We start from the raw sequence: 60,948 nt of genomic DNA on the forward strand, positions 1-60,948 counted from the left end.
ATTTGCCGCCCCATATGGCATTTTCTTTTTTTAAACAACTCGTGTGACTTAGATCTGCTGGTATACTAGGCTACAAAGTGTTCAGTTCCTTTAATATGAAACACTGATGGATATATTCAGTTAGTGAATTTTCAGTGCTACTGGCTGATGGCACAGTTTCCAGAAGATTGCAATACTATGAGGAAGCCGTTTCTAGAGGATTGCAGACAACGAGGAATTTGGACATGCGAGTTACCTAGCTAGGTTAAAAGCAAAATTTGGGTTTGATCTAACTTGTCATAGTCAATCTTAACACTTATGAGCACACATTTTAATGATTCACTTGTCGTCTTGCTTGTTTCCTTCAGATTAACCTAGACACACTTATAGAATGCTAGAATGCAGTGAGGCAATGCAGTCTTGGTTAACTAATATTTCTATAGGTGCTACCAGTTGAAATGGTAGAAGTACGCGTTTGTATTTTCACCCTCTGTTTTTGCGCCCACTAGCTTTGGCCTGAAAATGTATCCATACTAGGCTACCTGCTATATGAACATAACCATGTTGCCTGACAATCTGATATCTCAAACGGGATTAGGCTATACGTTCACATTACCAACCTAAAGTGATTCAAGTCCAATTTATGTTTTTTTTGACTTTGTCAGGACTACCTGGACACTATCTGGAGTCGCTTTTGTATCTGGTCCATGCGACTTAGTGGCTTTTGTCTGTACGCATGCGGTTAACTCTGTATTCGTCAAAACAATGTAGAAGTGACAATAGTGACGACTGTAAAACAGCCAAAGCCAACCGTATTACCTTTTTCGCCTTGTTTCGGCCTGCATGTCGTGTCAGTTCAATTTTCAACCATAGCAAAATGCGACGCGTACATTTTGCGGTTTTAATAGCCGAGTCATCTTACATGACGGTTTTATTGTTGATGGAGAAGCAGGTTACATCTAAAAATGTGTCAAAGAGCGCATTCGTGTGGTGTCGGAGGGCGCGTTCACATGACAGGTGTCATTTGCAATTATGAATGTGAACCGTTAAGAAAGACAGACAAATCCAAGATGAGGAAAAAATCGGAATTGAATAATATGGATTCTATTGTGAACGAACCCTCGACTACTTAGGCTTATGGCAATTAAAGGTGTTTAATAAGTCATACAATTCATTAATATCAATTTAATGATCATGGCAAAACTCTGCAGGTTCGTATATTGCAGCAGTCTGATACGTTTGGTAGTTTTTTATATAGCGTGCAGGATTTAAAACCCGAATCATTACTAAGCAGCGAATGACGCTGCAGTATGTGTAGCTCTAACCATCCTCTCGGTGTTCCAAGTAACCTTTTAAATAACCAAACAAATATGAATTAGCCGCGCACTCCATTTTCACGAGCGGATAGCTTGACCATAGTCTGCCGAAAGTTCACGTTTGGTCGCAGTATAACGAAAAAAGACCGCAAGATGAAAAATAGTAAAACAGAGGGGCCTATAAGATTAAAAAAACCCGTGTTTACAGTGCATATGTGCAAGTCGGTTTCCGTGAGGTTACACACACTACCTACGTAGGTACACGATGAACCAATCAAAATATGGAGCTCAAACAGGAAGCAGTGTAGTTGCGTCGTTATTTTCACTGTACACCCGCTACCTAGCTAACTAAACGCATATTTCTTTTTAAGACGTTTCGTTTTCGTTTAGGCAAAATGAAACACAACTCTAATGTGCCCGCATTCCTTACAAAGCTTTGGACTCTGGTGGAAGATTCTGATTCTAATGAATTCATTTGCTGGAGTCAGGTAGATTAAGATAGTTAGCTGGTTTGCTATCATCCAATGGCTGTATGACTTTAGGAAACTAGCTATCTTAGATATGCTAGCTGTGCTAGATAGCTGTTTAACCGTTAGCTAGCCAGCCAATAAAAGTGACTTGGTGGTTACGTTTAGCTAGCCAGGTAGCTAAATAACATATTTAGCTAGCCAGGTAGCTAAATAACATATTTAGCTATCGTTATGTAGCTTTTAACACGCTTAGCTAGCTATGGCGTGCAGTCCTCGATTAGTGAGCTAACTAGCTGAGTAAATACTAGACACGCAGTTTTAGCCGATTGCTAAGTGAAATGAGCTAGCTAACGTTACACGAACCTAGCTAATTGGCATGGTCTTTATTCAGCATGTAGATATGATAACGTAGATTTGTTAATCTGGATAGCTTGTTAACGCGATTGCTAGCTAGATAACTTGGTTATCACGTCAGTTTAGGTCAGCTGTGGAATGTGGTCATCTTACTAGTCAGCTAACGCTAGCTAGTTAATCTAAGTAGCTAGGGTTAGCTATTTGTCTTTTCATAACGTTAACTTTGTAGCTAGTGAACAAGTTTCTCATTGTTGATTGTGTTGTTGGATTTAGACTTTCTTGTGACAGAAAACACTAGCTACCTGTCAAGTACCCGTACAGCAACGTTAATGTAATGCGCCATGTATTTAGTAAATAAATGTTGCGGCCTTCTCTGTTGGTAGATAGCGTTCGGAGTAAAATCGCATTGGTCCTAATTAAGTTATTCTACCGGTTTGCATGAAATTGATGTGCTACCTAGTCAGTGATGTTTGTTTTTACAGGAGGGAAACAGTTTTCTTGTGTTGAATGAGCAGCGATTTGCAAAAGAGATCCTCCCAAAGTTTTTTAAGCACAATAACATGGCTAGCTTTGTCCGGCAGCTGAACATGTGTAAGTGCTTTTTTTTTTTTCTCAGCCTGCACATAAACCCTTCCATCTTAACTGTTGATCTATGAGTGAAGTTAAATGTTTGCATGTTTTATCACTCCTTTTCACAGATGGCTTTCGCAAGGTGATGCACATCGACACTGGCATAGTGAAGCAAGAACGAGATGGGCCGGTTGAATTTCAGCATCCCTACTTCAAGCATGGCCAAGATGATTTGCTGGAGCACATAAAGAGAAAAGTCAGTTGTGTAGGAGCATGCAGCACCATGATTTGCTGTAAAGCTGAACGATGAGGTTTAAGAATATAACAGAAGAACCTGAGAACATATTAATGAATTCAGGTCCTGGATTAAGAGCTACACTTGGGGCTATACACTAAAAGCATTTTGTAGAAGTAGAGCTTCAATTGATTGTCACAAAGACTGATGATTGGCAGAGAGACTAAAATGTTAAATCAGCAGATATATACTTCCATATTTACACTTAAATGCAGGTAGTCAAGCACACCAACATTGGCATTGTCACTGACACAGAAATATCAATTGTTGTGATCATTGGCCAACAGACGTCATATTGTACATTCCTAACCAGTCATGAGAAAAGTGATTTTCGAGATGGGATTCTGGGATAAGTTCTACCTCACAGTAGAAAATGCTTCAGTTTTGTGCTAAATATGGACTTGCCTATAGAAATAGACTTTTTATACACCAATTCTTTTACAGTAAATATATTAAGGAAAACTATTAGTGCAGTGTTAGTCATTATTTGGAGTCACTTGAGAATTTACAAATTTCAGGTATCCAATGCCAGACCAGAGGATAACAAACTGAGGCAGGAGGACCTGTCCAGAATTTTGTCTAGTGTACAAACTGTTCATGACAAACAAGAAAATATGGATGCCCGGCTTGCCACATTGAAACGGTAATTTTAGACACTTTGCAATATTATTGAATCAGTATTTTGTTAGATATTTTTGCTCTATTTCCAAAGTTTTATGTCTTTGGACTCCATACGGTTACGTTTATGTGGCTCCAACTCTTATTTCAATTCCTGTCATTATTCAGTGAAAATGAGGCTCTGTGGAGAGAGATGTCAGACTTGAGGCAGAAACATGCCCAGCAACAACAAGCTATAAAAGAGGTACAGTAAATACATTTTGATCATATACATTCTCACGATATTTAGACGTAGAGAATGTGTAGGCCAAATAATATTTTCAGTATGTGATATCTTGATATTTGGTCTAATACCAATGTTTCCTTCTTCCCTTTTAGCTTGTACAGTTCATTTTCACACTTGTTCAGAACAACCGCATGCTAAACTTGAAGCGTAAAAGGTAAGATTTGGGCAACCAGTTACCACCTTTGGCGGGAGGAGAGTCTATAAAAAGTTAAATGCTTTGCTTATACTACTGGCTAAGCTGTCTCCCACCACTCTGTTGAAACCAGGCCACTGCTATTGAGCAGCAATGGGAAAAAGTCAAAATTCATCTCCCAGATCTATGAGGACGCAGTGGACCACAGCAAAGTATGTATGAAGAGATGTGCAGTGAGGATTACTGCTGTCTTCATTAGCACTGCAGCCACAATCAGGAAAAGCCGAACATTGAACTGGTAGCCTATGCACCCTGTTGTTTTAAAGTGTGATTCTTTTGACTCCTGTCCTAGGGACCTTATGTCCAGTGCCAGGTTTCCAAAGTACCTGATTTCAAAAGTTGGAGATTAGTTAAAACTGCAGCACACTGAGTCTCGGTGTTTAAGTGCTCTGGTCCAAAATTTGGGGAATATGCATTTACTGGCATAACTACAAATGCAAAAAAAAAACAAAAAAAAAACTTAAATAGTAAGTCATACTGTAAGTCACTTAACAGAACTTTACATCAAGTCTCATTGTAGGTAAACAGTGGAGCCAAAAATCCATTTGGGCATTGTACTTAGTAAATGAGGATCTCCATGGTTGTGGCTTTAATGCTGCATAGTGCTTTCGACTTTGTGAACTCTCATTACTGCTGTTGATTATCCTGCCTTCTCTGTCTCTGAGATGTCAAGCTTGTTTCTGTATATGGCTTAAGTTTGGGAGTCAGTGTCTTATTTTTGCCTTGGTGTGGAACTAATTTATTTATCTACCAATATGGCTACCTAATTAATATAGACTTGATTGCTGTTGAAACATGTTGAGCTTCCTTCCTGTGTTAGTCTGCAGTCAGTGGGCACAATGGACTGAAGAACAGCTCTGACATTTCTGATGATGTCATCATCTGTGACATTACTCATGAGGACGCAGAAGTAACAGTGGACACATCAAGAACAGCAGATGACGGGTAAGTGTTTGTGGGATGTTTTGAATGTTTGAAACTGGGGTAGTCTCAGGTCTTCCCCAAACAAAAAGCAGGGTTTTTTTTTTGCTGGTTGGTTTTGTTCTTTGTTTCTGGTTTTTGTGTAATCTAATGGTCTTGCATGTATGGGAAGTTCATACACATGTTATTATCAAAAGAGAATTTTTATTGCAAGGTTTTTTGTTTTTTTTTAATGAAAGAAAGTACTCGTGTATAGACACCATTTTTCAGTATATGAGCACTATTCCAAACTGTTGTGTGTGGCATTAAGTACTGGTGTACATGCTGCATGCTCTTCACAGTATTATATGGCATCCAGTAAGAGAGACGCACAATTTAGTGTAGTAAGCAATCACATGACAATTTATTGACTACCTACCATTAGTGAAAACCAATAGTGAGTCAACAATGTGATAACAAATGGAAAAGGTAGTAAAAATTTACTTTATCCTTTAATTTTAGAAAAGAAATCAAATTAAATAGGCCCCTCTTACCAGCCAGTTAGTATAAATAGCTAAATTTGAACTGTTACAACCAGTGAAATTGCTATTTTAAAAAGGAAACGAAGGAAAATTACTACAATCAGCTGCACTGCATGCTCTCTAACACTTAGTGAACAGAAGTTAAAAAAAAAAATGTCTGTCTGTGTATACATCTGCAAACCATTGCTGAGATTTCCTCATTACTTTCTACTTTAGGGGTTTAGGTTAACTTGTCAAGGAGGGACCCAGTAGACCTTAGTGGTCGTATTACAGATCTATTGTTAAAAGTTGACAAAGTTATTCAGATGTGTTGAAAAGCTTTAGATACAGTTATAGAATATACAAGCTCTGAGCTTCCTATTAGTATATGCATCACTGACTGAAGTCTGGGATTGCTGGTGGCTCAAAGCTCCTTTAAGCCTTGAAAGTGCACAGTATGCCATTTTGAACATCCAAAACCATATGCCTCTCGTGTCATGAGCTAAAGGTGCATGGGAGCATTACCAATTCAAGTGCATGAGGAAAGCAAATAAATGATTAAACTGTAAAATTACAAGCCAATCTGGTGCAAATATATCATGCTACAAATGCAAAAATGATTGATTTATTTATATATATATATATATATATATATATATATATATATATATATATATATATATATATTTTTTTTTTTTTTTTATTATTTTTTTTTATAGAATTATGGGCATCATAAAATGTAAATTTACTAACATACCTGTAAATGTACATGATACAAGCTTACAGTGAGTGAAAATATTTCGTAGGCATTGTTTGGCAGCTTGAATGTAGAGAACAATCTGGAGATGACAGAAAATTCAGCATATGATGCAGTATGTCCGCTCTTGTCCACAATTTTGGTTTAAGGTCGTGTGATGATGATTGATGTTGCTGTTAACAGCAGATGTTAAACTCTAACCACACAAGGCAGGAATACTGCACTGTTCACTTTCTCCAATACACCAGATTCATCTCACTGAGAGCATGATGAGCTATGCCAGGTATCTTATAGTAGGATTAACAAGAAGTTATGCGGTGGCATGGTCCTTCTGCACAGTTTGGTTACTCTGTCCTAAACGTTTCTCGGTTCTGCTCTTCTACAGTCACATAAAGAATATTCTAGAACTAATCTGTTTCTAAATCTATTTATCTATAGGGATGTTGAAATTGTTGAAGTAAACTATCAAGACAGTTCATCAGCAGAAAAGACAAGTCCCAAGGGAACGATGTCAACAGACATTACTATTGAAGATGAAGAAGAAGAAGAAGAAGACGACGAAGATGAAATGCCCAAAAGCACTATAAACACTCTAGCAGATACCAGCATGCTACAGTTAAATAATTCCTCATGCCTGAGTCAGGAGGATCCTGTGAAGATGATGGATTCCATCCTCAGTGAGAGTGGTGCCATTTCACAGAATATTAACCTTTTGGGCAAGTAAGTAAGAATTACACTTTACCTACCTAAGACTGCATTTATACTCTCTTTAGCACTTGTCAACAGAAATGGGGAGTCCCTGGTGAATTGTGTGGGATAGATGTGTTAGTTCTCCACCCAAGTTTTGAAAAGGTAGATTTGTCTGATTTTTTTTTTTTAAAGGCTTAACTAATTGGTTGCATTGAAGCCCAGTGAAAAGTGTTAAGAGGAGTGGTGAGTCATTCAGTCCTAAAGCTGGTGGAGTTGTCCTACAGTTATAAATATGATTACATATAACTGAACACAGTTATGATGGGTTGAAAAATAGTTAACCAATCTCTGAAGTATCCGTATTAAATGTAGCTTTAGGTGATGGGTGAAAACAATTTGTCTCTGTTTGAAGTGCTTTTAAGAAAATGTGATCTTTCAAATAGAGTTGAGCTGATGGACTATTTGGACAGTATTGACTGCAGTTTGGAAGACTTCCAGGCCATGCTGTATGGAAAACAGTTTAGCATTGACCCCAACGTTCTGGAGGTGCGTGTCATTTCTAAGATCAAAGGGGATGATCCCATTCGTCCATCTTTTGTGCCACTTCTTTCAGGAGAATCGTTCCCTGTTCATTTTCATTTTCTTAAATTTTAGTTTCATATTTCATACACATCTAATGATTTCATTGCTTCCCATCAGGAGGTGAGTCCTGTCCAACAGGTATTTCAGTATGGAGAACTGTTTATTTTGAATGATGGCACCCTTGTATGTTTTTTGTTTTGTTTTTCTTTTTCTTTGTCTGCTTACAATGGTCAAAACAGGAAACAGGTTCAATCCCAAAAGACGAACTTTCCATAAAAAACAGGATTGAGACTGGCGATGCAGGTAAACATGTATTCTTCTGTATTAGCTTAAGTTATAAGTCTAATTGGTTAATTGTATATTCCAGAGTTTCAGACAGTAGTGCTAAAAGAGCCACAGCACTGTTTGTGGGTTGTCCCTGATATATCACTCTTATCCTATTCAGCGCTTCAGTTAATTCATGAGCCTGTTGAGTTCAGCTAGAAACATTAGAAGAGGGTAAAAAGAAAGGTTCAATGGCCCTCTAACATCCAAGATTGTCACTCATGTACTCACACTGAAGTATTTACCCCTCTTCTCAGATAAACAGCTGATTCAGTACACTAGCTGCCCCCTGCTGGCCTTCCTGGATGGCTGCAGCCCCCTCCCCTCAGAGCCGGATCTCCAGCCTGGAGAACCAAGTCAGTCTGCCCTGAAGCAGGATGCCGAAGAGGCTGTGGACCTGCTGGACTCAGCACTGGGGACAGACGACGCCCCGCGCAGCACAATGATCCGCCTGGAGCCGCTCACAGAAGAGGAGGCCAGCGAGGCAACGCTCTTCTATCTCTGTGAACTGAACTCAGACCTGCCTCCCTCTGATCCTCCTCAGCTGGGGGTCTGAAGGGTAATCATGCATTGGGGAGAGGTGGAGACTGGACCTTTTTTGTACATATTCATCAAAATGATCTATTTATTGGATGGGTTTTTTGTGTTTTTGAATAATCTTTTAACCCATCCCCTTTTTGGCCATGTGGAGGTATGAGATTCCATATATGCTTCCTCTGTTGCTTATTCACTATCCCATTTCAAGATGTATACAAGGGAACATGGCTACAGTTAGGACACTGGTTTACACTTAACCACTTTGCTACAAGTAGTTATTTTTTGTTTCTCCTTTTGTTTTGTTTTCTGTGATGAGATAAGTGTGGGTTAGTCTTGTACAAAGATATAGAAGTGCCTGCATTCAGATCTCTGCATACCAGTAGTTTCTTTAGTTCCAGTGTTCTGAAAGTAGTGGTTTGCATCCTCTTAAGCTTTGTCAGTATCCAAAGCTTGTTACATTATTATAATTACATTAAAGAATTTAAGAATCACCCTATTGATCTGCCTATTATGCCTACCATTCATATAGCCTTTTAAAGGCCAGCTGGAATCACATGTTGGAATTATGATTACATTTTCATTACAAGCCACAGGGTTTTAAACCTTTAATGATTAAGACAAGTTACAAAGCTTTTGTTTTAAGCACAAAATAAAATTAACAGCCATAACTAGACTAATGTCAGCCGACAGATCACACGTCTACATGGTTTTCACAGAAGGATCAGTGCAAAAATTCACACACAAACAAAACGCACCTGTGCAAGTTGCAAAAGAGTAGTTAGGACTAAAACATCAGTAAAGGCCTGACTTTGTAAAGCATACACAAAACTGGCAACATAAGCAGCAATACTAAACACTAAGGAAAGGAAACTCCATGATGTTACTGAAACAGCATATCTAATGAGCAATAGGGTTTTATAGCTCATACCCTAAATGTCATATTTCAGTGAAAATAAATAAAACAGCACAGCAAAATCCAATGTTTTTGTTAGCAGTGAAACTTCATACTGAAGCAGCAATACTGAATTCTGACATGCTACAGGAAATTAGTCTCATGACTTAGGCGCTTCAATAATGTGCACTGTTGCTATATCTCCACAAACCACATCGCAAACAACAAAATGGACAAGTTCACGCATAACTTTTCATACACTTTTTTTTAAGGAAAAACAGTACTCCCCCCCCCCCCCCCTCTCCTCTTTCTGTGGGATGTATATGCAAATAATCCCATCAGGTGGAATTAATGACCCAAGCCAGGCCCATTTCTTTTACCTTAACATTTCACCACACAAATATTGCTAGACCACATGCAATAGTTCAAACAAAATGAAGGGCTAACCATAGGGAATGCTCAGGTATTTACAATTCTGACAGAACTTGCCCATCCTATACAAATGCATATTCACAATACAGACGAGCAAGATACGCTCGGTGCCCTCCTCCAGCTGGCTCAGTCGAAGTCACGGTTGGTGAGGACCAGAGGAGCCACCAGGGTCCACACATACAGAGACACACAAATCCAGCTGGATGAGATCTTCACCCAGACAGACGGCCATTTGCTGGTCATCACTTCATAGTTAGAGTCGGGGCTGAAAGGACAGAAAAAGCACAGATGAAACGAACCAGAGCTGATGTGAACCTCTGTGAAGATCAATGTCGCAAATGAATGCCGCTGGCTAATTAAACTCTGTGGCAGCAGGAAATTTAAAAGCTGAGTACAAGTCAGAGTTAAGGAAACAAATTGCAGCTCATCTATATTCTCCCAATGCTCCTCCAATTTTTTTGTACAGATCCAAAAACGGATCCGAGCACTTTCATTACTATATGGCACTGAGTAATTCGAGACATACCTGTACCAGTTGGTCAATGTCATCATGATGTAAAGAGAGGCCAAGAAGAGCATAAAGTGGAAGAAGGAGTAGCTGTATGTCACACCGTCCTTCTCATTGTCGATGGCACGGTTTGTACCGTCTCCTTCATCAAAGTTTTCAGGGGCAGGGCCGTCCTCGATCAGAGCAGACTCATCACTGGTCAAGGTGAGCTTGTTGACTTGGGTGTTGCTGGAGTTGCGAATGATTAAAAAAAAAAAAAAAAAAAAAAAGGCCAATAAACAAAACAGCCCTTCACATTATGACAAAGCAGATCCTGCCTTCCATAGGGGGAAAAAATTTAAAAACAAACTCACCTAGAGTACAAAACACACATCAGGAACAGGATCAATCCCACAATGCCCTGGGCATCCCACCACTGGACCACATGCTCTTTGCCAGCTGGGCTGGTGCTGTTCAGGCCAATAATCCCCAGCAGGCTCGGGTTGCATTTGCGGTCTGTAAATTTAAAAAAGTCACATCTATTCAGCATATTCTTTTTAAACATAAGCTGGCAGGGGTTTTCCTACAGAGAAATAATGCAGAAGGCCCACCAGGCTCGTTGGTCATGGCAGACCAGGTCAGATACATGGTGTAGAGGGTAACAACTGAGGACTGTAGAAGGCCAGATCTGGGCTGAGACTCCTGGATGAAGAGAAAAAAAAAATCTATTAAAAATGTGACAAATAACGTACCACAGTTTGTGTGTTGTATCAGAAAATATTCTGTTTCCAAGGCTAAACAGCAGCACTAGCTGCTAGCACAATGCACAGAAGTACCTAGATCATACAACTAAGTATTGTGCTTTCCATCTGCACTCATTACCTGAATTTTTGGCAAGATGGACATGACTGAGGCCCCCACACACAGCAGCATGTTGATGCTGATGAAGGCCTTGTTCTCTGTACAGCCATCAGAGTGGGTGTAGTAAACGTAGAACATCACCAGCGACACCAAGGACAGGATGTAGTTAACAGTCGTGGCAGAAAGAAGAGCTATGGAGAACAGGAAGTAGAAATGGGTCATTGTGAGCATAAACATGCAATGCCTTTGTTTTTTTAAGTGCCATCGACAGCTACTAGAGTCTTTTTCTTCTGCTACTTGACCTTCCCACAGCTCGACGTGAAACCCGTGCTCTTAAAAACACTGAGCTTTTAAACAATGGGCACACCAGCCAAAATGGCGATCTTTGCTGAGGAGCATGCCGCTGCGGTGTCCACTATGATGGACACCAATAGCAATATGAACCCCTCCTGCCAGTGCACAAATAGAGCCTAGTCTCATGCCTACCTGCATACCAGCAGCGAAAGTTCCCCTCCTCCATCTTCTCCACCCAGGACTCATTCCAGGAGTGAGCAAAGTCAATGAGAAGCACCAGCTGAATCAGGATGAAGCAGAAAGCGCCGGCCATCCCAACGTAGAACCACACTGGAGGAGAAAATCCAAGAGGAGACCTGCTTACTTTCCTGGGACATCAGGAGCTAGAAGGCTACCTTATCTGCATGCTCTCAGACTCTTAGTATGCATTCTACAACATAGTTATGACTAGATTTAATGCATTTGACAAGTGATATATTAATTGACCAAATTATTACCAGTTGTAAAGGGGCCCTCAGGAATGAAGAATGCTCCAACTGTAATAGCAGTGGCAGCAGCAAACTTGAAAAACCAAAACCTTCAGAAAAGTAGAAACATTTAAATCACAATAAATCATATAAATCACCTCTACAAATATTTACATACATTTTTTTGTCAAAATTAACTTGTGAAAAGAACCACTAATACAAATTACTTATGTCATGCTACATACGCTTATAGCCAACCTATAGATACAAAATAATTATAAGGCAAATGCCCCCATGCCCCACTATGTACCCGTTATGCACAGTTGCTCGAGGGTCCTGGCTGCTCTTGACCTTGATCATAAGGAGGGAGAAAAGCAGAAAGAACATGGCCATGCCGAAGCACACACGGTACACCGCCTTATAGCCCACAAGCACGTCACAGTTCACATGACCTTCAATGCCTGGGATAGAGGAACCCATTCCTCCTTCACAAAAGCCTGGAATCTGCAGGGAAACAACAAACAACAATGCTAGGAATGCTTAGGTCCTTAACACAGATTAGAAATGTCCTTGACACTAACAAAGCAAAGATTAACATAACGTGCCAGGGTATAAGGGCCTTTTCTAGGAAAGTACTACACTATTTTTAATGGACTTCTTGTTCAGCTTTCACATTTTACTAATATGATGATCTGGTTGGCTGGTTTGATGTGACCTGCCTAAACATACTTGATATTGCTTCTGTCAAAACCTGCAGTAAATGTTACCCTATGGGTGATGTTCTGGAAGAGAATGTACACAGGTGGAACATAACTGGAAACAGACATAGCTCCATGTACAATGAAGGATGTGTTGGTTTTGTTAAATAAGAGAACTAGGGATGTAAGTGCTGTCTATTTTATTCATTTAATTACAGAGAATACATATAATCCAAGGTTTTTGCTTCAGACCATTGACTTGTAAATGGAACAAAGACAAACTCTCCTACAAATAACATTAAATTTAAGGTTTTAGAAATTGATTGTTAATATATGACAATAGAGCAAATAGTGCACCTCCCTTTTTTTACAAAGAGGTTTCATTTCCAAGCTCTGACCCTAGCCTCCTAGATCCTTTTAATGAAATTATCAAAGGCCTAATGAATTTAAAGTGACAGTTGTTAAAGTAGCACTGTTTTAAAGTGGCAGTTGTTCAGTCTACTCAAGAAATCTGGTCTGGACTCAACTAGAATTTTAGACCTTTGTTTATTGTCTAAATTCCTGGAGAAAGTGTTCTCTATCCAACTTGTTCAGAAACTTGAGGCATACAATACAGTTGAAAAGTTTCAATCCGGCTCCATATAACAGAGACCGCTCTGCTGGAAATTTTTAATGGATCTCTTAATGGTCCACCATGAATTTACTTGTGGAGTCACACAGGGTTCTATTCTTAGTCCTGTTTTATTCTGTTTATTTTACAGCTTGGGGAGTTAATTCAACATTTACATTTTTCTTTTCAGTTTTAAGGAGATGACAGTTATGACTGTGATGCATAATGATTTCAGTATATTATCCAATCCACTAGACTGAATTACAGCTATAAAAACTGGTTATCTAGTAACTTTTTTAAAGTTAAATGAGGAAAAGAAGTCCTGATTATTGGTCCCAATGATTTTTCAAGAGATGTGCTGGCAGGTCTTAGTCCACTCTGACCAAGAGTTAATCCCTCTCTAAAAATATTTGGCCATTATTTTTGACCCTAAATTTCTCATTGCTTATAAACTCATTGAATCATGTTTTTTTTTCCAACTGAGAAATATAATAAGATAATACAAAGCGCGTGTTTGTGTCATCTAATAATTTTTAACTGTCTTAGTCAAGGGGTGTTGAGTAAGATCCAGCTGATTCAAAACTCAGCTGCTGATATCACTGTGACCAGGCACTGCAAACACATTAGCCAAAGACTGGCCTCACTTCACTGGCTACCAGTGAGGTATAAGATTCATTTTAAATTACTGGTTCTTATTTATCAGGCACTGTAAGGGGAAGCTCCAGAATATATTTGTGAATGATTAGTGCCTTAGGTTGGTGGGTGACGATTGAGGTTCTCAAATCAAGGGATCTTGGCAGTACTGAGGACAAAATTGAAGTGGAAGGCTGACTGTGCCATTGCTGCTCAGCCCCCTACTATTTGGAATAATCTGCCCCTTGCTTTAGACTTTTCTCTATTTAAAAAAACAAACAAAAAAAAAAAACAGCTCAAAAACCCACTTGAATGTCTTTCAAGGGTGATCATTAACGGTAGTTTGTTTGCTGTGGATGTGTTCTATGTATGTTTTCTCTTGGAGTGTTACACTCATCTTAGAAAAGTACAATAAAACAAATTGATTGATTTATAAACTGAATGTATGGATTGAAAAGGTCAGTACTGCTGGGTACCTTTTTCAGCTGCCCTTCCATGCCTGGCATTAACATGATGCAGGCAATGGCTACTCCCAGAAGCAAGAAGAAAGCATAGATCAGCCGCGTGACCGTTGAGTTGTTTCCACTGGGGCAGCATCTGCACAGCAGACAAGGAGCACTGCCGCAAAGGCAGGGGATCTATAGAGGGAGACATTTCGAGATTTCGTTTCACAGTGAGTGTTCGCGCATCGATTACACGATTGTAAACAAATACCTACTTCCGCCTCCACGCATTCAATCAATCAACACATAAAGCTGTCGCTTTTAATAAACATCTTACGTGCCAGTCACTCCACAGCATGGACCAAATAACTCAACGAACGACAATTTGCCCGGTGATTTCTGTCGAAATGTTTAAGGGAATGTTCTCCCTAAAGCATCCACGGACGTAGGGATATCTTAAAAATCCTAACAGGATTTACACCGCTAATAATCGCGGATGAAATGAGCGATTTTGGTGCATTCTGCATTCTATATCTGTTATAACCTAGCTAGCCAATTTACGACTAAAGCAACAAAAATCGCTCAACAGATCCGACTAATTTGTGCGATACATAACTGGTTTTCGTCTAAATTAATTTTTGCTAAAGTTAGCCAATGCTCTACTTATGTGGCAATTAGCTCTATTTATGTGGCTGTGCCGCTTGACATCAAATCTGTGTTTTGATCCCTGCTGTGACGCAACACCTCAGAATCAGGCCAGCTAGCTAACCTAACCTAGCTAAGAGGGCTTAGCCAGACAGCTACCCGCGGCGCACTCACAATAAATCAGGCTAGCGGACGAAGCTGTCACCCCTAAAAGCCGTATAAAGCTAACTTATGTTAGGTAAATGTAGCGTCAGCTAGCAGGTAAAAAGAAACGAGACTAGGTTGTCTCGCTTACGTCATACCAAAGTCGCCTCTGAAAAGATTAGCCAACCAATTGTTTGTTAGATAGCTAGCGCTCCCTAACGAACGACACTGTTGCTAGGAGAATAACGGAACGAGCTAACGCTAGCTAGGCCAGGGGATCCTCCCAGAAAGCTGACTAAGGGGTAGAAGGATTAACATATATGGCACAATTTATTAGAAATTGAAAAAAATATAATGTAATTTAAATGTAATATGGATTCTTTGATTGGAATTGTTGATTTAGAACTATACACAGGCTTTCTAAACAAGAGACACGATAAACAAGACACCATTTCGTGCTGCGGCTGTTAGCATGACACTAACGCTAGTTAGTTAGCTAGCTTGCCAACTATTTTAACCATCGTTTGTTTTGTCAGTGAAATACGGCTGTTTTGTTTATTCTTCCCTATTTCATGGACCTCAATTATACCACATACAAAAACGTAAACGTACCCAGCTCGCCATAGAACAAAGTCCAAGAACGGCCCCCATCTTTGCGCTGCGGGATCAAACCTGTGTCTGAAAAAATCGGAAGATGGATGCAGTGTTCTGAGAATGTTTACAAAGCGGTGCGCTGTTCGAGAAGCCAAACGCATTAGAATATGAGTTATTTCAAAATACTAGTACAAATCACGTCACCCTTTCTGTTTATTGCACTAACTCCTGAAGTAAGAATATAAATGTTCTAGATTGGACAACTATTAGAAAAGATGAATTTGTTGATATGTAAATGAAAAGAATATAAAACTATAGAAATATGATTTCTACAAATAAAATATTTCAGTGGAAATATGTTTGGCCAAGACACTAACAGAAAAAGTACTTTATATAAAGTTGAACATTAATTCATATAAATACTTCACAAAACTACTTCATGAACGCTGTAACAGAAATGGGTTTCAAATCAGAAATGTATCACACTGGCTTACTTTTAAAAGTGTTGCTAAATATGTCTCGCTGTACATGACGTATTTATGATAACATTTGAGTTTAAAAGAACCAACAAATAGAACCAAAATTATATATATTTTTTTTATTTCCAAAAATGTAAGGCATTTCATTTCTACATATGTTTTAACACATATTTTCTTCTGGTGCATTAGACCTCAGTAAGTATGTTAATTAAGATGCAGAAGTGTAGACGGTGTGAGTGCGCTTAAAAATTAAATGATACGCAAAGCTTGTGCAAGCAAGAAAAAAAAAAATACCCGCGTTCAGCATTACATTTGCCGTTGTGTAATCCCTCTGTTTTACCACATATCAAACCAGAGAGGACGAGCAGATGAAAAATAAGGTGTCTCCCTGGTTCCAATACAGCGTGTATCGTTATTTTTGCTTGCATCTGAGGCTTCAGGAATATGCAAGATGGCAGTAGCACACAGCTGCCACTTCAGGTTCGAAACATATGGTGCTTTGTTACTTGTACTTGCAGTTTACATACTGTGCATACAGATGTTTTTTCATTGTCATTGGAGACTTCCTATATAAATGTAAAATCAGTGCTTCCTACAGTCTACCAGTACATTGATTTTGCAATGTGTGGAGTAAATAACACTTTACCTTATTTACACCAGCAGCCATAGCGCATACAAAGCAGCACCGTGCCCTTTACCTCTGCTGACTGGACCATAATTCTGTTACGCTAATTTCAGCAAAGTGACCACAGCTCAAACACGCTATATCAGTTCTGAAACAGGTGGGGACCTGGTTTGAGGGGACCATGTCAATGCTTTGGGATTACTTTGAGCACACAAATAATTGTACATATAAACACGATGAGATGTAAAAAATATCCTATGCCAATCTATTAGTGCTTCACATAAGCCACTGCTTACTCTCTCTCTCTGGTTTTGTTAAATAAGAGAATTAGGGATTTAAGGGCTGCCTATTGTAATCATTTATTACAGAGAATAAGTATAATCAAATGTTTTGGTTTCACAGCATTGACTCCCTTGTAAATAGACCAAGGCAAACTCTCCAACTCATAACATTACATCTGAAAAGTTTTAGAAATTTTTTGTTAAGATCTTTGACATTAGAGCAAATATTGCACCTCCCATTTTATATGAAGAGGTTTCACTTCCTAGCTATGACCCTAGACTCCTGGATCATTTTAATGAAATGGACCTAATAGAGGTACTGCAATTGGCAAAAACATTTTTTACTAGAAAAAATAAAGTGGCAGTCTGGCAATCCATTAGAGCTTCACAGAAGGCCCTGCTTACTATCTTCATTCCAGCACATCACAAGTTCTTCTCAGGGGTTGTCAGGTAGGCACCTTCCTTTGGTGTTTAATTGAATTAAGCCCACAACACCTCCAGAAGGCTCAACAGCGAGGTCTGACGTTTCTGCACTACCCCCCTCTAAGCTCACTTTTAAACCAAGCTGCACCTCTTTAAACGCAAACACAAACTGGCCTGGTGACTAAGGTTGTACCCAGCCCCACTGATGTTCACGCATGCTCAGCGCCACCAGTTCCATATGGGCTTTACACACTAAGCCACTAGCACACACAACCCGTAAAATCCATGTTGACCTTCGCAGGGACTAAGGCCATATCCAGTCCCTCTGCCATGGTTAATGTGTACTCAGTGCTGTCAGTTCCACATGGATTTTAACTATTAAATTAGCATGCATTCTACAGCATCACAGATTTATTCTGGCCTCCACAGTGTCTAAAGCATTCTTAATGCATGCTCATTGTCACCAGTTCCATTAGGATCTACCATATTACACAATGACACAACAACCTCAGCCTTTCCACTTTATGGTGAATTACCCCAACTAGTCTGTGCTCTCCTTATCCACAACTACCGGCTAAGTGCACAAGCAATGTTGCACAAGCAATGCACAAGCAATGATGTGGCAAAATGATTTGGCTACAAATTCCCTAACACCTCTCTCTACCAGCTTGCCACCCGCATTCTCTCGCCTCAGCCACCAAGTATGTGTACTTCAGCTCTTTTAGAAGCTTCATCCACTGCATCTTCAAATTGAATTGATAATTCTAAAAATAAACTATCCATTTAACTTTCAGAGTACAAAACCATGTCCGGCCACAGCATGGTTAACGCGATACACTTTGGTCTACTAGTAATTTCCAGTCTTGCACTTCACCCCATCTACCAATAATTATAGCCTTCACTCACTCTCTAACACATCGCCCTCTCACAAAATCTTAATCTCTTCATTACTAATACCGCTAGGCAGCATGTCAACCTCTAGGCACTTACTATCAAATAAACACACTAATTTGATAATTATTTGACTGTGTCTCCACGTATATTGACCCTGCAACAAATTATCCTTACATGCTGATAAAATATGCTTCAGTGTGCCAACCCCCGCACATGATTTACACTTAAGGTCTTAACCTACCTATTGTCCAAGCTTTCATGGAGTTGCAAGAACCTCGTAAGATGCTCCAAGCAAAAACTTAATGCAAATCACATCAATTGCTCACAGCTCTTGCCAGGTCATTTACCTGTTCTCTACACTTTCCCATCAAACCAGGTTTAGAAAGCCTGCTACATATAAGGGTTGTACTGATTTAGCATACTACACAGTTTTTGTAACTAACTGCTTACATCAACAATTGATAGATGATGTGACTTCCTCTAAAATCATCACTAACCAGAAGTCTTGAATGATGGCAGAGATTTGTGGCCTGTGTGACTAGGAGGAAGGTTCCCTTCAGATTAATTCAATTCAATTTGATGTATCTATTGCTTTTTTCAACAGACATTGTCTAAAAGAAGTTTTACAAGAACCAGGTCTAGATCCCTAATGAGGAAACCAATGGCAACAGTGGCAACGATAAACTCTATCAGGCCTAAAGAAGAAACTGTCACAAAATGGATGGAGGCAAGATACAAAAGCAGGGAGGTTTATTGAACAGATCAAGGTCGACAAAGTCCAAGGTAAGATCACAGTGAACAGGATTATAAAGGCAAATGCAAACAGCTGGTAAACAGAACAACAGATCTAAGATGGCTTACAGGGAAATGCAGGATAAGGAAAAAATGTAGGGATCAAAAACCAGAGAATCAGAATAACAAAGCAAAGAACAATAACCAGAGGCGTCAACACTGGGGACACCTGCTGAGAATCCACAGTTATATAGCATCAGTGAAGTCCTTTTAAATGGGCTGTAACACACTGCAGGTATGTTAGACAGGGACCCAAAAGTGGCTGAATAGTAAGCTGGTGAGCTGGAACATGGAAGGCGCTGTCAGAGGTGGAGTCATGGGGCTGATTAAAACCTTTGGAGGACCGATCTCAAAAGGGAAACCTATGTTCCTTTGGGCAATACAGAATAGCACCTCTCATACCAAGGATCACATCACAAGGGAGTCCGTATCACAGCATGAACTTGTCCCAGGCTATCAAAGAGGCAAAACGTAACTATGCACAAAGAATCCACCAATGTTTTCTTGACAACAAAGATACATGGCGTATGTGGCGGGGCATTCAGCCCACCACTGACTCCAAAGTGTTGTCACATGCATCTGATGGAGATTGCTCACTCTCAAACCCACTCAATACCATCGCTGCATGATCTGAAGTGTAGAGCAACAAGCCTGCAAGGTAGACCACCCCACCTCCCACAGACCAAATATGTTGTCTGAATGCAGAAGGTGTCAGGAAAACTCAGTATAGTTAACCCCTGCAACACTGGGGTTCCTGAAAGCTTCAAAATGACTGCTATGATCCCTGTGCCAAAGAAGTTATCTATGTCATGCCCCAGTGACTATCAGCCTATTATTCATAAACACCAATCATTATGAAGTGCATCTAGTTTAATCATGAAAAACATAAAGAGAAATCTCCCCATTTCCTTCCACACTGGACTTCCTGACTTTGAGACCTCAGCCTGTCAGGACTGACAAAACAATCCTGTGTGATTAGTCCTTGCTGTGTTCATTGATGACTCATGCACAAGTACAAATCACAGTAGTGGGCCTTATCAGCAACATTGATGAGTCAGCATACAGGGATGAGGTTGAGCAACTTGTAGACTGGTCCTGACACAATAATTTAGAAAAATGCCTCTATCCATCCTCCCCACCTTTTACAAAGGGACAATAGAGAGTGTCCTGATCTTAAATCTTAAATTTTTGTACAGGAATTGCAACACAAAACCATACAGTCGAGATCATCATCTCTACCCGCCATCAACAATACCTACCAAAAGAACTGGACTATGCTTCTTTCCATCATCACCAAGATCATCACCACTCATTCTATTACCCATCTTAAATGAGCAAGCACCTTACTTGCGCATTATTGCACCTGCACTTTAAATTAGGACATTTAGGACACTTAACCCCATTCTGATGCTGCTACTGCTGTCCCTCCACAGTCTATTTTTGATTAACAGTGTATAGTTTTTATAGTTTGCAGACAATGGTCAGACCTAATTTAAAACTGCACAGCTATCTTCAAACTATTTTGCCTCTTCCTTACATGACAAATAACCCAGCCACTAAACGTGCATGATGTTGTCCTGACAATTCAGAGTGCTCTGTCTGGTATGTCTGTGACAGCCGCTGTCCCATCTATCTAATACCTTCTATATTTATCGTGATTTTTTTTCTCCCTCTTTCTGCAATCCTCTCACACTATTGTGGATTTGTACTTATGTAGTCCGGTATATTGTGCTACTGTATTGTTGCTTTTAGGTGTCACATATGTATTAAAAATTGTTAGCATGTTATATTCTGCATAATATCGCTTGCTTGTACAGGTCCATCCATGATATAAAAGCTCCTAAAGGCAACCTTGAAATGTAGAGGTTGATATAGTGCTCACCTCTCCAAGGAAACCACAAAGTGTGGCAATGAATACCGATAGTACTGCTTTTTTTTTCCTTAGAAGAGGAAGGTGAACACTGCCCTGCAGTCCAGATCCAATCCGTTATCCGCTACCTTGCAGAACACAGCAATCTAAGAGGGCTGTTTTTTTGTTACCTCACACCACTGCATTACTAAGAGAGAGGATGTTGTCCAAATGGTATAGCATCCCATAAGCAAGAGAAGAAGAAAAAACACTGAAGAAACGTCTGTCCTAAGAGGAAATAATTATGGTCAATCTCAAAAGGTTACGCACACAAGTGCATTTTTGGATAATTTCCCAGAGTTCATCAACAATCCTCTAAGAGATTTTATCTCTAAATGGACATTGCACATTATTGCATGATTATCAGTATTTGACATGGCTTTACATACTTATAATAGTGTTATGGTTTGAGTCATAGAAATGAAAGATGATCAAGGCAGGTCTAACTGCTGTATGACTGAGTGGCATTGACGTGTGGGTATGTCAAGCCTCCATCCTCCTGTCTTGCTCCAGCATTCCATTTTTCCAGCCCACTGAACAGTGGCACTGCCTTCGTACCCACCTCTTTGTTATCATGATATCAGAATGAAATTTTGAGGTAACAGCATTAATGATCTGGTCAGGCTTAACTGATCTCTAGTTGTGTCTATTGTATTCAGTTAAACCAATGCACAAAACATGTGCAAGCAGATCTCCTTTAAAGTCCATTATGGTTTTCAACAACATCTTCAATAGTATTGTTTAAAGAAGAGGCATTGCTTGAAGCTAGATAATCATAATTTTATGGTTGGATATTAAATATATAAAGCAGTATAATTCTCTTATGATTAAATAATTATCAAATAATTATCACATTAGAGACATAAGTAATTATTCTAATAAATTCCCTTAAAATAAAATAAAATTGACAAAAGGATAAGCAAATGGTTGAATAGAAATAGTGCTAATTAAATGAGCTCCTTAGATGGCCCTGTAGATTCTGGTAGTATTAAAAATAGGCACATTTGACAGCATTAAGCCCAAAAGCATTAAGCGAGTAAGTAGTCTAATTTTCTGCTGTTATGAAAGTGAGTCTATTGAGCGACTAAAGGAATGTTGTGCTCCTGCATTTAGTTGACGGTATTACCAAAACCCAGACATTGTTATACTCAGAGGATGTGGTTTACTTTCTGAATGCATTAAGTAGAAAAATCTACAGCAAGGAATCAAAACAAAGGTAGGATTATGCAAAGCTGTTAAACACACACACACACACACACACACACACACACACACACACACACACACACACACACACACACACACACACAGTCCTGCATGTGCTCACGACTGGAATAGGCAAAACACCTGACATTCAGTGCTATTATCTAGGCAAATCTATGTAAACTTACCTGCTTGCTGCAATGCCCTTGACTCCAGGGCTGCTTCTTCTCAGCTGTCACATTGCCACATTTTAACACTCACAGTTTTACCTTAAAGTTGAATATTCTCTGGGACCACTAGAAGAAATGTTCTGTTACCAAATAAGATGTCCTAGAGCAAGGCAGCAGGGCAAATGTAGTGTATTAGCTTTGGACACAAGCCATGTTTCTCACTGCCTCTTTGACCTAGGGAACACTATAGAGTAAAGCCACCTTGTACATCACCACCTGCTAAAATAATACCTTTTAAATGCTGTTCCCAAACCGACCAACCAACAATCAAATATATGAATGAATGAATGAATGAATGAATGAATGAATGAATGAATGAATGAATGAATGAATGAAGTGCCATCTTGTTTTACTCTTACTCCTTCTCCGAGTAACTGCTCTTGATACATTTCAATTCGAGTCCCTACCAAATCGAAGATGGTACAGTAGACCCCAGCGCTCAGTCCGCTGCGCGTTCCAGTTTCCAGCGACCATGCATGTGTGATGTCACTGCCGCGGGGTAGTTGTGCTCGCGTTGGATTTTAGTGTCAGAGCGACAGAGAATCGACGAAGATGGTCTCAGTATAAAGGAGTTCTCTCTGTGGCTAGCCAGTGTTTCTCCTGAGTCGGAGAGGAGGCTACAAAGCATTCTGACAACGGCATCGTATACTCAGTAAGTGAAATATATGCTTTTGACATGATGCCGCACAGTTGTGCCAGAAGCATGTTTAGAGCCGCATATACGCTTTGAAGTTCGTCAGTATTGAATTCCGCCGGTTATTGTTGTCGTATCTTATCGTCTTTGCTGTCCATTTCAAACTATCAATTTAAAACGTAATAACACTGCCGTGAATGGATATATACCAACCAACCACGTGGTTACAATTAGTTTATTACAGCTATACGGATTAGGATACTGACAGTGTGCTATCCTGTTTCTCCCAAGCAACATCCCATTGTTCCGATCCGTACGTCTACCAATCCACTTCTGACTCAATCCTACATGATATGGATTACACCGTCAAGCAAGAATAGCCTTTAATCTCTAAACTGAGCATAAATATTTGAGAGCTTTTTGGTTTAAGGGATAAATTGTTATTTTTAACCTTTCTGGGGAAAGATAAAATGATAAAACGTGTTCGTGCACTACGTTAAAATGTGCGCTAATGCACGTAATAGCCGAAATGCTGCTGAAACAAGACGTTTTACCTTAACTGTAAATTGAAGTTGTGTGCTTAATGTATAGTCTAGAATTTTTTTATGACAGAAAATCAAACAGTTGATCATTTCAATAACTTTAGAAGCATTTGGGATTTGTCTGTATTCCAGTGTAAATGCATTGTTTTGACTTTAGTGGTATATGCTTGTTGTGGGATTACTTCACAAACTAGACTTTTGAAAGGATGTCTTCATGGACACAGCACATGTGACAAAAAATAAAGAAGACTCCCTGCTTCCTGCTCAGCATTAGGACACATAGCCTGTAGCCTCATAGCCTCTGAATGTCAGACAGTGCCAATCAACACGCATCCCTGCATAGCCATGTTTTGATAATGTACTTCAGCTTCCCTGTGGGAGCAGCAGTATTGGTACATAATAATACTGGTAACATAAATGTAATGTGATGGCTCAATCTTTTTAGCCCCCTACCCACCATACACACACACACACACACACACACACACACACACACACACACACACACACACACACACAAAGCCCTCTGTGTGTAAAGATTTTGCTCAAATAAGATTAAACAGGCTTTATTATATATTGTAAAATTATTTTGTCATCCAGTACATCCTAACTGCTGGATTTGTCAACATTTGTCATTATTTGCAAATTGGAGTTAAATGGAGGAAAGCCTTCGATAATTGTATTGTATCTAGATATCTCAATGAACAGAGATAATTAACATGTTATCCTTTAACATCCTTTAATATAAACAGGATAATTACCATAGCAGAGGATTTACAATTTGTTGACAAAAATCACAGAAAAATGTAATTCTGCCATTGCCTTTTGTTGACCTGCATATTACTTAAATCATGATTTCTTAGGGGGACATTGGGTAGCCACAAAAACAACAAAGTTAAACAATACAATTTTTTAGATATTTACCTTATATATATATAAAACCACAAGGTCAGTGAGACCTTTCAGTCCTGTCGCACTCTCTGTACGAGGTCAATGAACTCTCCTCCTACTCTCTCATAATAAAACACATTGCTTACTACTCCTTACTACTAATCCAGCTACTGAAAGGTGCATTGTGTAGGTGTAACATTGTTGTCATAACGTCGGGTCAGTAATGAAGGTCACGAAGGTCACGAAGGCCACGATAGCCCCATCAGTCTCTGATGCAACAGGGTCATGCATGCTGCACAGTGGACAATCCCATCCTCCTGCTGTGGGACTCGTCTTTTAATTAGCTTCACTGATAATAACAGAAACTTTGCAATTTTGTGCACCTGCTGGCAATGTTAATTGAACTCAAGGGAACGAGAGTGTATCGTTTGCCACAGTTTATTGTCCCCATAACCACATGCGCTCTGTGTTCTCATTATTGAGGTGCAGCACTTTTGTGTGCATCTTTTTGTCTGAGCTCATCACAATTCCAGCTGATTAAATATATATATATATATAAATATATATATATAATATCTGTATATAAAGTACATATGATGTACCTGAAAGAATGAAAATAACCCAGAGACTAATGAGAAGATCAGGCTGTTGCAGACCTTTAGCAAACCTTCTTCTAGAGCTCATGATTGTTTTTGAGGGAATGTACAAAATGTTACATTTCAGGTTTGACCTTGATAAATAGAACATTTGTCTTAGAATGCATGCAACTCACATCTCTCATAGCATTCTCAGTCTTATTCTCTCTCACTCTCTCAACAGCTGAGGTTCAGTGTGTTTGAGCTTCCCCTGGAGTGTTGTGAAAGCTTTGAAGAATTTTCTGCTGGAATTTTGCTGGCAAGTCCCCAGGGGGGCTTCTCACGCCTTGCACAACTCAGCTCTTATTTAAATGATTCTTTACTATATTATTCTGCAGTTTAAGGCCTGTGATGCATACCGGAGCAAATGATCAGAAATACAGCTTTTTTCAAAAACAAAAGGCTGTGCCCTCTGTGCTCTGTACTGTACCTGCATAAACCTTATGGGTTATCTCATGTGATTTTGAATCACGTGGACCTAACAGCTGGCACTTATTCCTTAGCTAACAGCGCGCACACGTGTACCTGGCACTGATGTATTGGTGGTAGTTTATAGAGGTGAATGCTGTTAAAAAATGTTGCTTTTTATAGTGTAGTTACTTTGTCACGTGCCTTGCGGTGATTACCCTCAGACATCATGGAAGCATTAATGACCTCACGAACACTCATAGCATAAAGAATCATCCTATTGCTCAGTGTTATAGCTTAGTCAGATATGAGGAGATAGAGAACTTGCTGTGCCATCATAAATCACTGGATCTGAGCGAGTCATCACAGACCCTAAAAATAAACAGCAGATCTAGGCTACGAGGCATCCTTAATGTCCTGTCACCAGCCAGCAAGACGTTTTGTACCAGGAATGGCCTGTAACACATGATTTATTGTCTTTGTTCAGCTGCACAGATGTTGACTAAATAGATGTGGTTGCCACACACATAGTGTATAACTGTACAACTCCCAGTTTTTGTCCAATAAGGCCTCTGTTTACACTGATAATTGGCTGCAACAGGATAGATGGAGCAATAAAAAGCCAGGCGTAGCACTCACAAAGAGCTCACAATCGATTTCACCCAGAATCCCTGTCTGGTCATAGAGATAAATAATTTATAAAGGCCCATTGGGGTTGTAGGGGTAGGATGTATCTTATAGAAAATGTGTAAGCATAGATCATCTGGACTGTATTGTATTGGTGCAGTGAAAATGGCATGAGGTGAATCAATGCTAGTAAAAAATCGAAATGGCTAGCTGTATTTAAGATTTGCTGCCTTTATGGAGTATGTGAAATGTTACCATGTTGCTGTGTCAGTAATGTCTTGTTTAATTTAAAGGCATTCTAAAGAATTTAGCAAAATATACCTTATATATTTATTGTATGCCAAATCTGCATGAATAAATATCAGTATTTGACATGGGTATGAAAGGAGCAGGTTAGAATCCCTACTGAACAGTGATCAGTGTTCATAAACCAAACAGCACAGTAGGCTTAAGCTTCAGGATCCATATATATTTTTCATGCTTAACTTGCCATGCATAGGACTGCAATCTGTTACTTAGGCTGTGTGTGTGTGTGTGTGTGCATGCGTGTGTGTGTGTGTGTGTGTGTGTGTGTGTGTGTGTGTGTGTGTGTGTGTGTGTGTGTGTGTGTGTGTGTGTGTGTGTGTGTGTATGTATGTATGTATGTATGTGTGTATGTATGTATGTATGTATGCAATTCCCGCTTTTTGTATGGACTGTTGAGAGATAAAAATAGAACCCTATTTAAGTATTCTTATATTAAAGTGTGTACTGGGTCACAGCACCCTCAGTGCATGTCCATCGGCCAGTCAAAGAAACACTGCCTCCCCCAGGATAAACCGCCATCACAACCATGAAAATATTAGTTTAGAAATGAGAGCAAAATGGAGAAAGCATCAAAAAGCACAAAGGAGGGGCCAAAAAGGCATACAACAAAAAGAAGGTGTTTCAACAAGATACTTAACTGTCAGAGTGAGAAGCAGAATGGCCAAAGTACAGTACGTTCTGAGTACTGTATTTAGTTAACTAGCTTGGTAAGTTAGACAGCTCGTTCAGTCTGTCGACTGAGAATAACTTTTGGCCCCTTCACTTTGGCAGCTGTTTGTAAAATAAAATTGAAAACACAGTTTCATTCAGGAAATTAAACTTTAGGAGTAATTTTGTCAATAAAACAGTGCTTACTGTTATTCAGAAATATACGTCCACAGTAACTGACAGTAGACTTATTTATTTCAGACAAATGTGAAATGACAGAGTCCATACTAAAGCCCACTGTGTTCTCTGACCAGTAACACACCTTTATGATAATAAAGAATTAAAAAAGCAGGAGTCCTGACACCTTCTGTAGATTTGAAGTAAATTGTGTGAAGAGGCCAGCATTTATTTTCCCGATGAAACATAATAATAATTCTTTAAATGCGTGCATTTTGAATGGTTGCCTTTATGTACTTCTTCTGTGGTGTGTTACAACATCACAATAGAGCCTATTTTTGCATAGACTTCTGGGAGATGTCTAGTCAACTATCTGGTTCAAAGAGACTGAGCTAATCCCTGAGGGGCATATGTTGCCAGCCTAGTTTAAAACCAGATTTAGCAGGTCCAAAAGGAGCAAGAAAAAGAAGACTTTTGTATGATTTGAATGATTTGATTATGAAATGTGAAAAGCAGGTGACTTCACAACAGTATAAATTATGATTCATAAATATATACAGAATAAGACATAAAATCCAGATTTGATTCAAATTTAGTCAAACATGACTGTTGCATTTTATTTGCTTACATTTATTTTACACTATAGAATTCAGTAATTTTCCCTTGTGCAGTGCAGTCGGTTTTGAGGAACAACAGTGACCTTTGTTAGTGTTACATTTATAATGTTCATTTGACTCTCGAATTCATCATAATTTTAATTTTAATAATTTTGATCTTCAGTCTTCCACCAGCATGATAATAGATTTTTTTTTTTATGTGGTTACTGGTACCATGGCAATGACACTGGAGATTCTAAATGAACACACTCAGCACACTAATTCATAGGGCTCAGCATGACTCATTGGAGGACCCATTAGGTGCCAAGCAACCCTGCCTTTTTCTCAGTTTCAATAGGCTTAATGAGAGAGCGTAGTGTACTGATCAGAACAGAATATTAAATTTATTTATATAAATCCCCGTCTTACCCTTCTGGTGGTTGAGTCATACACGTTTCCTCACACTTCTACCAGAGACCTGGGAGACTGAGCTGCAGTGCAGCATTTTGACTTTTCTCAGATTGCCCTCTTCTGGACTCAGGTCATTGTTGTCATTCCTGGGATCTGTTTGAGCCACTCAAACTCCTCCATCTTAGGGGTGACAGCCAACCCCATCACTGGGACAGCCTTGGTGTTAACCTTTCATATTTGTCTGTTTCCTTTTTCACTCACTAGTATTTCTTTATATTGCTTACATTCCTTCCTTTGAATGATTCTGTCACTTGGGTTTGCCACATCTATTACCACTACTGTTTTCTGCATCTTTTATTTTCTCACATTGCCTGGTTGGGTCATGTGAACCTGATTTGCCTACTATCCACAGCACTCAAGATGATGAATCACATATAATCTGCGTATTTTTCCTGCACCCTGAATATGTGGCCTTCATCTCAGAGATTCCAAGTCATCAGCAGAAGCTATAAATAGGCATAAATGAAAGATTTTTTTTTTCATCTGGTCGACCATGCAGTTCATCTTCACATCTCTTTTAGTTCACCACCATTAAGTATGTTTGTATTTCGGTCTTCGCCACAGACAGTCGGAGGTGAATGTACTCAGTGCCCAGTTATTCTTATGCCCTGCATGTGCTGTTATGTAGAGAATTGCATTCATAACTATGGTGATAGCTTAAGGCAGCAACATAATGATAAACTAATAGCCTCTGTCCATTAGACACAGATGTGTTAACTGTATTACTGGTGGAATGGATGAATTCAGTTAGAATAAAAAATGTACATTTTTTTTAACACTTGGCCAATAAATTTGGACACTTTTTGAATCCTAGAAATGTCTAAGTTTCCATGTGATTAAATCTGGAACTAGGCAGATGTTTTTTGTATGATGTGACGAGAATACTCGTTTTCAGACGCGGCAGGAGGGCTCCTATAGCCACATGTGTTCCAGCTCCTCTCTGCCCAATTATAACACACCAAGAGCTTCCTTCTCCCTTGTTTCAGCTGCAGGTCAAACATCATGTCTGACCTCTTGCCTGGTGAGGAGCCAAGCTGACATGTGCATTTAAGTTTGTGTGGCAGTAGAGGCATGTGGAAAAACTGGACCAAACTCCGCAAAGTGGCTATAGGTATTCTCATGAAAATACGGTAAGCCCCCATGTATGGTATACATTTATAGTGAAGTTATAAAAAAAAGCTTTTTCTTTGCATGCTTAAAACAGTGTTTCTTATGCCTTTGTTCAGTAAGAGGTGTTTTGAACCCCACGGTCCAGTGAATATTCAGTGTGATTTTTGTCACTTTGTTTAGTGTTTGTAACGAGCAGGTCCACCCAACATGATTTACTGTGAATGCGGCGTTTCAGATGTTTTCGGGGACAGAGTGGAGGTGTAGATGGTTTTTGTGGATATATTTTCAGTATCTGCTACCCTGCAGGCAAACTCAAGTCAAATGGTCTCCTGACGAATTGACAAAAGTGACGTAGCTACACAACAGGCCTTAAGTGGCTGACACCTTCAGTAAGGCGATTGTAGTGGGCTAGATATGTCATTGTAGCAAAACAAATCTGATAAATATAAAAACAGCCCTTTTGGAGTTGATGACTGAAATGCTTAAGTTTGGAGTGTCTGACATTTTCTTTCATTAAACACTCTAGCAAACACTGCCTACAGGTTGACAACAGGATAAAAGTGTAGTGTGTTTTCATTTGAACAGCTAAACCAAAGGTGCGCCCACGCAAGCCTGAGTTCGCTCACACAGTTCCAGTGCATGTCACGCTAAGCGCTGCATGGTGCCAGAAGCACAATAGCACCGACCTCCTATGCTGCGCACTCACTTTCCATCGCTCATCCACTTATCTGTGTCAGCATAAGCCTCCTGAGAGCGAGTGCGTGCTGGCAAACCTCTGATATGACCATCTCATTCTAATCTTTGTCAGTTTTAGGGCAAAACACTGACTGGCTTTCACGATGTCCCTGGTTGCAAGGTGGAGGAGGTTTAGCTGTTCTGTAACAAGGCTGACCTAGGGCTCATTAACTAATCAAGTCCTTATGTGTGACAGCTGGTTATTAATTTAAATGAGCACTTTATATGTGTCTAAGGGGCCTTGATATTAAGATAAGCTAAGTAGCTCCAACCAACTACGATATGATCTGTCATCATAATCTATGGGTAAATATGTTTGTATGTTTTACTACATTCCAATTACTTTCTTGAGTAGCTATTACATTTATTTGTGGACCTGTGATAATGTTTATATAAGGTCTTATTAGGACCTGAATATGAAACAGTCATGTGCAACAAATCACTATTAATAAATTCTTATTACCCAAAACTCACCATCATTGTAAGACTATCTTTATGCAGAAGTGTTACAGGGTCATAGCTTTAGGGCTTATCTGAAAAGCCCCCAAAAAAGGTAAGCAACATTGACATTATAGCCAATGATCATTATGTTACCAAGTAAGTACAGTGTGCTTGAGCAGTGCTCTCTGGTCTTACATGTTCTGTTGTTCTGTCTCTAACCATAACCAAAGTTTCCACAGGGCATTGCAGAGCTCTGATAACTGAACATCTGGTCTGGCACTGGTCCAAAGAGAGGACATATCCCTTCCACCAGAAAACAGAGCAACTCCGTAGCACCCATTCTGAAATCAAGCATAGGAAAACACTGCAGAGATTTATTTGACACAGACCACAGAAATGTCAATGTAGCATTGCAATTATTTTACAGAAGTGAAAGAATACACACAGTGTGTCATGTCTTTGCTCTCCATGCAGCTTATCGCTTTCTCTTCTAGAGCTGGAGAGCCCATTTTCAAAGAGCCTTTAGTACTCCATTAAACTAACCACACCTAGCTCTCTGACATCAGGGTGGAGTAATCACATTATTGGTGTGGCTTCCACAGCTCCGCCGCTTTGGTTGTCACACTGACTATGGCTGACTTTCCCTTACACCTGAATCATACCCTTGGGTCGTCCTCTGTCTTGGCGCCACTAGTCTCTTCTTTTGTCACTGAACACATAAAGACCGATTTGCAGTGCTAATTTGAATAACCATGGCCACTCCAAGTAGTGTGAAGTTGTAGCCCCCTCCTTGGTGACAACTTGTGTGTGCCCATCTCCTGGAAGTTGTCATGGACTCCTGAAGTAACTGCTTATTACTGATAATGCACCACAGTTCTCGTCCCATGAATCTTGACTGCAAGCCTCTTTAGCGACATCTTTCCTATATGATATGACATGATATGGTCATATTGTGAGGAGGGGGCTTCTGGATTCCATGTGTCCTATGGGACATTGCCTGAAAGCACTTTCAGCATGCAAACATCTCATAATCCATAATCCAATACATAATCCGTACGACAACATATATAGATATGTGACCCCACCGGGAATCTCTATGCTGGTTATGCTTCAAAAAGCAGGGCTCAAACTAGAGCTACAAATGTCAGATCTGAAAAATAAACTTCTTTGAGCTCCTGATCAGAAAACTCAGTCTTGAGTTGACCAGTAAGGAAGTTGGCCAGACTCCTTTAGCAGCTGTATCCAGGTTTAAAACTCTGAAACAAACCAGCTGGCACCAGAGTGTGTTAGAACTCTGCTGCTCTAGATCGGCATGGCTCATAGTCATGCGCGGCGGGCCTCTGATTCAAGCGGTCTGGAATTGGCCATGTTTCCTCGGTGGTAGGATTGCATTTGCAATTCAGAATTGTCTGAACTTTTCACCCACAGATTTGAACTTTACTTCTTCAGACCACATCTTTTGACTTTAAAAATAGGAAATCTGACTAAAAAATAGGAAAATCTCCCCTTCATGAAGGGGAACCTTTGGGGTATGTCAATATTTGCATAATCCTACCTCCTGTAGGCTCTTTGTAATGGTCTGTTAAGTAGGGTTATGTATAACTTGGTGAAATGAGCTTTATTTAAACTACCATTTGCCCATGTGGGTGTGCAAACTTTCATGCCTGATGGTTGTTAGGCAGCTGTTGGTTGTGCTTGCCTGGACATTAGACATCCAGATAAAGTTACATATGTTCAAGTACTAATTGAACATAACAGATGATTCCCTCAACTACACTACGAGACTGACTGATGGATGTTAGAACAGTTGCTTGTCTTGTGCAGAAACCTTTCTCTGTGCTTTCACATGTTGTCAGTGTGTTACAGACCATTTGTGTTCCTTGGTGTGGTGTGGTGTGAAGCTTACTGCCAATGACTCATTTCAACCCAGTGCCTAGTCATTAACTGTATTAGTACTCTCCTTGCAACAAATGATGGTGCGTTACTGAAACTAAAAGACAGAAAATACATCCTGCTTATCAGCAATTTGGTATCTTGCACTGCCATTTTTAGGTCACTGTTATAAATAAATTGGTAGCTGCCCTCTTTATTGCCCTTCCTGATGAGATCCAGAAGTGGAAATAAAATACTAGATGACAGTCTCAATGCAATATGGACATTGACAGACCACAGGGGCCTCATTTGTCATACATGGCCAGTCATTTGAAGGTCATGTCCCATGCTGTCTCTGCTCATACCAACTGAGAAACACTTCTGCTATTAGTGCTAGTAGTCCGTATAAGATAGTGAAGGAGCAAAAATACAAACTTCTGAAGTTCTCGCTACCAAAGGACATCCACAGGGAATCAGCTCTAAAACGGCTTCCCAAGGCCTTGTGCTCAGTGTCACTACCTGTGAACAAACAAAACTAGATTTTCAGCATCATATTGGTTCATTGTGCAGAGAAGAAGCAGCTGATCCACTGCGGCAGTTTCCATCGGGATGGCTGTTAAAAATATGTGTCCTTTTCATGGAGGAGTTGCTAATGTAGGCCTGTGAAGTCATTTCATCTTATCACTGTTCTTTCAAGGCTGAATATGTTGAAAAGATCCTGCCAGTGCTGCAAAGGTTGTCTTAAATGCCATTTTTATATGGACAAGCCCACAGATGCACAGAGAGGCCAACAGAGAGAGAGAATGAATCTCCTGAGAGAAAGTGGTGGTTGTGTCCATGGATAAAAGAGGTGGTCAAGGCCCAGTGCTCACTGTTGCAGTGCTGAGATTAGCTTGCCTTGTTCTTGGTACTCAGAATGGAGAGGATTCAATAAGAAGCTCTCCTTTTCTTCCTCCCAGTCTTGCAGGGACAAAGACTCTGCTTTAGTTTTCATTTCTTTTTTGGTCCTGTTATTTTAATTGCTGCTGTTTTCTGCCTCATAGGAAAAGCAGTCATTCGGCTGATGCTATATGAATAATGTTAAAGATAAATATACATATTCAAAACTGCCTTTTTTCCTCCAAATAAATACCTTGTCAGGTAAAGAACTCATTAACATACACTGAATGATCAGTCACTGTCTAAAGTGGCGCTTCATTAAGAAAACTAGGATGAATGCATTATACATCTGTATGAAGTCCATTATTATTATTGTTGTTGTTGTTGTTATTAGTGATAGTATTAGAAGTAATACTGTTAGTAGGGGTTATTTTTTATGGTCACAAAATATTCAGCTTGAAGTGGATAATAAGTGGATAATAATATACATATTGTGTGATTCACAGTAAGTTATTTATAAATTATACATAATATGCAATACTATAGTGTAACTACCAGAGATCTACTAAAACTACTATAATGTAACTACCAGAGATCAACAGGTTAGTTTCAGATAACATGGCTTTGCATGGATTAACATTGGATTAATCTTCTACAACTACTTGTTGTAATTTTAGAAGGTAATACTGACTTTAAAACCTCAAGTACACTTGTAATTGTGCTGTATCAATGTAGTGTTTTTAAATTATTCTTCAGTGTATCAAGGCCTTCCATTCAGCCTCAGTTCTTTAGTGCTGTTCCTGGTCACAGATGTGTCTATAAACTCTCAACAGGGCTAATAAACATGTCGAGATAAATAAACTTATGTCGAGACACAAGTGCAGGTGTGTGTAGTTTTGCGCAGCACCAGCCCTGCTGTTTTCAACACATTCTTTACAGATGGCATCATAACTCAAGCTGCTAACATGAGGTCATGAGTATCATAAGTATAAAAAAACAGTTTGATCTGGGTAACTTCTGGGTTTTTGGGGGTTTTATTTTGGCCGGGGGCACGAAAACACACACACACACACACACACACACACACACACACACACACACACACACACACACACACACACACACTACCAGACAAAGGCAGCTGAGCCTAGCACTGGTCACTCTCTCAGCTGGTGGTGAATTAGCACAGCTTGGTTCTCTCTATGTCCACAACAGCCTACAGAACTGTTCTGGAAGACAACCTATAGTGAGTGCCTCAGGCTGCCCACACATGCATGTGCTATAGCTCAAAACACAAAAACACACACATACACAGACACAGCCTTCTTGCCAAAGCTATCTCAAATCCCACAGTAAGCCCTTAAGGATCTCTCCCTTAGTAACAGAACACAAGGATGAGTTAGGTTCAGTCAGGTTTTTTCCAAGCCACTGCATTATAATTCCTCAGCAACATCACAGAATGTTGCACAGAGAGCTGAAACTCCAGTGGCCATTGTTTTATCATTGAAAGTCAAAGCATGCATTGATTATAGTACTATCAGATCCCTATAATGGCTGAGATTTAAGCCTGAGCCATGTACTGTTGACCCAGTTACCACTGGTCTTATGACGAGGTTGTTGTTTTTTTAAATATAAATAAATGTGGGCTAATTCTCAGAATAGGTACAGCTGACCAATGGGACTTATTTAGATTTTAAATCTTGCTCCATCCAACAGGTGATTATCTCCTCAAATATCTCTGCTGGGGATATAGCACCACCATTTTGAATGGTTAGCAGGTTTTCACTCAGAAGAACCAAACAGGAGAGAGAGAGAGAGAGAGAGAGAGAGAGAGAGAGAGAGAGAGAGAGAGAGAGAGAGAGAGAGAGAGAGAGAGAGAGAGAGGTGCATATGTGGTGCATATACATAAATAATGCCACATATTGTCTTAGCACACTTGAACAGAAGCACTTTGCTAATATTTCAGAATCAATAAACAACAAAAACATCTATATATTATATGGAGAATATTTATATAATATATGGTGGATGTTGGGAGAAAAAAAAGACTAAATAATGTAACATTTTCATTGTTATTATTTATTATTGACATCTTTCAATGCTATACCAGTCTAAACACTATCAAAGCAAATCTGTTGGGCATAGTAACGTAATGCACTCACCCTGTTGGCCAACATTTTGGTCCTTTATGTGTGCACCTGATCCAATAAGTAATATTTTAATTCAGTTTCTGCCTGAAAGATAATTTGGTATATTATACATTCATGTAACTGAGGGATGGAAAAGGCTTAATTGCCAACTTGGATACGTCACTGTAGTGCTGTTGATTTCAGAGAGTAGAAGAGAACTGCAGTTTTACTGCTACTCTCCAGAGCCAACTAACATTGTGTTTAATTACAATAGAAATAGCAACCTCTCTGAAATGCACTGGACTGAAAATGGATTAAAGGTTAAAAATATTTTTCCCTAGTTATTTAAGAACTCTGTACTCTAAAATATTGGATTTGAGATGAAGCAGTGATTTTGACTTTGACACTTAGTGCGGTCATTAAGCTTTAATTTGCCAATATGTAGATTAATAAACCATAGCATGCAGTTTTTATTCATCGTCCTTATTTTAGGGGATGAACAATAAATGGACAGTTGTCTGCAGGCCATTTGATTCATGGCCTGCAGGGTGTTGTTACAGCATCAGTTCGTGCTGGAGACAGCTTATCAAGGACCTACAAACGACATTTGCGTCTGGGGTGTGTCACCAGGGGCATCTTGAGGCCAACAGGAGGCTGAAAATCTGAATAAATCAGAGACAGAGCCAAACACTCTTGAACCAAGAACGCAGCGGTGGGCTTAGCAACAACAAACATATTGGCACCGCATGGCAGGCCACAATTGTGATGATCAGTATAATCAGTTTTGTTGAGGTGACCAATGCAAATTATATCTTAGATATTCAAAAGTCAAAATTGCCAATATTTTCAGCAACTATTTCTGTTTTTGCTGATGTTTTATTAGTTAGAAGGAATATGCAGAAGATTCATATATTATGATTTAAACATTGTACCACAGTATTGTTGGATATTGTTGGATACTGCTGCATGATGGTGGTGGTCAAAAGCCAATCACATTCCAATTCTTTAAATTCTGGTATGAAACTGTTCTGGACTCAGATTGGCATCATGATTTATTTGGACATAGAGACATGCAATGCTGCACCCCAACAGAACCTTAAACTGTTCTGTAGATTCACAAAATACATTTCTCAAGAAATGTAACTATAAAAAGTGCCCTACATATCTTAGAATTTCTGCCGAAGGGCTGTGAGAATATTTTCTTCATGGATTTTTTTTTAGTACAGTCATAATTTATATATCAGTTTGCATGCCCTTGCAGTTTTCAGCAGTGTTTCCATGGTCTACATGTTGTAACTTTGTTCACTCAGAATTATTTTCTACATTTTTCTACATAAACCACCAGTATACTTATGAGCTTTTAATACTACATTGTTTAATTTTTTTAAATTTATTGTTTAACCACGATTTATTATTTTATTTTCTAATATTTTAACACATACAGTGTCATCTATGGTTTTGCTGTTGGTGTGTTAAAAACCTTTCATGGGTAACTAATTCAGTGCTTTTGTTTTAGATCAAGTGTTCTCAGTTCTGGTCCTGGACCCACTGCTGCACATAGTTAAAGCATTCTCCACCCCAACACACATAATTCTGCCCATTAAGTCCAATGAACTGATGAGCTGGATCAGATGTATTGGGTTTAAGACAAATTTAAAACTACAGGGAAAGTGGATACCCAGAACCGAAACCAAGAGCTCCTACTTCTCATAGCTCAGATCCAGTAGGCCTGTTAGACTAAAAAAGCCATTATACCAGTGTGTGTCTGGCTAAGCAGTTTCTAGATTAAATAAACATAAATAATTTAGAAGGCAGGAAGATAACGTTCTTTATTTTTTTGGTTGGTTGTTGGTTATGGCCCTATATTTTAAACAGCCATTCTGAAAGCAGTCTTAGCTGAGTTCTGCAACACTTTTTAAGGATGCAGAACCTCTTCTTCAAACTCATCCATTTTCTGTGTTTATGTATTCAGTACAGTTTGTGTATTCCAACTGGCTCGTTTACACGAAATATTTACAATGAAACTCAGATCATTGTTCTATTTATAGTGTTGTCATGGCATCAGATGTCTTAGACAAAAGGCAGAAAAGAGAACTGAGATAAAGATTTTCTTATTATGAATGAAAAAGCCTGATGTCTTTCTATCATATTGCTGGATGAGTGCTCCCATATATTTATTTTTATCAAGAATTCTACATGCATGGATAAATGAATGCAAAGCCATCTGTTATCTTGCAGATGATGATATGAGGAGAAAGTCCAGAGATGACTGATGTGGAGCCTGTAGTTACTGACTTCGCCGCCACAGGACGGACCGGCCGGCGGAACGCCATGCCGGATATATTAGGTTCCACTGCAGGCCCTGGAGCAGCAGACCTGCCCAACAAGCTAGCCGAGCTTTCTGTCGGAGGTATGCTACCTGCTGGACAGTAGCTTCTATGTCATCATCGTAGGCAGGGGCGCCCATCTGTGGTCCTGGAAATCTACCTTACTGTATAGTTTAGTTCCCATCCTAATCTAATGTTCCAACCTTGATTACCTGATGCAGTAAATCAAAACCTTCCATAGCATGTGGATATTAGAGGCAGTGGTTGGAACTAAACTCTGCAGGTTAGATATTCAAAGCCAGAGCTTGATACCTCTGAGTTCAGCTCAGGGTGGTCACTGTTTTCAGATTCCTAATACAAATTGAAGTAATGACAAATTAATACAGTCAATGTAAACATGCAAGATGCACTCCCACCACTTGTGGAGATAACCTATTGCACTGTTTGGATCTGACAAAGACAAAAGAGTGTTTGAGAGGCACTTTGCTGAGAAGAGAAAAAGAGCTTTTTGTCATTATAGAAACACTTTGCTCAAATGGTTAAGTGGTTTCATGTGGTTTGGCTATTGTCCATTGCTGTTATCAACAGGGTGTTTGGAATTCAGGCTGCCAGACAGCACAGTGAAGATTCAGTTGTGCTTGTTTTGGAGCTGTTGGTAGGAAAGAAAGTCTGTGACATATTTACTTCCTGATTGATTGATTGATTTACTTATTTATTTAATTTTGCACTAAAATGTTTGAGGGCAAAGAAGTATGCTGAAAGTAGGCTTAGTATAAAGGCTTACATTTGTGCCTTTTGAAGCACACAACGTCTGAAATCAAATCCCAATGCCATCTTTATCAAACCGTAAAAAGACATATGTGGTAAGTAAGTGTGAAGTCTGGATTTGGTCTGTTATGGAGAAATTTTAGTAATGAGCCATTATTCCTGAGTCATCCTCAAATACAATAAAGTGCTTTCCTTTCATACTATTGAAGTGATTTCTACATAGCCTTACCCCACCCAGCTGGAGCGTAGAGAGAATCTATAAGTCCGACTATAGGAGAGTAATTCACAGCACAGGATTCACTCAGGATTCCCAGCAGGTGAATGTTTGACTGCCGTAAACGATGGTCCATTAGTGGTTTGTGGCGTCAGCCACAAAAGATTACCAGCTAAACAAGACAGGAAGCACTGCAAACAGCAGGGTATTTAGATCTCATTTTGCATATCAGAGAAATCCTACTTTCAGCATCTCAGCACAAGAATCAGTGTTATGCTTTTAAGTCAATGCTGTCACAACTTCACAGTTTTTCTAGAATAAAAGAATGCTCATAGCAGTCAAATAAGGAAAATAATGTCTGTTAACTAAAATGTTTTACCTCCAGAGGCAATGAAGAGTTGCACTTAGCTTGTAAAGGAATACAGTCTATACTTTATTTCCATGTGGATGTGCTTTTCACAGATGAAGGGGAGCAGGAAGGAGAGGGTGCATCTTCAGGTGTCAGGGCCAAAGACTCTGCAGAGGATGAGGTCAAAGCCGAGGACACATAAGTTCAGCCTTCACAGTGGTGAACCAGACCAGAGACACTGCGAGCTACCTTGCATCCAACCCACTTGACCAGACTACTGTTATTTTACTCTCTGTGCTATGCAAGGGCAGCACCACCCGTGGATGATGCTCTGATGGAGGCCAGTGGAGAGGAAAACCTTTTCACAGAGTAGTCCCCTGGAAATGCCCCTGCCCTAAAGTGTCATCAGATGGTTCATTTCCTACTTGTTAGTGGATCTAATATGGCACATAAAGTCTTAGGAGGCCACCACAGGAAGAGCATAATGGTGAACTGATCTGAGTGTCATCTAGAAACACATGGGACATTTTTTCCAAATGAAAAGGTGAGCTTTTGATTTGTTTACAGGTATTGCCACTGAATGTTGATGTGTAGTTGCAAGAATGTCTCTTTTTTTGCACAACACCACCCCCCAAATAAAAAACATTCCATTCGGTAATGTAGAAGTACAATTTTTAGCCTACCTTACATTTGTTTAGTAATATATTTTGTTTTCTTACTGTAAAATATGTTCACATTGTTCATATTTCTGTGAGAAGACGTTCTGGTTGTAAATATGGAATTGTACATTCTATTTCCTGACTTCACTGTCTGATGGTGTTGAATGTTTTGCTTTGTGGCTGACATTTTATTGTTGATACTGTAAACCTCATTTCTGGTTGCTGCAGCTATACTAGAGTATCTTTGTTCAAGTGCTGTCAAAATCAAGGCAAAAAAAAATTTTTAAGAATGATTCTGTCAGCATACAAATTATTTTGCTTTCTTTTTCAAGCGCTGTTAATATAGACATCAACTGTGTGAAACTGAAAAAATGCAATTTCTTCTGTTATTAATCCTTCTTATTGTCTCGTTATGAATCCCCTTTGTTGTAGGCTACATACAAAATGACATTATACTGTAAAATAAATCCTTTGCTTATTTTTTATAGTTGTTTTTGGCTCAATGGTTGTAGATCTCTAACAACTGGTGTCTCATTTAACCATCAGAGGGCACTAACTAGTCTCTAATATATGTACAGTTTGTAATGGCCCGATTTTAAAGTTGCCTTATGTCAGATTTGTTTGTTAAAATTCAAAGAAGTTGCTTTAGTGAGTCAAGAGATAAAACTATCTGTTAAAATTTCCATTTGTTGCTGCAAGTTAACATGTAAAGCACTAAATATTCAAAAGTGAGTGCAATAGTGCCAGATTTGAGTTTTTCAGGCCACATAAGACACCTATTAATGCCACACACAGGCTCAAAAAGAAGGCCTGGGTCAATGGGCTAGTGACCTGAGTAGCTATACTGGGGGCATGGCTCACAGTGCACTCACAGCAAGTTAGTGAATGGGAAAGAGATATCGCTAGAGCTACGGCTTTGCAGAGGTGACCAGCTGAAAGCATTCAGGAAGTTATGCTGGTCTGTAAATCATTGGGTAAACAATATGTATTCTCATCACACACACACAAATCTAACATGTAATAGCTAATGTCTCTTCTGTGCATTTTATGCCATTAAATATTTTAACCAGAGATGTCACCAATTCCCCAAACGTATATTGTCCTGCTTTAAGATTTTATACTTATTGTAAAAAAATAAAGAAATAAAAAATAAATAAAAAAGGAGAAAGAAAACTTGAGAATAGATGTCCTGGGCAATTAAAAAGTTAATCTGATATTTCCATGATAAACAGGCCTAAAAACATATACTGGAATTCTGTGGCAACTACAGAAACTTAGCTAGTAATGACAACAAATTGATAAACCTCAAACCTGAACCTCCCTAGCATTTCCAGAGTTTTGCAACAAAATACCAAACTTACAAACAATTAATGTAAGATACTGATTTTGTATATTCATTTTCTTATATCGCATTAAACGCGTTACTAATTTCTGGTGAAGGTTTAATGTGGTAATGTAATGCAATATTGCGGTTGAAAACATACAGTATGTGTAACGTTCCAGCGGGAACAGGCAAGAGGAAGAATGCAAATGCAGGAGGTGTTTTACTAAGCGAAGGTAACAAAACACAGAGGACAAAACAAACAGAGGCAAGGGTGACGACAGTATAGCGGGCATAAACGAGACACAACATACAACCCTGACTTACCAAAATAACCAGAACAAATCAAGGATTAATCAGACGTAGATGAACGTAACAGGGAAAGCCAAAACACGGACTGGAGCTCAGGCACAGACGAGGGGCAGAGAAAACGAAACCAAGGAACGGAACAAGCAAGTCAAGGAAAACAAAGACACGACAGGGAAATACTAAAACAGGGACGCTAGGAGGGTGGCCAATCGTTACAGTATGATTATGTTACGCTTGCAGGCACCTCTGTCCACCTTCAGTAAATCGCTCTTAGTCCTTCCATTTTTGTGTTTTCACATTTTGCTTGGCGCAGTAGGTTAAAAGGTGCAAGTGTAGTATAATTTGTTGTTTAAACATTACCATGCCATCCTGTTCATATCCACTTCATACAACCTACTAGGTTTGTGAAGGACTTTTCATAAAGGAAAACAGTGGATCCCTTAAAGTGCCAAAGAAGGAGCAAGATAACCTTTTGAAATGCACACAGTTATGCAAAGATTTGAGCGGGGGGGGGGGGGGGGGGGGGGGGGGGGGGGGGGGTTAAGGTAAAGGATGCATCAAACATCAGTTATGACAAATCAATATCTTGAATGTTGAAAGCAAGATTTTCTTTAGCATTGTTGCTCAATGGATAACAACCTAACTGAAACAGAACAGTTTGAAGGACACATCAGTACAGAAAGCTTGTATAGCTGGCTTCTCAGTATGCTTAGGACATACACGCGTGATATAGCATCAAATTCAGTATGAAAGGAGGGAAGGTAGTGATCTAGACATCTTATTTGACCAAGCCAGTGCTTTTGGACCTGTCCGTCATTCTCTCATCTGGACATCATTTAGTCGTCTGGACAGCATTTAGCCATCTGTACAGTGACTACCTCCCATTTGTGTCTACATGAATGACATCATCACCTTGTCTTCAACCATCACCTGTACAAAGTGTCTGCTGATTAAGCTGAATGCCAACATAACATGGGCAAAGATGAAACAAATCCTGCAAATCCAGGAGCATATCCATTGTCAAAGGAAAACTCATGGACCAGAGAGTCCACATCGACAAAGCAGCAATTCTGATGGTGTCAGAGATGACAGTCAAGAGCCTAGGGTGGTGGTACAACATCCATCTCAAAGACTCAGACCAGAGTGACTACTAAGAAACCATCAAAGGCCTTGCTAGTATAGACAAGACCTTGCTTCCTAGTAAGTTGAATCTGTGGTTTCTGCAGTTTGGTTTGCTACCCTGTCTGATGTGGCCTGTAATGGTCTCCAAAATCGAGAAACTGGAGATGACAGTCAGTTCATTCATCAAGAAGTGGCTAGGTCTCCAGAAATGTCTTAACAGCAACGGCTTGTATGGATATGGTGTTTTGGAGCTGTCTCAAGCCTCACGGAAGAATACAGATGCACCAAAATCTGCTCTCAGGCATAGAGACAATGTGGGACAAGTTCAACAACGAAGAGGTGGGATAGATCAACCGATATGGCATAGGGCAACATCTACCCAGAGAAAAATGCTGTTAGATGCTGAGGTTGCTGAGCAAGAGCACACAGAGAGACATACAAGAACAGTCTCACCATCCAAACAGTGGAGCCAGTGGACTAACTGGGAAAATCTGGAGCATTGGAAGCTCTCCTGGAAGGATTTGTGGGAGATGAAAGGAAGCCGAATCAGCTTCATCATCAGAGCCACCTACATCATGCTTTCCATATCCATGAACCGACATCAATGGGTTGGAGAAGATCCTTCATGTTCTTTTTGTCAGACCCCAGCAATGTTAAGGCACATCCTCATTGGCTGCAAACCTAGTCTGTCCCAAGGCTGCCACATCTGGAGGCACAACCAAGATCTTCAACAACTGGATATTACTTTGGAAGAAAGGAGATCTGCCCTCAATGCCCTCCCTCACCTGGTTATTGGATTCATAAATACCATCCCTTTTGTAAGGGAAGGACAACCTCCAGTGGAAACCATCTACAAGAAAGGAATCAACCCTCCTGGACCCTGCCCAGGACTGGAAGATGCAGGTTGCTCTAAATCAGAAGCTAATTTTTACACAAGAAATCATCAGTCTTATCACCATAAATCACCAGTCTTAGGCATGATCTCTTGGTCAACCTTATAGAATCCCTGTTCATCAGGGAGTTAACTGTGCCATGGGAGGTAGTAGTTGATGAAGTGCATGAATGCAACATTTTGATTTATGCAGACATAGCAGCTGAGGCAGAACAACAAGGTCGGCATACCCAGGTGTTCCTGGGTGAGGTTGGGTGTAGAGGGCTTGCAGTCACTTTGCCAGCCAAACCTCTGAAGGGGGTGAGAGTATGAGGGCAGGCCAAATTGCTATCAGACGCTGCTGAGCGAAGCGGCAAATGGATTTGTTTGAAGAGAAAGGAGTTGGTTCAAAATGACAAGCAATGGGTGAAAGCAGAGGGGAACACATCTGTGATGTCAGGTGTTGTGGGTCTTGGGGTGTTGAGGGTCTATCAATAAAACACTGATGAAATAGGGTATCCACCTGATTTCCCCAATGAAGTGATTCCCCCCACATCCATTTATCGACATAGTTCTGAATATTGAGGTTATAATATCAAATCCTATGAGCTTGACCTATTATTATATATTACTGAAACTGTGACTTAAATATATTATATAGTTTGGAAATGTTTGTCATTTTAAGTAAATACATTTCTGTTTTGAGCATCAGTGATATCTCCTAGTATTTTCTATTCACTGTAGAAATGTAAAATGTAATACTTTGCTGATTCACATGGCAACATGTGAATAAGGATAGTACTGGCACTTTTTTCCACTTCAAGCACTGGTGAGGTGTGATTGAAAGAGAATTTCTCTGCCCTCAGGACATACATATGCAAAATATTACATTAAAAATTAAAAACAAGATGCCTTTTGTGCAAGGTTGACAGAATCTAACTCATAGTCAAACCTAATTCCTCCTAAGTCTGTATAAGTAACACGTTTAATGACGAATTATATAATACAACACTCTGACAAATTACATGTCAAGTGAAAACCATTGTAGTCCTTTAATCTTCAAAGAAATTCATGCACATTGGTGAAAGTGCAGTTTGGCTACAGCTCAGTATCTAGACTTGTATTTGTTTTATTTATCTTTTAGTCTGCATACACTGTGTTGAGAGGGGCAATTCCGTGCCACTGAAAATAAAAAACAATGTCAAAGCAATGAGGCTTCTTAGTGAGTCATGTGTCATCATATACTACATAATATAACAATAATAACATGAGGTGCTACCGAACACTTTACTTAAGTTAAATATCTACAGAGCTGGCCAAACCCATGGAACTTAGGCTCAAAGTGTAACATTTACATTTACATTTATGGAATTTAGCAGACACTCTTATCCAGAGTGACTTACAAAAGTGCTCTGTCATTTAGAATCAAACATACCAATGAACTAGAATACTGTAGAATACAGGGGACGAATGCTCATACCTAGAAGTACAAAATACATAAGGTCTATCTTAAACAATGATAAGTGCAATAAACAATAAGTGCTAGAGTTTGTTAAACAACATCAACAACATAAACAATACCCTACAATAAACAATAAGTGCTAGAGTTTGTTAAACAACATAAACAATATCCTACAATAAGTACTAATTTAGTCAGTCAATATGGGAGCAGTGTCAGTTGTCCTTTAAATATTCTGCAAATATATGGGTCTTCACTCTGCGTTTGAAGACTGCAAGGGACTCTGCTGTCCGGACAGCAAGTGGGAGTTCATTCCACCATCTTGGAGCCAGGACAGATAATAGTCTTGATGCTTGTCGTCCATGAGACCTGAAGCAAGGTATTTCAAGCGGAGCCATAGTTGAGGTTCGAAGTACTCGAGGTACGGATCGGGCTTTGACCATTGACCTCATTTATGAAGGGGCTGGTCCATTTTTGGCTTTGTAGGCAAGCATCAAGGTTTTAAATCTGATGCATGCAGCTACAGGGAGCCAATGAAGGGAGCGCAGCAGTGGAGTAACGTGTGAACTTCGGAAGATTGAAGACCAGTTGTGCTGCTGCATTCTGGACAAGTTGTAGAGGTTTGATGGCTCTTAGAGGAAGACCAGCAAGTAGCGAGTTGCTGTAGTCTAGCTATCAGATCACAAGAGACTGCACAAGTACCTGGGTAGCTTCCTGTGAGAGAAAGGGTTGAATCCTTCATATGTTACAAAGGAGGAATCTGCAAGAATGAATTAGATTAGAAACATGAGCTGGGAATGATTGTCCAAAGTTATGCCCAGGCTACGGGCAGCTTCAGATGGTGATACCAGGGAGTTCTCGAAGGAAACAGTGAGGTCATGGTAAGGGTTGGGACTACCTGGGATGAACAGAAGCTCAATTTTACTGGGGTTGAGCTTCAAGTGGTGGACTGTCATCCATGACACGATGTTAGTCAAGCATGCTGAGATACGTCTGGAGACCTGCGTGTCAGAGGGTGGAAAAGAAAGAAATAATGAGGAGAAACCATGAGAAGATATTACATCACCATGAGAACGAGTATACAAAGAGAAGAGAAGGGGGCCTAATACTGAGCCTTGTGGAACACCAGTGGAGAGTCTACACGGTTTGGATGTGGATCCTCTCCATGTCACCTGATAGGATTATCCCTCCTGATAGGACTGAAACCATCTCCAAGCAGAGCCAGTCACACCAAGCCTGGAAAGAACAGAGAGAAGAATGTTGTGGTTCACTGTGTCAAAGGCTGCTGAAAGGTCTAGAAGAATCAAAACAGATGACAGTTTGGCAGCTTTAGCAGCATGAAGTTTTTCAGTCACTTCTATGAGGGCTGTTTCTGTAGAATGTGCTGGTTTGTAGTCAGACTGATTGGGATCAATATAAACATTGCTCTGTGTATTTCTAACAGATAGACATAGCCATTGTAGGTGCTGGAAGACCACAGTTTGAGGAGCTGTTGGAAAGATGGGGCAGTGACTGAGCACTTCCACCACAGTTTGACCACTTTCAAGCTTTTTTTTTTGATGGGTACTTGGAAGTAGGCCTACTCTGATAATGAAGGTGGTCAAACCAGTGCCTAGGATAGCTGTACAGTGTATACTACCACTACTACTGCTACTGCTACTACTACTAATAGTAGTAATAACTTATATAACACTTTATTTTGATTCCAAAATGTCAGTGCTTTACAAACAATAAGCAAAATTACAAATCATGAAATGTAAAATAATAACAAAAGAATAAAATAGAGATTGTAAATGTGTAGGCATTTAATCTGCATTTAAAAACACCTATAGAGCTTGCACCCCATGTGACACCTTTCATGTCTACAAAACTTGCTTCAATTGTTTCTTAGGTCTTGATTGTTACTTCCTGAGTGCTACTTTTCATAATGTTGATTAGTTTACCATCTTTTTCTTTGCCTTTTGTGAAGTTGTTTCTGCCCTGGCCATCTTCATTAAAACAATTTGACATCTTTAAGGGTATTGCACTGCATTTGTGCTCTATATATGTGTCTCACACACATTTAAACATCAGTGCAGGCCTGTTCAATATTCAGATGCATCATGCCTTACACATCGATCCTTTTCTCTAGATATGAGTTGATGCAGTACAGTTGATGCAAATACAGGGGTTACATTTTACATAAAAGTGAAAAAAGAAAATGTTTTTGCATTATCTTTCCTAAAACATTGCTGATAGGAAGATGACATGTGTAGATCCAGCTTCCTGAGGAGGTGAAGAAAATATGAAAAGCTATTGTTGGAGTCCAGCATGAATTTGAAGAGCTCCAGTGTAACGTTCTCCCTTAGGAACAGGCAAGAGGCAGAATGCACGCGCAGGGAGGCAGTTTATTAAATGAGGGAAATGATCACAGAGGGCAAAATCAAAGGCAAAGGGTAAAACACAGAGGCGAGGTAACACATGGACGAGGCAATTTGACAAGGCAAGGGTGAGGACAATAATAGCAGAAGTAATACTGACACGACAGACAAACCAGACATACCAAAATAACCGCCGAACTAGAAGACAAAACACAGGGTGCAAATAACCAGGACAATTAGGCAGTAAACAGACTCAGGTGAACATAGGAACAGGGAGAACCAAAACACAGACTGGAATGAAGTAGCAGACGAGGGGCGGCGTAAAACGAAACCAAGGAACAGAGCAGAGACGCAAAGGAAAACAGACATGACCGGGAAACTACGGAAACAGGGACGGCAGGACGGCAGTCATTCCTGGCATCCATCCAGGCAAATCCAGGACACCTTGACCGCACTTCATGTAGTGCCCAACACAGTTCACATTTTAACTGCAATTGTACAACAAAGAGGAATATATATATATATATATATATATATATATATATATATATATATATATATATATATATATATATATATTAGATTATAATTATATATATTATAATTCAAAATATAAAGCATTATTATATATTTTTGGTTAATTTCAATAACACCTCACATATTATTATATGCTACTGATGTCAGTAGTTTTTGCATCTGTTGTACTTTTTGAGCCTCAATTTAACCATTCTGGAAAAACACAGTGATTGTGATCCTTATTGTATTTCTTGTATGTTTAGGTTTCACACTTTACTTTGGTTGGTGGCAGCACTCCAATAGAATGCACAGTGCTGTACTAACAACATGCTGGTGAGTAGCTTTATTTGGGCAAGCAAAGGAGAGAAGCAACCTTTCAGGTATAGTAAGTTGCAGAAATGCTTGTTTGGTAAGATTTTAAGACACACATTACAGACCTATTGTTTAAAATGTCCTAAATGATACGAAGCATTCAAAAGTTAATACTTTTTTCAGTTTTAAGAAATCTTTAGTAATTTTTATGAGAATCATAAAAGTTTTAAGAGGTAGCCTTTTTGTTATCTTAACTGTAGCAGTTTTTATTTAGATATTTAAATCATTTAAAGTTATAATATTCCTTTAACTGTGACGTTTCGAGGCAATCAGGATGCAGGGAAGAGGTGTGATCAGACACTCGTTTATTTGAACACAGATAACAAAGCACGAACGCTATACACTCCTTAAACACCAACAAACTTACTACGACATGAGACATATATATACACTCAAGACGATTACACATAATACGGAACAGGTGGACGACACGAGAGGGCGTGGCAACACAGAAGAACACACACACACACGAAGACGTTTCAGGAGGGGGGCGGGGCCGTGACGTGACAGAGGCCCCCCTCAAGGGCGCGACTTCCGGTGCGCCAGCTTAACAGCCTGCGGACCCGAGACCAAGGCCAAACGGCGAGGCCAGAGGACCAGGCAGCCCGCCACGGGCCAGCACAAGCAGGAGCGCGGGGGGGGAAGGACTGGGTCTAGGACAAAGATAGATACAGAAATGCACACGCTAACGGGGACTGACAGACACAGAGGGGAACAAAGTGATCAGCATATTTAAGGTAATGGGAACAGGCATGGTGACGGCAACAGGTACTACACCACACATATTAAATAGTCCCGGGAAGAATGGAGGAATCCCAGCTGTCGGCTGGGTCGGATGCCAACCAGCCTGGGGGGGGGAGTGTCTCTCGCCGGCTCGGTTGTGTGAGGCTGTCCGGACCCTGGTGCATGCGCGTAGGGAAGCGTACCAGTTGTGTTGCCTGGTTGGGGAGCAGGCCCCGGTGCCGCTGTCTTTTTGCCTCCCCAAGGCTTAGGTGTAGGCGCATGCGCTCTGGTGCTCCTCGTCTTAGGGGGAGGAGTTTCCCCCTCCGTCGACAACGCTGCCTCTCTGCCAGTTGCCCGGGGCTACTTGCCCTGGGCTGAGCTTTAGGTGGAGCCTTGGATGCCGGGGGCTCGTCCTCCTCGGAGCGTATGGTGTCGTTCTGAGAGGGGGGATCCTCCTGAGGTACCTCCTCAACCACCATCGACGGGTCCTCCTCTCGATCGCAGCCCATGTCAGACTCCAGAGCGACATCACTACACTCCCCTCTCTGTCCATACTCCACATAGCCCTCTGTAAGGTCCAGGCACGACCCAGCAGATTAGAGTATCAGTCCTCGTAGTTAGGCTGGTCTCTGGAAAACCCAGCGGTTGCCAACTCCGAGTACTAGTCATTATGGTCAGGCTGGACTCCGTAGGACCCAGCGGGTCCATCCTCCATTGTGGACCCATGGAGCAAGGCCAGGATAAGCGATGGTCTCTCAGTGGTACAGAAGATGTCCGTGGTGTCCGACTCCGAGGACTGGAAATCATTATACCAGTCATGGTAGTCAGACGTAGTCCCGTATGACTCCTCCGCTTCCGCACCAGGACCACGCTCCCCAATTGTGGGAGTCAGGAAGGTACCCAAGAACACACGGGCTTCCATGCATGGGCTGGGGAAGTGTGTCTACTCCCCTTCTTCTTACCCCTCCCAGGCATCCTTCTTCGGTTTGTGTTTCTGTGACGTTTTGAGGCAATCAGGAAGCACGATCAGACACCTTTATTTTAACCCAGATACCAAAGCACGAACACTATACACTCCTTAAACACCAACAAACTTACTACGACATGAGACATATATATACTCAAGATGATTACACATAATACGGAACAGCTGGACAACATGAGAGGGCGTGGCAACACAGAAGAACACACAAAGACATTTGAGGAGTGAGGCGTGACATTAACGAAGCCATACTGATGTGTTTTTCTTGTTCCTTTATTGTTAGAAGCTGTACTGAACAATGTAATCTTACCCAATACTCCATCAGTGATGCTATGAAGACGTTGTGCACCAGATCGTGAAGGACATGGAAGAAAAAGAAAAAAAAAAAACAGAATTTGACCCACTGCCCTGAAGTGTTTTGAATGTTTCCTGAGGTGTTTTGAGGTAATGCATTGAGCATTTAGTCACACTCTTCTATAAATATTATTGTTCTAAATATATTAATGAATTTCAGTTTTACATTATTAATTTGTGTTGTGTCCTTTAATTTTACAATAGACCAGTTCTGAGAATGCTTAAATCAACAGTGTTAAATCAACATTGCACAGCCATTGAGTAAAAACTCTTTCAATATTAAATCAACATCATTAATATGAACAATAGCTACATCAGCGGTAGTTCAATCATTGGGGAGGGCTGTTGGTTCAATGTTAAGTATTGTTGATTTGTCAACGCTGAATCAATGGCCAAAGCAACAAATAAAATCAGTGCTAAAACAACATCAGGGATCAACATTGATTCAGTGATTATCCTTTCACTGAACAAGGTTGAGCCAAGACTTCACACAGAGAGGATGGATAATGGTTTATATAGGGAACTAATGGGGGGGGGGAGAATATGGGACAGGTTGAAACAGGAAGAGAGAGGTTAGATTCAGATGAGTGCTCCCTCTGGTGGTAGTCAAGACTGACAGCAGTGTGAGTGCTGGTGTGATAACAGGCCAGGGAGGACAGGGAAGGAGAGCTGTGGTTGTGACCATTAAGTTGGCTCCAACAGATCCCAGGAAATGACAACATCGATCTCAGTCTAGAAGAGTGTAATCCTAGGAACACTGAAAATGCCCTGCATCCTCAAATATCCAGGCCTCTAGGAGAGAAAATAATCTGACTACCCACAGGAACAGGGAGACAGGAATTCATTCATTCATTCATATATACTGTATACTTATCTATATAGAGTTTGACACTTTACTTTTAAGGTCACTTTCTACTTGATTTGCCCGTTTCCCCATTTTCATCTTTATATTTTGTATTTTTCTTTTCTTAAATGTAGACCTGCTTTACTCTAGAATGTATTTTGGATCATGTGACATTTCCATCTAAGGGGTATCATTGTGCGTCGACTGAATGAAGTAGGTGCAGGTTTGTTCGCAAGGGTAATCTGCTGACTGAAACAGTAAGCGTCTGAAAACCACTCCTCATACCATTGCACTGCCTCCACTTACCTGTACTGTTGATACTGGATGGCACAGGGACTTATGCTGCTTGCACTATGTTTTAATCTTTCCATCAACATGATATTAAAGAAACCTAGATTCATCCAGCTAGGTCATTCTTTTCTACTCTGTGTACTCTTTACATGGCATTCTGCACAAGAGTGTTGAATATGGATGTTATACTACCGGTCATTTTATAACAAGGTTTAGGACGCATGACTAAGTGAAGATGACTAAGTGGTTCTGAAGGCATGACTGTGTTCCCCTGCAAGAGGTGAGTTACTAATATTCATGTGTTAACACAAAATGGAAAGCATAAAAAACAATAGTTCGAAACCCTATTTGTACAGTGTACTAATTGAAAATTAGTGGCATATAGAAAGAGATGATAGACAGTTTCTTCACAATGCATGAACTATTATAGTAACAATCTCCATGACGTATGGCACAAGTTCAAGAAAAGCTGAACTTTTGAAATTAAAAGTTTCTATACCAGACAACAAATGAAAAAAATTGTTGTCTGATATAAAGCTTATACTTATTTTGCACTTCCAGGTATCAGCATTGATTCCTGTAATTCAGCAATATTTCTGCTTTCTCCTTTAACCCCTCTAATCCAAAAGGTGATACTAGAACTGGCACACCTAATACCAAGTTTATGCTATGTTCAAGCACACAAAGGTCACTAACTGTACCCATTCCAGTGCTCAGCTGAATAATGACTGATTCTAAAAATGCTGGCCTGTCTTATTTACACACATAGCAGTCACATAGTGATAAAAATGTTTACAATAATTATTATTGTTATTATTATCATCGTCATTGTCATAAACACAACAACAACAATAATATTAATGGTGAAAATAATATATTGTAATAAGTACACACAGAACATTTGATTCTAGAACAGTTGTTGTTTCCCATTGTGTTTATAGCCTATTCTCTCTCACATTTTCTTTTAGTTTTTATACATATCAGGCTATAAGATGGAACAGTGGTCAGTACAACCCCTGACAAAAATTATGGAACTGTGGAATCACCACTCTCAGAGGACATTCACCCAGTGTTTAACTTCACAGAAATAAAGAATTCAGAGATATAACACTTTTATTACACACTTTTTGCATAATAGCTGAACATTCTGGATTTGTGAAACATACCTCAAGCACATTTAATTAAATCATTTTAATTAACTGCATATTTGTGTCAGTTCAAGTAGAGAAAAAAAATATGGAATCACCTTGTGTGACCGGTGAAGGGGGGGAGTGAGCTGCAAGTGAAAGTTTGGAATGTCTTTATTTTCCATCATGAATAAACAAAGAAACACAGCAGCAAGCTGGCTAAAAAGAAAACATAAATGTAAAGTGCTGGTAGTAACTCTTGAGGTGCTGAGATGCAGCAGAGCAGCAGTAAACACTCAGAGCATCTAATAACAGCAGAGCAGCAGTAAACACTCAGAGCGTCTAATAACAGCAGAGCAGCAGTAAACACTCAGAGCGTCTAATAACAGCAGCAGGGAAACAATGTCCAGCACTGGACAAGAGTTCCAGTGATGGGCTTAAATAAGAGGAAGAAACAAACAAAAAAAGCAAACAAGGGAAGGCAGTCAATAATCAGGGGATTGGGAAATTGCAGGGTGTGTGTGTGTGGGGGGGGGGGGGGGGGGTTGTGCATGTGTAACAGTGGTTGTAACATCTTGTAATTTGCATTTCTAAAACAAATATTGGCACAAGTCTAAATATGCAAATTAGTCTGCAGTTAAAACGGGTGTGCTTACAGTGAATATCCACTAAATTGATTGATTCCAACATTTTTGCAAGGGGTTGTATGAATGGAACAATAAAGGACTGAAACTATTTTAACTAATTTCTTTTGCAGTTTTAATTTTGTTTAAGAAGCATGTGTTAAAATAATTAGATTGAAGGATATTTAGGTCCAACTGGCAGACACTGTTTGGCTCCCTTGGCCAGGGAGCTGGTGTTGCTTGTCCATGTGAGGTCTTCCATGATGTGAATGCCAAGGGTATCGGTGCTTATCAGTCTCTCTGCTGTGGAGCCATTTATACATGGGGGGAATAATCAGCACCAAAAAAGAGCAATTCTTTCTTTTGCTTTTTAAACATTCAGAACTGACTGTTATTATTGTACCATTCTAGGAGCAGTTCCACCTCCTCTCAGTGACCAGACTGGCTGCTGGGTGGTTAATGTGTTGAATTCTCAGAGAAGTCCATAATAACGTGAGCAGATGTAACGTCTGTACGTGAACTTTCCTCTTTGATAACGTGTACAAAATGGTTTACCACTTGGGGGGAGATTGAGCGCTTGCATTTATTGATACGCATTCATTTATTGAATTTATTGTTACACCTCAGTTCACTCTCTTTCTTTCTTTCTTTCTCTCTCTCTCTCTCTCTCTCTCTCTCTCTCACACACACACACACACACACACACACCGAGTTCACTAAGTAAGCCTTCGTGATTTGAGTTATTTGTAAATTCAGCTTTCTTTATTCTTTTACAAAGTCTATGTTGAACTTGTTTTCGACATTAAATAGTGGACTGGTGATTATACTGAATATTTATTAATCACTGGTTTCTTTCACCACAGGTCATCAGATCCAGAAGCAAAGATTTTTTTTTTTTGTATCTCGAATTTTATTACTTACAGTAACATTTACAGAGCATTGCGTGTCGTTTTACCGAGATACTACAGCTATCCCATTTATTGACCACAATTCCAGATAATTTATAGTCTATAATTTACGGTGCACTTGTTACTACTAACTCTAAAATTAGAAGAAAACAATTCACCTAAACTACAATGCGCTCTAGCGGTAACTGTTGCCCATACAGTAGAAGATCCAGTCTGCTCCAGCGACTGCCAGAAGTTTTTAAACCGCAGTTGTACGTCACGTGATCACAATACACTTCCTGTTTGGATTTTGCTCGGAAAATAATTTTTCAGTGCAGAACTTTCGCAGGCAAGGGGTAATAAAGTATGGGGATTATTTTACGATACTTGGCTTGTTCGTTTTTGTACCCACTGATTTCTGCTGTACCAATAAACGACCCGTTTCGGGAGTGGCACCGTCAGAGTATAAGTGAGTTTTTAAAAGTGTTCTTCTATTCCTGGGATTCCCATGTTTAGTCTCATCTAGAGGCTATTGTTTGTTGTTTATGATTGATTTTAATTCGTTAACCTACCCCAATGTTAATTATAATTTTCCTAAAATTGTAACTCTGTAACTAATATATCATATCCTAAGAAACAAAATGGTCAGTGCAAGAAGAAACAACGAGCATTCTAAAACATGCAGAGAATTAAAGAATAAACTAAAGCGTAAGTCTGAATTGAAAACCTCCCTGCTATTGAATATTGTTTTCATTTACAGGCAAATTCTGGCATATCTCTGACCTGCATTTGGATCCCAGCTATCATATCACAGAAGATCCCACCAAAGTGTGTTTCTCCTCAAAGGGCTTCCCTGCATCAGACCCAGGGCTTTTTGGTGATTTCCTGTGTGACTCTCCATACCAGCTAATTGAATCTGCCTTCAGATACATGAAGGATGTGGATTTAGAGCCTGAGTTTATTATCTGGACAGGGTATGAGATTTGCATTTCTGCAGTTCTGCGATTAAATGTTTGTATGTTTTCCATTTCTAACGAGAGGTCATCTGTTATTCCTGTAAGCAAACTTCTGCAAATATGATAGTGAACATTTTAAAGGGGAACTGTACTTTTTCCACATTCAAACTGGTGGACTAAAAAATACACATTGCTCATATATGATATACAATGTGTTTGTGTACAATGTGTGTGTACATTGTCCCACTTTCATAGAAAGTTTTAAAAATCTGCTTTGTTATGTACTTTCTAATCCAACCTACATCCCTACATTCCATATCCTACATACGCAAATAAAGTTCTAAGCATGATGTGTTGTAAAATAAAGCATCAATGTGTGCACATTAGTACTTGTGTTTGCATATATAATCTTTATTTATTAGCTGATGCAGTGCCCCTTGTATATGCATTTCTCTTCTCTCTAGAGACAGCCCCCCTCATGTTCCAATAGATGAACTATCCACAGACATTGTGATCAGTGTAATCAGTAACATGACGCACACCATACACCAGTTTTTCCCTCAGCTGCCAGTATACCCTGCCCTGGGCAACCATGACTACTGGCCACAGGTAATTCTCCTCCTTACCCTCAGTCTGGCAAGTCACCGTGTGTGTGTGTGTTGGTGTAGGATTTACAATATATATTATTATACCAAAGTACATTATAAAAATCAGACCGTGTATCGACATATTGGCCTATTTTGAGTATCGCACTTTTCTTTGTGTCTTTCAGGATCAACTTGCTGTGAATGCATGTGAAGTTTATGAGGCTGCAGCCACTCTTTGGGCTCCATGGCTGCACTCAGAAGCCTTGGCTACTCTGCGTAAAGGTACATTTAAACAGATAGGAGTGTTATCATTTGCTCATTATTACTATTATGATGCTCCAGTTCCTGCAGTATCAGTTTTGTTTTTTTTTGTTTGTTTTTTTTTTTGGGGGGGGGGGGGGTGGATCTTTCTTTTACTCTTTATCTGCTGTTGTTCTTATGAAGGTGGCTTTTACTCTCAGCTGATTAAGCCTGGACTCCGGCTGGTGAGTCTGAACACAAACCTTTACTACAGTCCCAACAAGGTGACCGTGAACGTGACTGACCCAGCAGACCAGCTCCAATGGCTAGAAGACACGCTGGAGATGTCCAAACAGAGCATGGAGAGAGTGAGTACACACTCCATCACTGCTTCGATTTGTCATGCTTTGATGGGACATAAGTTTGTATACCTTTTACAGATGCTTCCACGCTCTGTTTCTCTCTTCCTTTGAGGCCTATGTGATTGCACATGTTCCAATTGGTTACCTGCCGTATGCTAAAAACACCACAGCCATAAGGGAGCACTTCAACGAGAGGCTAGTGGACATATTCCGCAACTACAGTGACATCATTCAGGGCCATTTCTATGGTCACACTCATCGCAACAGCATAATGGTTCTGCTGGATCGACAAGGTAACAGCCTGTTCTAAGTACAAACAATTTCACATTAAAGAACCTATTTATTGTATTGTCTTTAAATAACTATAGTGGATAGCTGTGAACAGGGGTTGTCGCTGCCCTCTTATCTATGAATATATCTCCAAAGAAATGGCGTCACTACTCCCACCATTATCAATACACTTCCTAAAAGTACAACAGCTGAAAGGGCAACAACCCAACACTATAGCTGTGAGAATGCCCTGAAAAACATGCGGAAAAGTTACACGCTCTTTTTGGGTGAATACATGCTCTCATTCTGTGCCATAAATCCTCACCAATTTAAAGGGAAGCCTGTCAACTCTGTCTTTGTCACACCGGCTGTGACCCCAATCAGAAGTGTTCAAGAGCAGTATTCAAATAATCCTGCTGTCCGCATGTACCTCTACAATTCCCAGGACTATGGCTTACAGGTAGGTGACACCTCAGAAAAACACCATGATTTTCAAGGTCATTTCACCAGAGAAATATGCCTATTTGAATGCTCGACTGAATCAGAAATATACAGTTTTAAAACCTGTACTCAATAAAATTAAAACATTATCACATCTCCAAAAGCTTTTGTGAGCGTTTATGAAAAATGTTGTAAATAAACTTTGTAATAATCTAACCATATGAACTTGAGAATGTGAAAAGCAATGCTTCTTTTTGAGAGAGGTCACTTAGTTTGAGAATGTAGATGTGCCAGCTGATTGCCATCCTTCAGCCAGGGTCTGTTGTGGAGTGATTAATGGCACTCAGATTTAATTACATGGTATGCTTCAATCAAGGTGCTTCTGCAGAGTAGTACTCCTGCACTGCTTTTCACCCTTTTGGTAAACCCATTCTCTCCTTCTTTCTAAAGGATCTTTGGCAGTTCTATTTGAATCTCACCGAAGCAAACAAAGAAGAAAGGCCCACTTGGAGACTTGAATACGCCATGACTAAAGCGTTTGATATCAAAGATATTCAGCCAGAAAGTCTGTATAAACTTGCCCTGGAGTTTGAGGTGCCACAAAGCAAAGCCTTTCAGAAGTATTTCAATTATTTCATGGTGAGTTACAATGACAGTATCACTTGTGAGGATGAATGTAAAACAGTACAGGTCTGTTCTGTTCGCTTTTTGGACAATGAGTCCTATTCACAGTGTATAAGTAAAGCAGCATTATTTAATGCTTAAAAAGACAAAAGAGATATTCTTCTATTTCGTACTTTGCACCAACAAAGGGAATGGATCTTACCTTTTCTGTTTTTAACGGGAGTCAGTCTTATAGGCTATGAGTATCTTTTTTAAATAAAACAAAGATTTTATTACCAGGGAAGGGCATATTATCAGTTCATGTCTGTGTTAAAGAGTGCAGGTTTATAGCCACTGTTTTTTCACTGGGTTTTTTTCACATTTCCAGCTGATCACTTGAAGATTATTTTTTATTGTTATTGCTTTCCAGGAGCCTGCCATGCTTTTTCTTTTCTGTAGCTTAACACTGTAGCTAAGCAGCATTTTCTATGACCGCATTTAATTTTCATTCAGTCATTTTGGCTGATAGCGCAGGTATACTAGAAGACCACATGGCTTTATAAGTGAGTGCAGTGTGAGATATTTTATGTTTTACTGTGGTGAGACCTGCTGCTAACTGTTTTATTTTAATTTAGGCATGTGATAAATTGAAAATGCCACACATCCAAGCCAGTTAACAAGAATCATGAAAGATTCTTCTTTGCACAATAAATAAATAAAACTGTGACAGCTTCTGGTCTGTATTTTCCTCAAATTAAAATTCCCCCAGATGCAAATCTAGGTTGTACTGCAGGGAATTCATGAAGGGGGGGGAGTTTTTGTGGTCAGAAGATCCCTTATTCTCACATACCCATCCACCCCCAGCCAACCGTGTTACACCTCACTGCACATATCCTTGGTTTGTGTAGTTACTGACATCGTAAATGTCCCACCAAAGATTGGCTTTACAATGGCTGCTGAAAGATGGTAGCAATAGCGCCAAAGAAAGGGCATGGGGAACAAGGGGACTGCTGGAGCATTCTCTACATCGATTAGTCGTGACTGCCGTCTGGTGAACAATCCTCCAAGCCTAGCTGATCGTTACCATCATTCTTCTTTGAGAGAGGCATGGGTTACAGCTTGGCCACTATAACTGCTCTGGGAGAGAGCACATGATTCTTTTCCTTAACAATACACAGAGCTCTGCGGTGGGCTGAATTTATACATGTGTTACTGACCTACTGACCTCAGCGATGGGATGAAATGTTGGCTTGCATTACGTACATCTGCCTGCGACGCTCAAATTTGTTTAGTTCTTGCAGCAGCCAAACTGGTGCTTCCACTCCATGTAACCAGGCAGTCATGTGACATACGCTGTGCCACTCTATCTACAGAACAAACAATAGCTGGGAATTAGCCTTGGAATTCACCTCTTGCCATCTGCTTTTTTGACCCCCCAGAGCTTTGATAGAAGTGATGTTTATGTCTCTTACATCTGTTTAACATGTATTATTACCAGTGGCTGATTAGCTGGTTGTTGATGCCACATATGCTGAGCCTGCCTGACTGTCTGTCCGACATCTGCTTTAAAACAGCGACGGTTTGGGCCAAAGTGTGGCATGCTGCAGCTCAGGACTGCCTACAAGGCCTCATAGCAATTAAGTAGCTCCTCTTCTTTGCACTGGGATGAGGCCCTGCACCCTGCCATGCTGTTTAAGCACTGGATTGTTTAACTGGTGAGCCCTAGGCCACTGGAGTCCCATTTGAGTCTCATGGACTTGCCATGGTCACATATTGATGGCAAGTCCATGAGCAGTAGCAGGGGATGAGGGACTGTTTGCTCTAAGAAGTGGGGATTATGCCTCAGATAGCATACCCAAAAACAGAACTTCTTAACGAGTCATTGCTAACAAGAGCAAAGATTGAGTATGAGATCAGATCCCCACAACTTACTTTCAAAATCAGAGCTTGTTAGAGTCATTACTAACAAGAGCAAAGATTGAGTATGAAGTCAGAAGATCCCTGCACCTTACATCAACATTCCTCTTTAACAATGATGTGTTTCTTTCAATTGTCTGAGGATGGCTGCTGTGCTTACTTTGCCATATTTAGTGAGCCTGCCTAATGAAATGGGAATGTTTCCGTCTGTCCAGTGACATGGGAATATTTCAGCATGCCAAGACAAATGACAAGGAAGTTGTTTTATCTTCACTTGTCTTTTTCACATCTTATCTTTTGCAGCAACCTAATGCAGGTTGCAGGATAATTTTCCTCACAAGAATTTGATACGTTAAACCATCTGTGTTCCTATGTTTTGTTTATGTGTGTCATATGTGTGCTGGTTCAGTCAGTCAACTGATTCCAGAGTACAAAAGCACTTCCAGGATTCCGGCTGACTATAGAATTTATAGCAGCCTGTTCGGTACAGCTATGGAGTAGGTGAGAAGTGATCACGCATAGCATTGTACAATGACTCTAGAGGCAAATGATGACGGTGAGTAAGATAACTTGTTTACTTTTTGATTGGAGCATAACTTTAAAGTCTGGTACCAAGCTTATGAATGTAAGTGATGTTGACATTAAAAATGTTGACATTAAAAATGAAATGTCACAGTGGTGTCAGTTCTGTTTATCATGCTTTCAGTAGGAACACTGTGTTTGCTCTCAAGGGGAATGGCATGCATGCGACACCACAGTGCAGTGTGTCTTGTTCTGAGATCAAAATGTGAAATATTTACTCTGCAGTGCGGTACTCACATATTTGACACAGAGCACTTCCTCCTGTCTCTCAGGCTCCTGCCTCTCCAGTCATCTACTTCCTCTGTTTGCTGCAGAAATTTGGGAAGTTACATGTTCATAATCAGTCATGTGTTAGTCTGTAATGTGGGAATATTTGAAAATCAAGGTCAAACCAGAATGACCAAATGACTCTGAAGGGGTATTGTCTATAGTCACATGATTAATCAAAGTAATATATTGTAGATGATTTTCAATACTATATAAAGTATTGCTGGTGTTAATGCATTGTAGTTTCTGCTCCAGTAAAGCTAGTTTTATACTGTGTTCTGGCCATTGAAATGCATTGTTATGATAGAGATTAATGTGGTTTAATGCAATGAAACAACTAAACAAATAAAATAATTTCGCAGCAAATGGTATTTATAATAAATTATTGAATATAAGGGTCTCAGCCTTAGAGAAAGTTTTTCTTTGTTTACATTTTTTTTAAATATATGGTTGACAAATGCATTGGGTCCGCAGCAGCAGTGCTGCAATGTGTCTGTGGTGGTGAAGCGGGATCTTATTCTTTGGACGAAGCTCTCTATGTCCTGTTTAATCTACATCCCCATCCTCACCTAGGATCACGAGACAGGAGTAGTGACCGATAGAATAAACAAACACAAGCATCCCACTGGAAGGAGGCGTAGAGCCAGACCCAGGACCTGCTGGAGGGATTATACCTCACAGTGTCTGGGTGTCCCACAGGAGGGGCTGGAATCTGT

At 39.9% G+C, this 60,948-nt stretch overlaps 4 protein-coding genes across 7 annotated transcripts; 3 read left to right on the forward strand and 1 right to left on the reverse strand.

Moving 5' to 3' along the window:
- Positions 1–1,577: 1,577 nt before the first annotated feature.
- Positions 1,578–8,888, forward strand: hsf2 (heat shock transcription factor 2). Of its 2 annotated transcripts, XM_026998108.2 has the most exons (12): positions 1,578–1,783; positions 2,602–2,710; positions 2,818–2,945; positions 3,503–3,627; positions 3,771–3,846; positions 3,981–4,042; positions 4,155–4,233; positions 4,902–5,026; positions 6,698–6,979; positions 7,393–7,495; positions 7,771–7,834; positions 8,113–8,888. In XM_026998108.2, exons 1-12 carry the CDS (start codon positions 1,691–1,693, stop codon positions 8,409–8,411), a joined length of 1,545 nt encoding a protein of 514 aa, XP_026853909.2. In that variant the 5' UTR covers positions 1,578–1,690; the 3' UTR covers positions 8,412–8,888. The 2 variants fall into 2 exon arrangements, with proteins under 2 accessions (XP_026853909.2, XP_026853917.2); XM_026998116.2 differs by lacking the exon at positions 7,771–7,834 and having other exon boundaries at positions 7,393–7,523; positions 8,101–8,888.
- Positions 8,889–8,980: 92 nt separating this feature from the next.
- On the reverse strand, positions 8,981–15,727 carry serinc1 (serine incorporator 1). Its single transcript, XM_026998127.2, has 10 exons — positions 15,611–15,727; positions 14,243–14,404; positions 12,136–12,329; positions 11,856–11,935; positions 11,551–11,688; positions 11,086–11,255; positions 10,815–10,905; positions 10,578–10,719; positions 10,243–10,467; positions 8,981–9,981 (listed from the first exon to the last, which is right to left on the reverse strand). Exons 1-10 carry the CDS (start codon positions 15,647–15,649, stop codon positions 9,843–9,845), a joined length of 1,380 nt encoding a protein of 459 aa, XP_026853928.2. The 5' UTR covers positions 15,650–15,727; the 3' UTR covers positions 8,981–9,842.
- Positions 14,338–40,329, forward strand: pkib (protein kinase (cAMP-dependent, catalytic) inhibitor beta). Of its 3 annotated transcripts, none has more exons than XM_026998148.2 (4): positions 14,338–14,439; positions 18,899–19,077; positions 37,768–37,939; positions 39,301–40,329. In XM_026998148.2, the coding sequence occupies exons 3-4, from the start codon at positions 37,795–37,797 to the stop codon at positions 39,387–39,389; spliced, it is 234 nt and encodes a 77-aa protein (XP_026853949.2). In that variant the 5' UTR covers positions 14,338–14,439; positions 18,899–19,077; positions 37,768–37,794; the 3' UTR covers positions 39,390–40,329. The 3 variants fall into 3 exon arrangements, with proteins under 3 accessions (XP_026853949.2, XP_026853958.2, XP_026853939.2); XM_026998157.2 differs by lacking the exons at positions 14,338–14,439; positions 18,899–19,077 and adding exons at positions 22,799–23,080; positions 29,350–29,493; XM_026998138.2 differs by lacking the exons at positions 14,338–14,439; positions 18,899–19,077 and adding an exon at positions 22,799–23,080.
- Positions 40,330–54,293: 13,964 nt separating this feature from the next.
- smpdl3a (sphingomyelin phosphodiesterase acid like 3A) lies at positions 54,294–58,198 on the forward strand. The gene is made up of 8 exons (XM_026999680.2): positions 54,294–54,476; positions 54,768–54,981; positions 55,428–55,572; positions 55,736–55,832; positions 55,995–56,158; positions 56,265–56,445; positions 56,758–56,882; positions 57,314–58,198. The coding sequence occupies exons 1-8, from the start codon at positions 54,374–54,376 to the stop codon at positions 57,626–57,628; spliced, it is 1,344 nt and encodes a 447-aa protein (XP_026855481.2). The 5' UTR covers positions 54,294–54,373; the 3' UTR covers positions 57,629–58,198.
- Positions 58,199–60,948: the final 2,750 nt, after the last annotated feature.

This window comes from Electrophorus electricus, chromosome 3 (genome assembly GCF_013358815.1).
Source record: "Electrophorus electricus isolate fEleEle1 chromosome 3, fEleEle1.pri, whole genome shotgun sequence".
NCBI lineage: Eukaryota > Metazoa > Chordata > Actinopteri > Gymnotiformes > Gymnotidae > Electrophorus > Electrophorus electricus.

Bases quoted from the DNA above. Each gene is read 5' to 3' on its own strand.
- hsf2 (XM_026998108.2), top strand. From the start codon at position 1,691: ATGAAACACAACTCTAATGTGCCCGCATTCCTTACAAAGCTTTGGACT. The intron at 2,946-3,502 runs GTCAGTTGTGTA...TACAAATTTCAG, and splicing joins TGGAGCACATAAAGAGAAAA to GTATCCAATGCCAGACCAGA. The intron at 7,835-8,112 runs GTAAACATGTAT...CCCTCTTCTCAG, and splicing joins GATTGAGACTGGCGATGCAG to ATAAACAGCTGATTCAGTAC.
- serinc1 (XM_026998127.2), bottom strand. From the start codon at position 15,649: ATGGGGGCCGTTCTTGGACTTTGTTCTATGGCGAGCTGG. The intron at 11,936-12,135 runs GTACATAGTGGG...ACTTTTCTGAAG, and splicing joins CGAGCAACTGTGCATAACGG to GTTTTGGTTTTTCAAGTTTG. The intron at 10,468-10,577 runs GTGAGTTTGTTT...TTTTTTTTTAAT, and splicing joins ATGTGTGTTTTGTACTCTAG to CATTCGCAACTCCAGCAACA.
- pkib (XM_026998148.2), top strand. From the start codon at position 37,795: ATGACTGATGTGGAGCCTGTAGTTACTGACTTCGCCGCCACAGGACGG. The intron at 37,940-39,300 runs GTATGCTACCTG...TGCTTTTCACAG, and splicing joins AGCCGAGCTTTCTGTCGGAG to ATGAAGGGGAGCAGGAAGGA.
- smpdl3a (XM_026999680.2), top strand. From the start codon at position 54,374: ATGGGGATTATTTTACGATACTTGGCTTGTTCGTTTTTGTACCCACTG. The intron at 55,573-55,735 runs GTAATTCTCCTC...TGTGTCTTTCAG, and splicing joins ACCATGACTACTGGCCACAG to GATCAACTTGCTGTGAATGC. The intron at 56,159-56,264 runs GTGAGTACACAC...TCTTCCTTTGAG, and splicing joins CCAAACAGAGCATGGAGAGA to GCCTATGTGATTGCACATGT.